The sequence below is a fragment of the Archocentrus centrarchus genome, chromosome 3 (assembly GCF_007364275.1).
Source record: "Archocentrus centrarchus isolate MPI-CPG fArcCen1 chromosome 3, fArcCen1, whole genome shotgun sequence".
NCBI lineage: Eukaryota > Metazoa > Chordata > Actinopteri > Cichliformes > Cichlidae > Archocentrus > Archocentrus centrarchus.
The window spans coordinates 27983396-28055484 of record NC_044348.1 but is presented as its reverse complement, the minus strand read 5'-3'; the positions used below and the strand labels follow the sequence as shown (position 1 = coordinate 28055484).

Here is a 72089-nt window from a genome sequence, read left to right as displayed (position 1 = left end):
GACAAGGATCAGAGCTCCTCTTTGAGCACCATCTGAAGACCGAACCACTGTTTTCACATCATATCTGAGTGTATACAAGCTGTAAACCCACATTGCAATGGCCTAGGCCCTTTGTTAACACTTGTATATTGGTCCTTCTCTTGATCAGACATACTCACAAATATTGATCGCTACAAATTTCTGACATTGTCCTCATTGCCAGAACAGCAACCTTGAAAAAATAAGAGCTAATGCAGAGAAGGATCGCCTGTCTAGCTCTGTTTGTGTTGTGGAATGACACCCCTCAACCCCCTTTTTTTTGCTTAGCGCCTGTGAATGCCTATGGTGGCTATTCTTGTTTGAGGGGCATTGCTTGATCATTCATTATTAGCTCATGTCTGTCACACCAAACAATGAATAGACTGCTCAAAATTGATGACTATATAGAAGTGCATATGAGCAAAAAGACTTTCATTTAGTGCCCTACTCTCCATGTAGGATGTGACAGCCATGATGGATATGACACTATACACCAGATTTATCTTGGAAATGGAATAATTATGCACTTAATGCATGGCTGGTGGTCTGCATTTATACTGATAGTTAACAGGGCAAGCAGCACAGTATGCAGAGGGGGTTGGACAGTGAAATCTGTGAGGCCTTATAGCCTCAGGCCTCATTGGAAATCTTTAAATACTAGAAAATATGATTTTCTTTGGTCAAGGTTAGGATACAAGGCTGCATTTGCCAGGTGACACCCTGACAGAGTCACCTCCACAGGGATAGCCAGCTCATTGCAAGGTGACCTTAGAACAGTTTATGGTGACTAATTATCCTGTAGAGGGAAGCTGAGGGTCATAACACCCAACAACACTGACAGGAGAACGATACCGAAACACAGCTAACAGTGATCAATATGCTGTCCTCCATCTTTCTTTTCTCCTCTCTACAGGATCAGCCATCAAGATACCTAATGTAGAAATAATGTAGATTTCCATCCAATCTCCTGTAAAGGTGGCGCATAAACACCTGGTATGCAAAGGCTCAGTGTTTCAAGAGAATGACTTTCCATTACAAGTTTTCAGTTTGGCTGTTCTGCTCAGGGAACTGAGCAAACAGCTTTACATGCAGCGCTGCCTTTACAATTGAATGTGCATTTCTCAGACATCAAAAAGATCTCAGTGGCGTGGTGGAAGCCTTTCTCTTCATTTTACCTCATCCTAGCTTCAGACACTTTCTTGTCTTATACTATAGGGGGGAGGATGGAATCCTCAGTAGTGTCACTGAGTGTTTTGTAGAACTCTAGACAAATAATCCTCCTTTCTCCGAGGCGTGAATGTATTTTACAGGTATCCGTCATCCAAGTGTCAATCTTGCCTGCAGATTTCACACGCCACTGGCACCACCGCACCTCTGCTTGCTTGCTTCTTGATTGTATAAATAGTCCCAGTGACACAGTGGGCTGCATCCAATTCCACACCTGCTCAGACATCACAAGGAGAGTTTAAAGAGGAGCATTAACTAATCAACACAAAGTGCACTATGAAGCTTTCATATGCAAGACTGCTTTCTCAACACCTGTGTGGTTGTTAAAAAATCTATCATCATGTGATGATGCACATAATCAGCCTAGAAATGAGAAAAGCAAATTAGTCATATGGGAAAAGGGTCATCAGAGTGCCTAATAGCTCATACTAGCTAAATATTATGTGTATGCACACCTCAAAGACGGCAACTCTGCAATTAAAGTAATTGTCATCATTAGCCTTGCATTTTAAAAATAATAAATTCCCTCAGGCTTAGTATGATTACATTGTTGTGTTGAGGCAATTTGAAAAGCCACAAATCCACTCTGGTGCTAAGCTATGTACAACAAATGTTACAATGCCAAATTCCAGGTACAGGATGATGAACAGCAGCTGAATGGGAAAGTGGTTCAAATCCATCTGGCAGATTCCTATTCATTTCTGTTCCTGTGGTTTTAGAAGTGTGCGGTGGTGGTGCATTGCCATGCCTTTGATCAGCTGATGGAGACAATGAACTCTCCTCAGCTCTGTGGCACAGGGGGTTTACCTGCCGCTAAGTCAGGTATCACACCCAGGGACCCAGCACCTTAAAGAGGCTTTAACCCTCCTCTGGATCAGGCTGACATGATTCATGTGGGCTGGGTGTGGATTTGAGTCCCTGCTGTGGCACAGCGTCTTTCATGTCAGGCTGTTTATGAGAATATGGAGATGGGTTTTGCGTGCTCGTGGGTGTTCCTTAAAGCAGCAATACGACCTCAGGCTGGGCTTGATCCCTGACGAGTCAGAATCTACCTCTCGATGAATCTCTTGTAGCACACTTAATACCCGTAAGAACATGGTGCACGAGGCCCCTCATCTTGGTAACAGAAAGGAATTTGAGAGAAGATTAATATTATGAACAGTAATATTCCCCTGGCGGCATCTGCATGCGCCAGGGATTACAGGGCTCCAGGGTGATTACCGGCAGGGGAAGTGGGGTTACAAGTCCAAAAAAGTTTTCATCTTCACCCAGGGCACAAGAGCACACACAGAGAAAGACATATAAATATGTAATAATAGAGCTTGTGTATATGGTTGTTTAAATCTGTGCTTTGTTATGTGCATCATAGCAATATGCTGTATATCTTTCTTGTGGCGTGGTGAATGCTTTCTTTCAATAAAAAAAAAATATACTGTCACTTTTTTCTCCAGTGTTACTATGTCAGCAAAACTGTTGCAAAAATATTTATTTAAAAAATTAATAATAAAATAAATACTGACAACCTCAATAAAAATGATAAGACCAAGAGATTTTTTTAAATGAAAGCCAAAACTCTGCATTCCTGTAAGTGTGAACTACACTACTGTATGTAGTCTTTACAGTAGCCAATGTCTCAGACTGTAATCTTGTTTGGGTTTTTTTCTCTCTGTGTGAGAACATTATTAGTTTAGTAAATTAAGAAAGGAAGACTACAAGGTAAATGGTACCAAAACTAATCTCCCATAGGATGGCAACAGAGATCCCTCAGGGTTCCATTTCTGGCCCACTGCAGATATCGGTTTTCTGTTTGGCATGTGGACCTGCTAGGCTTAAGGTCTTGCTTAGTCTAAGCCCCATTATTCCCCATGCCACCGGTCTGACGCCAAGCCACGCGTGCAAAGCAAGCCAAGGAAATCGCCTTCAGGACTTGTCTTATGACGGAAGACTCAGCAATTTCCTCAGCACCTCTTGCACAAGGATAACACACAGTCCACTTTGGCCATGTGCAACCAATAAGTTGGCCTAATGAAGGCCAGGCTGCACAGGCAAAGGGGGCAAAAGAGAGGGCTGAAATGGGCCTCTCATGTCTGAAATTATCCAGAGGAAAGTGGTCTGACATGCTGTTTTGCTGCTAGGTGGTGGCGTGAAAGAAAAGAAACAACACTGTTTCCATTTAGTGTTAAGACGGAATCACAGCGTGCCAGAGATTGCGCACATTTGTGAGGAAAAACAGCAGGATATTTCCTTTCTTTAGACTCCAGTGTTGACTTTTTGTATTCCACAAGGTCTTAGAGATTGAGTAGAGGAAGGAAGGTGAGGGGCACTGTGCTATGGTGCCTTGCAGAGTCTAAGTTTGTCAGCACCTCTCAAGCTTGAAGTTCAAAGAGCAATTTGATAGAAAATCTGTCTTGGCAGCGGTTTCCTCTTGTGTATTTTCCATCACACTATTTCCGTCAGACTGATGACCAGTGGTCATCAATTAGAAAACTGAAGGGTGCTATCCCCACAATATAGTACAATCACTGTTTGAGTGAAGACAACTGCTCTGAAAATATTCCAGGCCTACAGTCACACAGGACCAATAAAGAACAATATTACATAATAGATTGTGCTGCATTGTTCTTTTCTGTTTAGTTTGAACTTCTGATAAAATCAGGTCATTCTCTTGTAAAGAGAATTACTCTGATTTCCCCACCAGCAGAAGAAAGGATGAAGTGCACAAATGACCCAAAAGAAACTCAACAGAAAATCTAAATGTATCAATTTTTATTTCACATAACATTACTTTTATTTGCACAAAGTTTTTTTGTTTACTAATTTGGGTTCTTATTTAGCAATTGATTGGTTAGTTTTGTGTTATTCACAGTGTGCTGAAGGCAATGACTTTGGGACGTTTTGTGTGAATAAAAAGTTTTAATGTATGGTAAATGTTGTATAAACTAAACTTTTCTGTTGTTAATAAGTTTCTGTTTTGTTTACACACATTTTCTAATTTGTCAGTTTTTTAATTAGTTTTTTTGGTGGAAAACTTTTGGAGGAGTCCCTGCTAGTGGTGAATTATTACCCAACCTTGCCACGTCCCAAATGATTTAGGTTATTTTGGTGGTTTCGGTTTTCTGGCCCGTAGTTTTAATATTTTGATCAATTTGCTGTCTTAGCATTCCTTTCAGCCACAGCAAAAATCTATCGATCTAGTGATTTCTGACTTATATTCACCAAAGAACCACACACATGAACTGCAGTGTTGCTGCATATACTATGCTTGACATGCAAACAAGCAACTCTTTGCTAACAACTTTACCATATCAGATTAAGGGTGGTGTATATATAGTCTCGTTTTTTTCTGTTATTTTAAGGATAGTGTATTAGAAATATTTAAATGTGTTTAAAAAAGAAAGAAAAAACTGCAAAATGTAAACAAAAGAAAGAACGTACACAAGCTGCACAACTATGAAGTGCGGCATAATTTATAAGAATAACAGTTGCTAAGTCTAAACTGCCTCGCTGTATGTTATGTAAAGATTTTTGATGTTAAACCACATTTCAAGTATGCAATAATTGCATGTGGGGAATTCTAAAAAGGAAAATGATCCTTAAGTCTTTCACCTAAATATCAATCAAAGTCTCGTGTAAGAAAACATCCCAATTCATAATTCTTGAAATATATCATTAGTGGGATAATGTGTTGGATGAATTACTTTGCAAACACGAGGCGTCTGGAGGGTGACCTGTGACACTTCCATGCAACGCCTCTCCAGAGCTGGAGGAATTCATTTTCATTTCCCACTGGCCGTCTTAATCACCATGTCTCAATGTGACAAAGAGTTTCCACAGGCCGCTCACATATCATGAATAGAACTTTAAATTGGTTTCAATGCTGTCAAACAGTAGTAACAGTGAAATGTAACCAAACTCGAATTGTTTTCTTGATCAAAATTGCATCATTGGCAGTGACTGTCTACAATGCCATGTTCTTTCTTTCTTTCTTTTTTTCTTTCTTTCTTTCTTTCTGCACACTGGGTTTTATAGAGTAACTTTTCCAGTATGTTATGATAAATTAGATTGGATAGGATTGACATATAGGACATGTCATAGAAAAACCATCTGCTACAGCTCTGTATCTTATTTAATCCCCTGACCTTCAATTGACATGTTTCATCTGCAATGAGATCTACAAAGAAAAAAAAATCTGATTGTATACAAATGTTATATATTACAGAAACTGTTAGCTGATTATACTTCTAGAACAACATCTATCATGTATCATTGTACTTTTTATATATTAGGATGACAAACCTCTTTCAATATTAACAAGAAATCTGAAACATGGAAGAAACCATCTTTGGTGTTCCAGGTTGTTTCAATGACAGCAGTTCAGGGATTAGAGATGTGAATGGAAACTGTGAGTAGCAGGAAAAGTGATATAAGCATGAGAATGGGGATGCTGTGGAAATCAATACAGCATTGCATTTGCATTGCTTTGATCATGTACAGCAGGACCAGGAGATTAAGTAATACAGATTCTGCCTGACAGGCCGATCATTAACACTAGTTTGCAATCTGTCTGTGTATCCACTTGTCCTGTCTAACGCCTTGGGAAAGACAAGTGTTCTACATAAGTGAATTTAGGAGGGCACATGTAAGACAGTGGCTGTAACAAGCTGAATGGTGAGCTAGCTGTAAATCATCGCCAGACTTTGAGCCACATAAGTAAAAGGCATATGAGATCAATTTCCTTTGCCCATAAAATGAAAACTTAAAGTCAGTGAAGAAATTGCCTTAAATTTGCATGATTTGTAATTGCCAGCAGGTTGCAAAAAAAAAAAAAAGGTTGCTGTATGTTAATGAGAAAATAACCTGATACCTGATTAGTTTTAAATGTTACATTATGTGTATTTTATAAATTAGGGTCCCATTTATAGTATTTCACAGCATCTTTTAGCATAAAGACCCCTTTGCTTGTCAAATTCAGGCTCCAAACACCAACATGGTGACTACCAAAATTCAAAGCTCGAGGCTTCAGCGCCTTACTTAATCAACTAATGGGTGATGCAACAGTAGTTAAACCATTCAAAAAGGTCTCTGCATCCTCCCAACTCCCAGCTTACTCATCCTTCTGCCTCCAATCATTCTGCTGAACCGATTTACAGTTTCTCTCAATCGCTTTGGTGCAGTTCTCACATCAGAAAAGTAATTCCCTCTCAATGCAGCTCTTAAACCAGTAATGTTATTTAGCCTTTTTCATTGTTTGTGAGGCCATTGGAGTGCAGCATTTTTCCATCTTCCGTTGTCCAATTTTAGTGACTCCATGGAAAATATAGCCTCGGTTTCCTCTTCATGACTGACAGTAGGGGCCCCTGATGTGGTCTTCTGCTGCTGGAGCCCATCTGCTTCAAGGTCTGACAGACTGTGGATTCATAGATGCTCTTCTGTACACCTTGGTTGTAACAAGTAGTTGATTGAGTTACTGCTGCCTTTCTATCAGCTTGAAGTAGTCTAGCCATTCTCTGACCTCTGACATCAACAAGGTATTGTCACCCAATGAACTGCTGCTCATGGAATATTTTCTCTTTTTCAGACCATTCTCTGTAAACCCTACCTAATAAAGTGGCTGCTGAATGTATGTCTTTACAGTAGTTGATACTATGTTCTCAGATTTTATATATTTTCATTGTCTGTTTTTTGATACAGTTTCACAAACTTTTCTCGATTTCAGCAGTTTTGCAAAGATTAAAAAAAAAATCCTTCACATTTTATTTTTGTGTCGAAACACTTTTTACTCAGGATTAGGCATACATTTTTGCAGTACACTTTCTAAAGTCAGTAAAGGTTTGATAAATGTTTTATTTTTTAAAAAATGTGTCCATGTCTTAAAACAGTGGTGAAAGGTTTTTATACAGTGAGATGAAGTGAGTGACTGATTTTTACACATATGAAAGAGGTTTTGATTGTTTTAGTGTTTTTTTTGCACGGGTGAGCCCATGTTATGCAAAATGCCTTAACAGTTTTGAGAACTAAGAGTGCAGAGAACGATGTTCCTGATGTGTGAATTGCATCAAACCGATCAAGAAAAACTGTAGTACACTTTTCCAAGAACACAAAGTACTATTTCATATGTCACTGATATTGACATATAACTTTTCTGGTCACAGTCTGTCCCCTTTTGCTTAGTCTTAATGCTCATATTCACCCATATTCACATGAACACATGAAATACAGGGAGGAAAAATCAGGTCTCAATATGGCCCAGATGTGAAAATGACTGTCTCTGAGAAATTACAAATATCAGAAAGGATTATGCTTTGATATCAGCTCTTTCTTACTATTGTGTGTTGGGGGGGGGGGAAAACACCTGCCCTCTATCCCAGTAGGATCAGCAGATTAATCTTGGTAAGATGTAACACACACAGATGGTCAGACAGGAAAAATTAGAAAACTATGCCATATGAATACATTTGTCTTGTGTAATATCAAATATGATTCATCTATCACAGAGATAATGGCTTGATGCATTGGTGTACTTAGCAAAGAGACAAAGTTAATTTCTTTATAAGCCAAATACTCCTACCAAGATCCCCTGTAATAAAAATGTTTCTTGTGGGAGTATTATATAAATTAAATGTAAGCCATCTTTCTGGTCTGCATGGTAATAGCAATCAGGCTAGCTTGTGCACTGATTCTTTTGTAGTTACATTTCAATGCTGCAAACACAATGCACTCAAGAAGATATGCCACCTGCCATTTTTTTTTAATGTTATTTTATTTAGCAATAACGTAGCACAACTAAGCAAAGACTGTGGAATTACTGGAGTTCTGCTGTTCTTTTTTAAGCAAATCAGTTATTACACTATTGACTTTGTTGTTTAATAAGATGTAGACAGAAATGTGATATGCCAACCTGGAGAAGCACAGTCACAACTCCCCAACGGCCAGTGGGGCTCCATTTCCTGGCAAAGGTCTTTTTCAATATCCTGTAAACATAGTGGTTTGCATGCTATCCACTAGTGAGAACACAAGGGGCTTGTGGGTTGCAGACACAGCTCTACAAGGGACTCAGATCACAGGTAGCAGCAATGGAAGTTGCTATAACTTCCATGGGTGGAACACTGTCTCGTACGTCTGCACAAGTTTACTGTTACATCTCACAATGAAGTTGTTTTCATGCAATAAACGCTACACACCAGCCTTATGGTAAAACAAGTCATCTCAACTGCACCAGCAAATATTTTATTTCTTATTGTCTGTCCCTGTCAGAAATGAATGGACCTAAAACCCTTCTTTAAACCATAAATAAAAAGCCATGTTTGTCAAGTTATGTTCGTGCAGGATATTCAGCTTCTTGTGTTGTGCTGTGTTTTTCTTGGAAAAGGTGCTTGCCAGAGGGGGGGGGGGGGGGGGGGGGGGGGTGCTTGAACTCTTTCTTCCTAACAACGTGACAGAGGTCAAACTGAGAAAGCACAAAAAAAAAAAAACACACACACACACACACACAACTTTATTGAATCACGCACTTCTACTTCAGAGGTGACATTGAGTTTGTTATTGACACAGAATAGGAAATTCACTTTTGTCTGGAATTTGTGACGGTACATCCAAACCATAATAACGTATGACCTGTTGAGCTTTAAAGGAATTACGCTTATCTTCCAGGAAGCAGGTTTGGTGAGTTAACGGTGTGGATTTGTTTGAGATTTAAAATGTGTCTGATGTCTGAAATTGGAGAAACAAAAATCTGAAGAAAAAAAGTTAAATTAAGTCCAGTTGTTGAAGCATGCTGCAAGACACACATCAAATTTAATTCAGCCGCTTAGTCTGTTTTCGTGTGCGTGTCATCTAATTAGATTAAAGCAGCTTACCACAGCATATTGCACTTTCTCTAAATAAAGGCCTGTCAACTTTCATGTCAAATTTCCCCAATAAAACAAAATATTAAACTGAAGCTGTTCTTGTTTGGCAATTAATGATAAAGTGTGACAATTCAATACACAAAAATGATGCTCAGAAACCAGGAAAGATGCTGCCAGGCCTTGTGGTATTCTGCCTTTAATGAGTTAAAGGATGTAATTGATTTCCCAAAGGGGCATTGTTGTTTTGGAAACACTATTTTCATTCTGTTCTAATGGACAATTACTTTACATCTGATTGTTTTTTCCATTCCTAATTACACTCCAAGGGGGAGAGAAAAAAAACTCACCATTTGCATAAAAAGTGGTGTTAATCTATGAACTCAAATTATAAGCAATACTTCCAACAAATGCTGGAATTCTGAGGTAAAGTTCTAATTGTCTAAAGGGTTTACTAATTTATATGTTAAGAGAGGCAGAAGCTTCCAAAGCTGACATTTGCAAACTACATAATAGCTAATGTGCTGCACAGCTCTCAGAACTGTCAAGAGCGCCAGACAGATGGCAGCATTTCAACACTCCTTTCACTTACTTGCATCATGCACTATTTCATTTTCATCCAACAATCCAGGTAGCAATGTTCCTGACTTTTCAAGGCTATCCATTTACTGTGACGGCCAAATCAGATCCTTACTGAAAAATTCATCCCCAAATGTCAGCCTGCGCACAACAAGCAATCGCCATAGCGCTCCAAAATACCACTGTGAATATTTCAGAATTACTAAAAGCAATCCGCGGTAGACATTTATATTTCATATGCATGTCCTTGTACCTCACGATATCTTTGAGAGTAATTTGTCTTTGATGTAGGAGAAGCATCAATATTTGAATTTCTTAAAAGATCACACTGGATCAAGGTCAAGACCAAGAAACAGTGGATGAACAACAAGCTGTTTAGTTGGCTTAAGGTATGTTATCTGAAACTCATGACTGAAACTTTTGATCTTTACATGCTGCAGATGGATACTAATTGATATGGACTTGTTAACATATAATGAACAGCACAAGAGAAGTGAAATGCAGGCTATAGAATAAAGATGTACTTGTGGTTTAATGTGCTTTAGCGATAGCTTGGGAAAGGAGAAAGAAAAACAATCTGCTGAAAGAGAATACAAATTGTGAAGTGCTGTAGCAGGGTCAGCCCTCCCTTCTCTTGCTTGTTTCTATCTGCTGTTGCCAGCTTCTGCCACAGAGTAGTGCAGACGCCGCTGTCTTGGAGTGAGGCAGGGCCAGCCCCGTGTCCCATAAACACACACAAATCATTTACATGCTGTACTCATCAAAGGCAACTCTTCCTCATCTCCGCAGAGACTTGCTGCTGATCTGAGCTTCCAATATTGCATCTCAGAGCATTGCGACTAACCTTTGCAACTGCCAAGAATGTGATTAATTTTTTAAATACAGCTGTTGACCTATTATTGAGATGGAGAAGAGCCACGTGAGACACTCATCTCCTCTCCGCTGTATAATGGAATGCATTATTGCATCAGTGTTTACAAGGCGCGCTAAAAGAGAGACAGAATGAGGGAGAAAGCATTAAATAAAGCAATTCGGTTAATGTCGCTTTGGGCCTTGTGCACACACAAAATGCCAATCAAAAGTCGCAATTCTTTGATTCATAGCAGTTTGCTCTGGCAGTTGCATCTGAGAGAAGAGTGGTGACACAATGTGGAACAATAATTACCCTGCAGTGTTAAAGTCCTCCAGTGTCTTGGTGCATTCATAAATAAAATATGTTCAAGATAATGGATTTATGCTCAATAATTCATTATCAGAATGTTTCAAACCAAGTGATATGTGTCACAGTATTCTGTAACACAGTGCTTAGCCAAATTAAGTTATCTTGAAACAGATTTATTGACAGGGCTGCTGCTATATTCATTTACTCAGCAACCATTGCTTAATTACCCCTGCAAAACACATAAAACAAACAATGCCAATAGACTGATTCTAAACCACTCAGTGTCAGTATTAACTACACACCACGCATTCAAGTCTGGACCAGAAAGTACTGAACATTACTACTCCCTCAAACACTTTGAGAGACACGGAGCTGGAGTAAAAGAAGAGCAGTGGGACTGTGATATTTGCCATTCATGACCTTGGTGCAGGCCAGTCTTACAGGCAGTTTGGTTTGATGACCCATCAGAGAATCTGTCTGGGTCCTTGCAAGAGCCAGAGGACCAGGGTGACATCCAGATCCGCGGTCTGTTCAGCTGGACGGGGGTCAATCAGTGGGGCTGAAGATCCAAAGCCAGCTGGAGAGCCATGATTCGACTGGCCTTCGTGTCCAGAATGTCCCATTCCCAGAAGCAAGAGTAGGCCATGCTGGAGGAAGCTGCTCATCCTCATAATTAATGACATGAGTTTATATGGTGTAGGACCAGCACAAGCATATTGCTTTACTGCATTAAGTTGCTTTCAGAGATTGCTTCAAAAAATTATATTATATAAAAATGATATTATATAAATTATATTACAATTTACAAAATTATATATGTGTGTGTGTGTGTGTGTGTGTGTGTGTGTGTGTGTGTGTGTGTGTGTGTGTGTGTGTGTGTGTGTGTGTGTGTGTGTGTGTAAATGGGATTTGCTGGTGATGAAAGAATTGTGTGATTTATATTCTGTGGTATAAACACTGAAGTACAAATCATCTGTATTAGTGTAAAGCATTCCATAGCAATATGATTGTGGTTAAATCAGTTGTCTCAGCCACAAACAAATACAAATGGGACAGATGCACTTGCAATCAACAGGAACAAGATACCCACTTTAAATAAAAACAACTGCATTTCATCAAAACACATATGTGAGGTGCTTAAATCTAGAAAAAAGCTTAAGCAGAAAGAGAGAGAGAGAGAGGGAGAAATACAATTTACATGCAAATCAAACCTTATCATCTCCATCTCTTTATGCCACTTTTGCAGACAAAATTGCATTCATATGCACAAAGGCATTCAATTACTGTAGCTGTGGTTCAACTTTTCACATACTGGCATTTTCTATTTGGAGAGGCAAGCCCATGTACATTTAATAGGTAGCCATTCTGTTCCCCAGCTCTGCGAGAGATCACTGCCAGTGTGTCAGTTAGGGGAGATGGCAGCATGTATCAGTGCATGAAATAAAGCTCCTGTTCCAAAGTGACAGGTCCGGGATATTGTTGGCAAATGGATGTTAAATTCACTCTGCAACCACCAACAGCAGTCCCTGCTATGAAAAATTAACTGTACTCTGGCTAAAGGGAAGGGAAATTGCTTTGGTAGATATACCACAAAATCCCGTTTGTGAGCTATCCATCTGTCAGATCTCTTTGCAAAAAAAGTCCTTTAGCTCTCTCTATTAAAGAGTCTGCTCTCATATGCTGTTCAGAGTAATCCAGCATGAGAGCGGAAACAAAGACATGTCAAAGAGAGTTAGAGTAAATCCTAAATCTGTGCCGTAGATTACAAATCAGTAAAGCACACTGGCTCCGAGGGCCACAAAACAGACCAGGTACTAGGCATATGTCAACCACCAGAGGGCAGCAATCATTAACCATTCAACAGTTAAAGCAGGTTAGTACGCTTAATGCACATTATAGTTTTTAACTGCTGACTTCGGGAAATCTCAATCATAGTCATTTCATACTGCAAAGTGCATTATGAGAAAGACCCTAAAAGATTACATTTCAAGTGCACAAGAAATATTTTGTGAACATTTGTTTTCATGGAATAATATATTCCAGGCTCACCCACAGTCATTTATTTCTATGTTGTTGTTTTTTTTGTTTTTTGTTTTGCAAATTTCAAGCTCATTTGCAGATTACCGTCGTGACGTAAACTGCAAACGAGGTTTAAAATCACCTCTAAGTACACAGCAGTTTATTTCATTATCATATGTTACTGTGTATTTGTATTTCTATAAAATGTATAGTCATGAGATAAGACTTTAAAGAAAAAGATAAGCCAGCATTTTAGCGACCCCCACTTTTTTTTTTTTTTTTTTACTTTCCATGGGCAGCATACATGTGGTTCACTTGGCCCTTTTCGGCTTCCAAATATTGAGGCCAGTTTCACGTTCTACCAGCAGATGTCAATCTACCACTTCGAATAAGTTCTGGACTTTCTGCACTTGGGTGTCGCTGTTTTTCTGTCCTGACAATGTGTGTGCTGGTGCTCAGCAGTTTTGTGTCAGTGAATTTCAAATGAGTCATTTAAAAGGATTTTACCCTAGCTCCCCCTACCCACCCCACTGCCAGTGATAAGAGGCTGCTGGAAGCGATACATTTTCACCTAAAATTCCAGGAAAATTCCAGGAAAAATCCGATTGGGTGGGTGGGCTCTCCCAGACGGCTGTAAACAGTGACAAAGGTGCCAAAAAAGTTGTAAGTGGCAAAAATCTCTAAGTACCACCCACTTCTAGCAATTATAAAGTTAATGGCTGAATCTTTATAAAACTTATTTATCGCATAATTTAGTAAACAAATAGGTGCTTTTTAAGTTTTGAGTGAAAACTCATAAAGATTATTATCCTAATGCAAAAAAAAAGGTCATAAAATGTGCTGTCACCTTTAATAAACACACAAAGAGGCTTTCAGTTGATTAATTAATCAGCTTGAGTGAGTGCTAAAATTAGTTTAATTCTGCCTCGAGATAATAATTCCACTCTTAAAAAAATAAACTTTCCTGACTTCCTTGTAGATGTTTTCTCGTAAAAACGGGTGAGTAAGAACTCTAGCCTTTGAGTCTTTCACCATTTGATTTGCTGGCTCGTCCCCGTTTCTTTCTCAACCTGGAGACTGCGCAGAAAGCGTCAGGGGGAAAAGTGCATGTGTAAGCAGAACTGAGAAAGTTCATGCAGCCGAGGTCCAGGATGTCCCGTTAAGGAGAAAAAAAATTCCTGCTGAGGGGCAGAAGCAACACAAGCTGAAGGGCTGAAAGAACTGCAGCTCAGAGCGAACGGCAGTTTTCGCACAAAAGATACAGTTAATCCGAGAAAAATGGGCTTTCCGACGATATTTAGTTGTCGTCGGAGTCTTCTCAAATTGTTTTTGCTACAGTTCATCGCCTTTCAAACACTAAATGCTCGCCCTTCTCCTATTATCAGGTTTCCCGGAGACGATACCCCCAGAACAGACAAAGAAGTTGCTTTGGTAAGTTTCTCTTTTTTTCCTCCTCAGAATATGTCTAAGTGGGTCAGGCAGCTGTGAACTAAGCTTTCAGCCTTGGAGTACAAGAAATGGACGGGAATAGTTTGCGCATTATTTATTTATTTATTATTGCTGTCATTTTATACAAAAAAATAAAATAAAATACCCAAAGGTAACCTATTATTTTGTTTTTTATCCAACCTTTAGCATTATCTAAACAAGTTTTATGGATGCCCACAAGACAGATGTAATCTTATGGTGCTCAAGGATACCTTGAAGAAAATGCAAAAGTTTTTTGCTCTGCAAGAAACAGGAGAGATTGATGCCAAAACTGTGGAGATCATGAAAAAGCCCCGCTGCGGGGTCCCAGATGTGGCCAATTATAACTTCTTCCACAGGAAACCCAAGTGGCAGAACAAGGACGTCACCTACAGGTCAGAGAATTAACAATAACGCACATTATTAGAGAGGCTATGGATTATGTTATGACGGGAGTGGGTGCCATTGCATTCTGACTTCAAATTAGTACTCAAACAGTCATGGAGGCTTTAATCAGCTTGGCCAGCAAAATGGTTATGACATTACCGCTGGGTCTGATTTAATAGTTTTTGAGTTACTTGGCATGCTCTACTTTAAGAAATCTTTTACTGCATAGCATAATGTTTGCCTTCAACAACTGCCCATAAATCAAAGTATTTTTGATACTGAGACATATTTGCCCCAGTCTGACCCTGTAAAATCCACCCCCGCCCTCTCCACAATCTCCAGTCCACACCACCCCCATCTACACAGTTTGAAGTGCTTGCATCTTTATGTCTTGCTAACACCAGCATTCCTACACAGTATGTGTCAGGTCCTTTGTTTTCATTCTGTTTAAGGTTTACAACGATGTGGATGTAGTTTATTTATATCAGCGGTTTTGTGTGTTCTGATCATTCCAGCCTGTCTGCCTGTGTATTTGTAAGAAAGACTGGAAGCCAAAGACAATAAGAACCATGAGATCTTAGACTGTTTTCATGAAAAGGACTGTAGACAGGCATACAAATGGGTTTGTGGCTTAACATTGTTTCAGGAGGCACTTTTAAAGATTACTCATATTGGCCAGTTTCTTTTCCATGACCTTCAGTACAGAAAAGAGAATTGCAACACTCAAAGACTGTCCTGGTTGGACTTTTTGTTATTATAAAAGAGTTCATCTAAATTGTGCTTGTTTATCTTGTGTTATAATCTTACTCCATTATTGCTTTGTAGAATCCTGGGTTACACTCCTGATCTGGATGAAGAAGTCATAAATGATGCTTTCTACAGAGCCTTCAAAGTATGGAGTGATGTCACGCCGCTCTCTTTCACCCGCATCATGGACGGAGAAGCTGACATCATGATTAATTTTGGCCGCAATGGTATACCATGCATATAAACATCGTAGTACATAAATAAATAAATAGCATTTGTTATTTGTCAAATACTGTAATTAAAAATACATCTGTAGTCAGGTGGGTCTCCATGAATCAGAATTAATAGAGAACTGTATCAATTCATTTCACAGTAAAATGCCTACTATATGCCCTCAAAATACACCTTTTATTGGACCTGCAACATCTTTGTAATGGAATACAGAAATTATACCACAGGATTAAATTCCAAGAATGTCCCCATAATAATTAGCACCAGGAAAGAGTTAAACAGAAACTCACTGACTTCTAGACTAATACTGAAGGAGCCATAACATACATGTTTTTAAAAGTAAGTATGCATCTACAAAACAGTGACTCTACAGCCCACCACCCTGTAGTTTAGGAAGTCTTATAAAACAGTGGTAATTATGGTATTAACACAGGTCATTCCACTCATTCCAGCTAATATAACCACTTGATATTTACCCACAGTGTCTCATTCTATCTGGTCACAGCTGACTATACTGAGAAAGAATCTAGTAATTACAGGGGAAAGCAAACAAAAATCTGCCACTTCAGAAGAAGTGAAATTGTTGCTTTGGCAACAGAGATATTTGAATACACGGTCAAATGTCACATCATGTCATAAGTAGCCAGTAGCTTTGCACATATGCCTGTTTTGATTGATTAATGAAGTCATCAATAGAGCATGGAGATGGTTACCCCTTTGATGGCAAGGATGGCCTCCTGGCTCATGCATTTGCTCCGGGGCCAGGAATTGGGGGAGACTCCCACTTTGATGATGATGAGCAGTGGACACTCGGAGAGGGCCAAGGTAATGAAGGAATGCTAGTTACAAAAAATGCATGCTGCAAAACCTTCAGTGCCTTTATATTTATTTGTTTATTTAGGGTGTTTTTTTTTCCTGCCATGTAAACTTAATTTAAAACTTTATCAGGAGAGATTTTGATACTGAAGAAACTAATATGACTTTCAGGCACTCCTCTTCAAGAAACTTTTTTCTGGCACCTGATATCGTATCAAGCTACAGCCATCTGGAAGCAGAATTTAAAAAAAAAAAAAATCTCTATTGTACACATTTGTCTTCACACCCATTGACCCAGATAGTTTTACTCCCAAGTACGTCCCATTATTCAGATCCTTACGTCTGGATATTTAATTTGTGTGAAAATAATCTACAAACCTATTTTCCATGTCTCATGGTGCAAGTCTCAAAACAGATAAACAGATGAGGATATTTTGGATGAACATTTTTTTTCCAATACGTGTTTGTTGTTCGTACTGTTACACACAAATCATTTGTACCTCACATTATACTTTGAAAGTGATTTCCATATTCTAGGCAGACATTTGCTTTAACTTCCAGTAGGTTCAGTTTTGCTTGCGAAACAATGTAATAAAGATTTATAGTAAATCAATTGAGACATGTCAAAGCATCATATCAAATCAAGCAACAAAGAGAGAATATCCTTGCACCTAGTCATGCAGACTGCTTTTACAAACGTTTGTGAAAGAAAAGGTCACGCTTAGGGGCTCAGTGAATTCCAGCATGGTACTGTGATAGGATGCCACCTGTGCAACAAGTCCAGTCGTGAAATTTCATTGCTAAATATTCCACAGTCAACTGTTAGCAGTAGTACAGCAAAGTGGAAGCAATTGGGAGCGACAGCAGCTCAGCCACGAAGTGGTACGCCACGTAAAATGATGCTGCAGATGCTGAGGCGCATAGTTTGCAGAGTTCGCCAACTTTCTGCAGAGTCAGTTGCTGCAGACCTCCAAATTTCATGTGGCCTTCAAATTAGCTCAAGAACAGAGAGCTTCATGGAATGGGTTTCCATGCCCACGCAGCTGCATCCAACCCTTACATCAACAAAGGCAATGCAATGTATCAGATACTGTGGTGTAAAGCACGCCGCCACTGGACTGGAGACCTGTTCTCTGGAGTGACATATCACACGTCTTTGTCTGGCAATCTGATGGACAAGTCTGGGTTTGGCAGTGGCCAGGAGAACAGTACTTATCTGACTCCATTGTGCCAAGAGAAAAGTTTGTTGGAGGGGGGATTATGTTTTGGGGTTGTTTTTCAGGAGCTGGGCTCGACCCCTTAGTTTCATTGAAAGGAACTCTTAATTCTTCAGTATACCAAGACATTTTGGACAATTGCATGCTCCCAACTTTGTGGGAACAGTTTCGGGATGGCCCCTTCCTGTTCCACCATGACTACACACCACCAAGCACGGTCCATAAGCACATGGATGAGTAAGTTCTGTGTGGAAGAACTTGACTGGCCTGCACAGAGTCCTGACCTCAACCCAATAGAACATCTTTAAGCTCAATTAGAAAGGAGACTGTGAGCCAGGCCTTCTCATTCTACATCAGTGCCTGACCCCAGCAAATATGTGTCTGGAAGAATGGTCAAAAATTCCCATAAACACACTCCTAAACCTTGTTTAAAGCCTTCCCAGAAGAATTGTAGCTGTTATAGCTGCAGAGGGTGGGCCGACATCATATTAAACTCTATTAAACCTGAATTAAGAATGGAATGTCGCTCAAGTTCATGTGTGTGAAGGCAGAATACTTTTGGCAATATAGTGTACAGTACCAGCCAAAAGTTTTACACACTTATCCCTTCATGTGAATGGGTCAGTGTGTCCAAACTTTTGACTGGTACTTTATATCTATCTTTCCCTCTCTCCATCTAAATGTATATGTTTTTGGGGTTGTTTTTACAGTGGTGAAAGTGAAGTTTGGCAATGCTGACGGAGAGTTCTGTAAATTTCCTTTCCTGTTCATGGGCACTGAGTATAACAGCTGCACATCACAGGGTCGTGATGACGGGTTTCTGTGGTGTTCCACCACTTACAACTTTGATGAAGATGGCAAATATGGCTTCTGCCCTCATGAATGTAAGTTTCCCCAGTAGTGCTCTCTTTTTTTTTTTTTTTATTATATTCTGTGTTTAACATGCAATATTTTGCACATTTTGCCCTCTAAACTTGTAGAGGTTTGTGACTTTGTGGCCTTACTTGACCTTAGAAGGAGTGATATGCCCTACTTGGATCTTATTGAACAGACAGAACATTTAGTCAGTGTTTCAGTACTGGCAAAGTAATACTTCATATCAGATCGTGGCTATACTCAAAGCTGTTCTGCTGATTTTGGACATGAAGAAAGTAGGTTGGCCAGGAAAGTGCTTTTTTTTTTTTTTTTTTTGGAGTGGATTATGGAACATTTCTTCTCCAAGTTACTGCCCCACTTTAGAACATGAGGCTTTGTCAAACATTTTGTTTATTCGTGTTGTGCTGCTGTCCATGGTACTAACATGATCAGATGTTATTACAACTAACTGCCAAAGTACACATGTACAAAGTTGTTTTATGTGATAGGAACATGAGTGAGGCCTGTTTGTAGTGGAGTTTTCCATTCTGTTAAGCTTTAGTTTCAATGTTAAAAAAAAAAGTTCCATTACACCTATATTGTTAATTCAAAGTTATCACCTTTCCTTGTCTTACATCATTACTCAGTGATCAGATGTCTTGTATTGGAATTCATTTTTTTAAAATTTTAAGACATGTAAAAAAATGGTTTTTGTATATAATGCTGTTTGTTTTGTGTCTTTGCAGTACTATTCACCCTGGGTGGAAATGCAGAAGGGGCTGCATGTAAATTCCCCTTCACCTTTCAGGGGGAGAAGTATGACGGATGCACCACTCAGGGCAGAGATGATGGCTACCGCTGGTGTGCCACTACTGAGGATTATGACCGTGACAAAACCTATGGCTTCTGCCCTGAAACTGGTAGGTAGTGTCATTTACTGTCTTTTATTCACATTACATATCAACAAGTGATTGAAAATTATATCAAGTAAAAGCCTTACTATCTTTATCCATCTTAGGGATGTTCACCTAGGTGTGCATACCATTCATTGTCTTCATTATGTGATTGCACTTTCATAAGTGGATATTTTACTGGCTGTGCTTATTTTGATGAGCAGTGTCTAGTGCCTTGCCATATGCTGGTCTACAAGAATTCTGCAGCTGTGGTTTTTGGTTATGCTCGTGGTGGGCTGAATAGCTGTGAAAGTATTTTAATGTGCAGTAGCAGGACTTATTTTCCATTCTGTCAGTGGGACTCATTTTAGGGTTGAGGTACTGCAGTAGACAGAGTTAGACAGAGAGAGGTACTACTATTGGGGCTTTCATCTGGTTTTATTTGATTAAGGATGAAGCTTTGCTGCAGAGCTTTGTGTGAGAACTTGCGCCGAATAAGAAATTATGGGGGGGTTGTTGGGGTTTTTTTTTTTTTTTTTGGTTGTTTGTTTGTTTGTTTTTTAAAAACGCAAAACCAATCTTGCCAGACTGAAAATGATCTTCTCTTTGAACGAAAATCAATTTGGGTGGGTGCTTTTTGGTTGTGTGCCTAGTGGATTAGTTATTGATGTTGTGTGTGTGTTGTGCCATCTGCTTTCATCATGCTGTTTCTCAACATCATCTGCACTCGTTTCATAATAGAGTACAACCCAAACTTTTCTGGAAAAAAAAAAAAACAAACATTTTGCATAGAACTGAGTTCATAAGATAACTGAGCAAGTTCAGTACACATTTTGCATTTACAGTTTTGCCTTTTGTTGCTATTCCCAGCAATGTCAACAGTGGGAGGTAATGCAGAGGGAAGCCCCTGTGCCTTCCCTTTCACCTTTCTCGGAGACACTTATGAATCCTGCACCACCTCTGGACGCAGTGATGGCAAAATGTGGTGTGCTACTACCAAGAGTTATGATGACGACCGCAAATGGGGTTTCTGTCCTGATCAAGGTAAAGCACTGGCCAGTGGTATTTGGAGATAGAACGAGACACTGAGTCATTTTTTACTCTAATTCCAAGCTCTAAAGAAACTTGCCTTATTTACTGTGAAAGTATAATAGATATTCATTTAAACTAACCTGTTTCTAGGCTACAGTTTGTTCCTGGTGGCAGCCCATGAATTTGGTCATGCTCTCGGTTTGGAGCACTCTCAGGACCCCGGAGCTCTGATGGCCCCTGTTTATACTTTTACTAAAGACTTCAGGCTTTCCAATGATGACATCAAAGGCATTCAGGAGCTCTATGGTGAGAGAAAATGCTGTGTATGGTCTTAATACCAAGAAGTTCCAGGAAAGATTATTACTGAGTGTGTAATTTACAGACCTCTTTAAAGATTAAATGTTGTGGTAAATCTGACAACAGGCGTGCCAACAGACAAGCCTTTGCCTCCAACCCAGGGTCCTGTCACTCCAATGGACATCTGTAATGAGCCAGTAATCTTTGATGCTGTAGCACAGATCAGAGGAGAAACCTTCTTCTTCAAAGACAGGTAACCATCTAAGTTACTGTACCAAGCTGTTGTATTGTTTTAACAGGACTTCAGTGGAACAGAAATCTGAGGCCCAAACAAAGTGTTCTGGATATGCGAGCTGTAATGTTGCCAGTTTCTCTTTTGAGTCTTAAATGTGATGTAAAGGCTGAATTCATGACCATTGCAAGCACAGCCAAAGCTCTGTGAAATTTCCTGTCTGTGATCTGCGGGAAGATTGATAAAGACAATGAAATTGCCGACTTCTGGCTTTATTGTCTTGTGTAACTGAAACAAGGCAGCTTGCACCAGCAGACAATGAACAGTTTGACATGAGGTTTCTTGTTAATTATTGTTTCGCCTTTTACAGTCTTGTGCCACTTGAAGATTATGGTTATATGCTTTTTTTCAAGATGTGACAATTAGTAAGAGTCGAAAACAAACTATCCCTCTACTCATGCAGTGACAACCAAAATAGTCATCACTCATAAACACAGTCTACACTCCTCTTCTCCACCGGCGCCAGTGAATCCAGAGTCATGCAGTCTTACTGCGTTACTGGCTGCTTCTGTGTAGAAGCGAGGTCGCGTGAAGTCCTGTGGTTCAGTCAACAGTCTTTGTGAGTCAGTGGATTTCCCGTAGAAAGATGAACATTTTCATTGCAACATCTGAAGTTTGTTACACAGAGCTTACCCCAGTGGTGTGTTATAAAATGGAACTGATGAGACAAACAAATGATGCTCTTGCTGTTGACATTGTTGCCACCAACATTGTAATTTCAAGGTTAAGGGCTGCGTATCTCTCATGACCCATTTGGAAATGGGTTAAAAGCAAACGCTCTGCAGAGTCTTTCTTCGGTTTTTCTCACTGAGCTCCACTCTTCCTGCTTTAGTGGTAAATATTTTTCACCTTGCTGTGACTCTCATCTATACATTCGGAGTGATTGACAGAACAGCAGAGAGTGCTGTTGAATATGAAGTGAGCTGAAACTTAATTCTCAGAACATCTAAATGGTTGGTATGAGTACACTGTAAAAACATTAGATTCTTTATTTTAATGACGGCACAGTGGCTCATGGCTAAAAGTTGCCTATACTGTACATGTATTGCACTTCACTGAAATTGAGCTTTGTTATGGTATATTTAGACTTTTTCCTCCTGTTTTGCCTTGCTTGCCAGCTTTGTTAGCGCATTTGTTCACCAATCTAATGTGTTGTTTTATGTTTTTAAAGATGTTAATTCAATATGACATGAATTTTAAGGTGCTGTGTGAAAATGTAATCCAGCATGCAAAGACTAAAAACCAATCTGAAGATCAGGGTGAGAAAATGAGGGCAGAGTGCTATCAAATCACTGCAGTGAAGGTACAGTATATCTCACTGAAGTTGCTCTGACTTCAAAAGTTGCCTGAAGGACATGTCAGATTTGTATGCTGCAGAGTTCTGGAACAAGCAAAGTTTTATAGCTTTTCAGAAAGAGCTGTACCCTCTGGGCTCTGGGGCCTAAGCTCACTTGACTCTCCCACTGTAAAAGTGGAATCTCTCATTCTCTTAGCTCAGCATATTTACCATGTGAGACAAATCTTGGCGTGACACAGTGAGTAATACCTGTAGCACTCCCTGAGCTCATCATATAAGTAGGTTTGTCTGTCTGGAGGCTTAAGGAGAAGGTACTTAGAAAGTCTGCCTTACAAGCCAGCCTGCTGGTTAGGTCTGTTGCAAATAAGCACAAAGCCAGTGGAGAATGTTGTGACTGTTGTGCGGGGGCTGGTGAAAAACTGCTAAGAAAGACCAGCGTTTTATAGAAACACTTTTGTCGAATGGTAGTAGTTAAAGATAATCACAGTATAAAAACACAACAGGCCTCATTCACAGTGCCATATACTGTACCTGTGACTAAACTTGTTGGTACTCTTCAAACAAATTTAGACACAAAAATGATAAAGACCTTTCCCCCATCTGTTTTATTCTTTTTCATTCAGTCTGTGAATTTCAAATCTTTTCTTTTTTTGTGTGCACCACAATCCATGTCTGAGATGATGTAGCATTCAACCCCTTATCTGCTTCAGAGGTTAGGATTGTTGGCATTTATGTTAATACTGTCCAAAAACGAAGCTAATACAAAACAAATTAACACACATTCAAAGATCTAAAACAATATGTGTACTTTAGAAAAATCACTTGAATATTTTCTGTAAGTGTATTCTCTTTCCCACCCCTGGGCAGATCATGTTTTTCCTTTTATTGACTGCATACAGGAAGAAAAGAGAGGGCGGAAAGGATAAAATTAAAGCTCTGGTACAGACTGAAAACCCTCTGGATATTGTTAGTGCATAAACAGCGAACTGATCCACAAGAACACAAATAAAATAATGACATTCGTAGATGGTTAGTTCAGACTGGAATATGTCTCATCTTTCATCCTGACAAATGTAACTTTGGGCAAGTGTTGTGCGCACTTCTGCTAATGTTTGTTTGTAAAGTTTTATTGTCATCTTCACATTATAATTATGACAACTCATCTTTGTTATTGGCAAATATTTTTCTCACTAAAAAATAGGTCAGTGGAAAAGAGTATGGTAAGCTGCTATTGTTGTGCAGCTGTGTATTGGAAATCCGGGCAAGATGGGTCTTGTTCCGCTGGCGTCTGCAACCTTAGTCCTAACGAGAACCAGATGCTCATGAATCAGACCATTGTGGCTGGCTCGGCCAGTGAAGCACTTGCACTAAAACCCCCGTCTCTCTCTCTCACACACACACACACACACGCACACACATACATGTGCTTTCTCTCTCTCTTTCTCTCCTCAGCTCCTCATCAGCCCCCGCTGCTCCTTTCACTACTACTTTTTCACTCTTATTTCTTCCCTAGCTTATCTAACTCATGTTTGCTCATCCACCCACTCTCTCTTGACAGGTTCCTGTTCAGGTCAGTCAACTTTAGAAGTAAACCCAACGGACCAATGCTAGTGGCCACCTACTGGCCCGACCTGCCTGCCAAGATAGATGCTGCCTATGAAAATCCAGTGGAGGAAAAAACAGTCTTCTTTTCAGGTATCTTGGGGAAAACAAGAAACTTTGGAAAATGCAGAGTTTAGATCTGTTTTAATATTGACATAACCCTGCACTTACGTGGTGATCAAAGAAACAGATGCAACTACTTCCAGTGAGTAATGAAGATGTGTCTTCCCTATTTTACCACTTTGATGCATTTCCCTTAAGCCATTTCTGTTACCTGAAACTTTAGGAGACACCGGAATGTTGGCTGAGCACACTTGAGTGCAGTGTGCACTCTAGGGATACTTGAGATATTCCAACATACTTATTAGTGGTTTATGAAACATTCGCAGCATTTTACAAATATGACAGCTTTCCTGAATACTGATGAGACTTGCATGATATATTCATGCAACTCTAAATGCATTAAGGTAGTTTGTTAAATGCTTGACTTATTATCTCACTTTAAATTTGGTTTATAAAGTTGAAGGAATAAAGGATAAGTTTCGTGTCAAAATAGTGATCTTCCATTAGTATAAGACGTTGTATGTATCTTGTGTTGTTTTAAGCACAGTTCTACTTTTTAACCTACTTTTCTCTCCCAGGTAATGAAGTTTGGGTTTACAGAGCTGATCAGTTGGAGACAGGCTACCCGAAGAGGTTGTCCAGCTTTGGCCTCCCCACTGACCTGCAGCACATTGAAGCTGCCTTCAACTTTAGGAAGAACAGGAAGACTTACTTGTTTGCTGGGGATAAATTCTGGAGGTGAGGAGAGTCGAAGCTTGTGAAATCATTTGCATTTAATGTAATTAAAACTATTATGTGACTCAACTGAGCTTTTGCAATTGATGTCATAAACTGTTGCAGTACTGTGCCGCATCTGGATTGAGTTAGTGTTTGGTATGACCTAAACAGTACTGTAACTCAAGAGCTCGCAGTTTTTTGCGCAACATAGGAAACGATAGTGCTGTTGACTGTTTTATCTGGAAAAGTGTTTATATCTTTTTTTTTTTTTTTTCTTTTTTTTTGAGGTAACTCTGAAGCACTTCTTAAAATGCAAAACAATGGATGCCGTATGAAAACACAAGCTTTTTAAGAAGAAACAAACAAAAAAGGCAGTCATGGTTACCTCTCTTCCCCCTTCCTATTCTGGATGCCGCACTAGAAAACAACATCTCAGACCAAAACAAACAACAAACAGTGCTGGCCACACGTCCCCTGTCCCTTTGTAGTGCATTTGCAACCATGTAACTTGTGCACATGAGAGTCAAAAAAAAAGCAAAAAAGCAATGCAGCCACAACAGTTAGCCCAAACTAACATTTCATAATACGTTAAATAGTCATGATGTATGTCAAGCAAGATAGACTCACATTTTATGGCCGTATTAGCTACTGAAGCAATGAACAGCATGGGAAGTCTCTAATAAAACTGCCAATACTCTACTATTTATTTTTACTGTACATAGCAAATAGTTCCTTGGGGATATATTAATGTTCCTGCTGTAATACATATCTCATGTAAAACCTCTGATTTGATTTCATTGTTGTGTGTTTACAGATATGATGAAAACAGTAAGACAATGGACCCTGGCTTCCCCAAACTTATCGCAGATTCCTGGAATGGCATCCCAGATGGCATCGACTCTGCCTTCAGTCTTAATGGCATTGGTAAAATAATAATTTTAAAGAGTAAATTCAGCCAGAATTTAGCAGAAAGAGTTATTAGTTTATGAATGAATTTGCTGTAACATTCAAGCACAGATGACGGGCGTAGCCTTATGCTGTGTTTTTCAAGAAGCACTGGTTTCAAGCTTTCAAGTTATTACAGTATTAAGGTCAAGCATAAACAACTGTACCTGTAAATATGTTAGGTACAGAGCAGTGTAGTTCTTTTGGATGAAAATTATACATGAGCATACTAAAGTTTAATAGGCATATAGTTTTAGAATATTGTCATATTCTAATTAGTGTTAAACATATAGTACAGCTCAAATTAAGGAGGGTGCAGATGATTCTACCACATTTCATGGCAGTCCATGCCACAGGAATGACAAGACATTTGACTGGAAAATATGAATGTCAACCTCACTATTGTAGCAGAGGAAAGGTCACAGGTTCCCCAAAGTTAAAGGTTTTCTGGATGTCTGTACCAGATTTCACAGAAATCCTCCAAAGGCTGTTGAAATAGTCTGGAGCAAATGGAGAACTTACTGAGATGACTGTCTCTAGAGCCTTGTCTCCAATGTGGCAAAAAAATCCCACATAACTAATGACTTTGTGACAGCATGGATAAATTAATTCTCAGCAAACCTTTGATAACATAGAATAAACACAACACAAATGCAGTCACTTTTCTTGTTATGCTTTGATTACAACACAAGTGTTTTTATATGTGTGTGCTTGCTGTCTGCACAGCGGCATTTCTTCTGGTAAAACTGCAGGAAAATCCAGTCAGCGCTATCAGCGAGTCTGGCACTCTGCCTTTGTCAGTAAAACTCCTCATATAGTACAAGAATCCATCAAGCAATGACGCCTTCTAGACAAAGTATAAATGAAGTGTTTAGAGGAGCTGACTACTCAGAGAATGTAAGGGAGGAAAATAGTCCAAAGAGTATTTCTGCAGTCAGGGAGTGATCAGTGGTTTCATGATGATAGACTGTAGTCAGTGGGAGCACAGCTGCTTTATGTTGCTTACTCAATGATTTAATTTGCTGTGAGTGAAAATCACAAGATAGTTTATATTCAGTTTTTTTCTGCTGATGCGAAGTGCATTGCAGCCACTGTGAAAAATAAATGGTGAATTTTTAATGTGACAGCACCGGTAAACATCTTTTGAGATTCTCACTGTCAGCCGTGTGTCCTTGAGGTTAGAGGTGGTTATGCAAATTTTTGCCTATGGCAAACAACCAAGAATTTTTTCATTACTGCTCTCCCAACATACGCACAGTACTCTAAGTGTCACATAGGCCCTTCCCCACACTGTGAACAAACATATTTCTATAAAGCAAGTCTGTGACCCTCTACAGAGGTGCCTCTGTGCGCCTCCTGATTAACATAATTCAGAGAAAGCGAAGCTTGACTTTGGCTTCTGATTGAGTATTTTAATTCTTATATGCCTCTACAAAAGCTTGGTTATTTCAATGTTATCACATGGTAATTGCTTAACAAGCAAATTTAATACGGAAAATTCTCAGCTTAGTAAATATTGTAAACACAATGTATACTCTGTTTCTCTTTCACAGATTACAGCTACTTCTTCAAAGGCAACCACTATTTCAAACTAGAAGACAGCAGCTTGAAGATTGTGAAGCTGGGTGAAATCACAAAGGACTGGCTTGGATGTTGAACATTTCCAAAATGTCTCACAACTAACTCCTGTCATGAGGACATTATTGTAGTATTGAACGCAACTTAAGGTCGCTGCAGTGCACACTGCTGTATGTTTTTTATCATGGCAACTCGGCACGCTTCCCTGCAGCCTCTATAACCAGTCTCCAGATTTGTAGAAAGGCACCTCTGAACCTTCTTCATAGGCCGAACACATGCAACTGGATACTAGCTACATTTCTGTGTGACTTTGACATTGTTTTTGTTATCCTGATGCAGATTTATTACAATATGTACCCCATCTTTTATTGTTTCATAGATTTTTTTTTTTAAGTAATTTTTTTTTTCAAGTCAGACATCAGGTATGTCCACACTGCTTTAAATGCAGTGCTATACTGTGCTGGTCAGTATTGCCTTTTTTTTTATACAAATTAATTTTTTTTAACACCATATGAGAAAATCATGTTTGCTTAGAAGTTTTTTCTATTTCCAGTGTACTAAGTGCAGTTTTATAAATGTATCTGTTTAATTACTTTTCTCATTGTTGTGCACTACATTTGAAGGAATGAATTTGCACAATGTGACCGAAAATGGTGCTTTTAGATTGCTTTTTGCATATAGTCCTATATATATATTATATTCTGTATAACTGTCTGATGGGACTGCTTAGTATTCTCTGGATGTCCGAAAGTAGTATTCACAGACACACATTATTCTTGGTTAGCACTTTGTTTAGGACTATACAAGAGAGCTGCACAATAGGAAGACCAAATTCTTCCCATGTCAGCTCCGTGTTGCATTTCCCTTTACTAATGGTACAGAAAGATTAATGGCACAGGTTGCCTCTAGAGGCTGTATAGGTTTGATGCATAACGGAACCACGACAAGAGTACCACGGTAGTATTGCTTAATTACTTTGTTTTTTTGTTTGTTTGGTTTTTTTTTACATGTTTCTTTCTTGAGTTTTAACAATATATGAATGGTGTCTTGTATTTTTTTATGCTTTTGCACTTTGTTACTGTCATCAATAAAGATGGTCAATATAATGAATCAACACAAATGTGGATGATTGGCTATGATATGTGATCCTTCATCAAGCTTATAATTCATCAACCAGGTACCAAAAAAGAGAAGTGGAGGAGATGCTAAGATCATTTACCTGAGCAAAATATCAACATTGCACGGAATAAATACTGTTACACCTTAAAGTTTTGAATGCAAAATATTACTGTGGTATAAGTATACATGATGAAGCAGAGGTATTAGGCCTTTAATGCTTGTATGATGAACTTGCCAGTGTTCCTTTTCCACAGAGTAGATTATTTATATATACTAATGCTGGCACATCTTTTATCAGAATTGTAAGGTCAAATTGGAAACATCCTTGGGTTCACTTGAAAATCTGCAAAGTAACAAGTGGGCTAACCTTAAAATTGATTTCCTCATAAAATAGAGTAAGGTAGAAGTATGAAGCAGCATGACCTGAAAAATCTTAAAACGTCTGCTTGAAAAGAGCATATGGACTTTGAGCCCCTGTAAAAACTAAAATTTGTTATGAAACTCTGCCATCTTGTGGACAAGTATGATATATTTATAAGAGACCTTTACATAAAATAAGTAGGCCTGCTCATTTGCACATGGCACCACAATTAGGCTATCGGAATTTTATTGTGCACTTATTATTCCAGGAGTCCAAATCAGTGGTAATTTTTTGACAAAGCTCAGCCTACAAGACAATTTTACTTTTTTCTTATCTGATTTTCTTTTTTCGAGGCACGTATATGAGAAGACAGTATGCTTTAAATACTTACTGACAGACGGTAGAAACTGCAAATGTAGAGGGAGTCTACAAAAATACACTAATACATTAATCGGTTTTGACCCCCCACTGCAGACACGGTGGAGGTGGAGCTTGAAACTACCGGTTTCGCTCTCGCCGGCCTGCGTGTTTGCGGTGCGCTCGTCGTAACCTGCGTCTCGTAGCACCGTCTCGCCCAGGAACTAATGAGGACAGGCCTGTAGAGGAAGTGAGATGATAACATAACGGCGCCTCGACTGAAACTTCGGCTGCCTGTCATTTCGCTCACTGGACAGCGATGCCACCGCAGCGTGTAGGCGCCTTGCCTAGGCAACAGTCTCTGCTCTTACCTGCGGTCATCAACCCGTTTGTTCAAGACACAAAACTAACCAAAGCTGCTATAATTAAAGTGAGTATGTTGTTTTGTTTGTTTGTTAAGTGATCGCATAAAGGCAGGGTTTTGAAGAACACGCAGGCTGCGGTGTTCCCAGGGCCTGTAATCTTTCCAACAAGGCTTTGACAATCAGCTTTTAAAGCTTCCTGTGCAGCACAACAATGTGAGCCAACAATGTGAGCCTTTGTGAGCTTTCTAGAATGTTGTCCAGTGATGTGGATTTCTAGGCTCGTGCATATTTCTGCAGGCAGCAGGTGACCTGGGTGGTATGGCCGTACAACTTATGTGCATGAATGTACTCCTCTCCATGCAGTGCGTCCTGCAGGGAATCTTCCTGGTCCCTCTTCGAGCTATCCTCATATCCCTGGTTCTGATGGTGACATGGCCAGTGTCTGTCATTATAACCTTCAAGCGTCCTCTGAAAGGAGCCGTGGAGCCAATGACAGGCTGGAGAAGGTAACTATGGATACAAACACCATCCAGTCTCTCTCAGAGCCGCAACTTTATCAGCTAAAACAAACAATGTTTGGTTGATTTTTTTTTACATCAGTTTTGTTTACTTGCATATATATATATATATATATATATATATATATATATATATGCTGCAATCACAGTGGTCCTCGTTTTATCAACATCTATTAAACTTTACCAGGACACTTCAAACATATGTATCAAAGAATAAACATACTGAGGTTTAAGTTTCGCTCATAAAGTGATCATTTTACTGAGGCTAGAAGGAGAATAAGTCTATTGCCTCTCATATGCTGGACAGAAGCGAGCATATTCTCAAAATAACAGTCCCTGACATGACTTAAAGAATGTGCAGCTGTGCTCATATCAATTCATACAGTACCTTTCTAGATCTTATCTTCCACACAACCATTACTTCATCTCAGTTCCTCTAAGAAAGGAAATAGTCGGTGGTGGTTTTAGGGGCTAAAGGGGAACTGAAAAAAGTGATTTAGCCATTTTGTTAACCTCTAATGTCTAAAAGTAATAAAAAATATTTTAATTTGTAATATTATTATATGTAATTATAATGTATGTATGTCTGTTGTATGTAATTTAGTGGATTCTTCCACTGGACATATTAGATGCATCTGTACATACAGTCTTAAAGTGTAATATAAATATGTTTGAAGGTACTCAGTAAAATATTTAGTGTTGTAGTGTAGTATTTTAGCTGCAATACCAAACAGGCTGAATCATTTTCAAAAGGGTGTGGGTGCAGCTTTTTTTAACACTGCTTCACAATTCTTGTGACCTTCGACCGCAACGTTTATTTCTGGTTATGACTATACATGTTGCAGATGAACAACAGAAAAAAATGAGCTCATTTTATCATGTTCATCTATTTATATTCAGATCATCTTGAGGTGGTGAAATGTCTTTAAAAGCTAAGCTGTTACTGCAAACCTTTTTACTAATGAATTTATTTTCTATTGTAAATTTCAGTAAGAATCACTACCCAGCTTTTGTAGAAGTGCTCATTTTTTCAGCCACTCACCGCTTGTTGGTTTGTTTGCATTAGTAAAATTCTGAACCTTATCTCGGCTCACAGGATGAATATTGTTTTCCCAGTCTGGAACAAATGGCTTACAGAAACTGAAAATATCTGATAAGCCAGCGCCTAAGCTCACACTAAATAATGAAGGAAGTGAAACTTTAACCCATTAACTCGTCTGACTGATGGTTCAAGTTAATGCTTTTTACTCTAAGAGCAGATCGATTAATGTAGCTTTACATATTCATGGGGTTATATTCTCTTACTGTGTTTTAAAAAGTTCCATATTGCCATTCATCAGTTTGTGTTTCTGAGTCTATAACCACATCTACCCCTTTCTATAGTTTTTGAGGAAGTAATTGGTGGACATAACATTCTTTGCATCTTTAGGGTTAGAGAAAAGCACAAAATTGCGAAACTCATCCTGTTACCACAACATTTCAGTCAATACACTGATGAATAAGCATGGTCCTAACCACTCTAAAAATATAATACCAGTTCTTTTGATCTGTAAAATTAACAATTTTCTCATGTAAGCTACAGTATCTTGCGCTGTTGTGCATTATGGACATTCATTCCCCATTTACAAATGTTTTCACTCACAAAAAATTCAGCAATTGAAAAATGATAACTTTTTTTCACCTCCAGATTTTTCTGTCAAAGAGTGTTGGCTGCCTTGGGGAGGGCTTACTTCTACAGCATGGGTTTTCGAGTGGTGGTCAAGGGTAAGCGTGCCAGCAGCTGCGAGGCTCCCATCCTGGCCGTGGCCCCCCACTCCAGCTTCTTTGATGGGATTGTGTGCGTTGAAGCCGGCCTGCCCTCCACCGTCTCCCGTGTTGAGAACCTGGATGTGCCCATCTTTGGCAGTGAGACACCTTTTGTGTTGTTTTTCTCAGAACAGGAAAGTAGGGACAAATTCAGTTTGTTGTAGTTTATTTCCATCTGCCTTTGTCTGACTGCACACTTTCACACCCTTTATGAGTGTGTTGGAAGAGGGCTTATTATATATGCAATGGAAAGTCATTACCTTATGCTGCCTGTACTGGAGCTCAGTCAGTTCAGCACTTTGGAATTGTCACTGACATAAATCCTTGTTATCATAAGTACATTTTGACGACGATAAACATGAGCTATGAAATTGATTAATATGAGTCTTTTCATCCGTCTTTTTGATAGTAATGACAACACAGAGCTTGTTTCATTTAATATCTGTCACATGTGATTTGTTAAACAGTGATATCATAATTAAGTGACCTTATATTAAAGTGACCCTCTCTTATTTAATACTTACACACCAATCTAAATAACCAAAGCCTGTGCACCAGATTAGTCAAAAATATGACCAAGATGACTAGATTCCTCTGCATGTGTAGTACTGTTGGTGTTTTGCTCTCTCTGCAGGGTTTCTTCGCTGTCTCCAGCCAGTGCTGGTGTCCAGAACGGACCCAGACTCCCGGAAGAACACAATCCAGGAGATTAACAATAGAGCCAAGTCAGGAGGCCTGTGGCCACAGGTCTGTCACTGCACATGATCCTAGAGAAAAAAAAATATGTGTACACATTATAAGAGAAAACAAACTAGCTGAGAAGCCTCAAAAGACTGTTAGTTTGGTTTTTATTCTTGGCTCTGGTGGACCGTGCTGTATAATTCTGTTTTTTTTTTAAAAGCTATTTTATGGCTTGTGTTGACTCCGATTATTTTGAAAGCAGTCTTTGCATTTTGTAAGCATCAGCTACAAAGCATTGCATACTTTATTAAAATTATTTATTATTTTACCATTCATCAAGGATGCTTTGTTCTTCAGGTTTTGATATTTCCAGAAGGAACCTGTACAAATCGCTCATGTCTTATCACTTTCAAACAAGGTAAGATTTTTAATTTTTTTTTTGCTTTTTATTTTATTTTTTATTTTTTTATTAACATATTGAATGCAAAGAAACTACATATTGTATTATAGCACATTTAGTATTTCCCATTCATTCAAATCAAATCCATTCAAGAAATACGTTTCATGACAGCGAACACTGCATGGTACATTAATCCATTTAATCGATATTTGATGTGGTTTGTACTTTAACTTTTTGTTAACTGACACCCACAAAAGTGGCTCAACGTGTGGTGAGAGAATTAAGAAGTATTTATAGAAAATTCATACAGCTGCAGTCTTACAGATATGCAGCTGTCTTTAATGTTTAACTACACATTGTATGATTTATTCTTTGTGTTCCCCACCCCACTTTCAGGTGCCTTTATCCCAGGTGTTCCTGTGCAGCCCGTGCTTCTGAGGTATCCTAACACACTGGTGAGTAGGATTGTCACGATACTAGAATTTCAAGCTCGATACCAATACACAAGAAAATACACACAAGTACCTGCCTCTATTTTCAATACCATGTGAGCAAAAAGTTAAGAGGCTTTTTTTTTATGTATAAAGATTAGAACAATACAGACACACTTGCTAATCTGAAGTGTGAATCTACTGAAATATGGTGCCAGCAGCAGCAGCAGCAGCATTATACCCAGTGACACGGCACAAGTCAAATGTAAGCACAAAAGTAGTGTAGATAGTGTTTTCCCCTGGAAATTTCAAGTAAAAATGTAAAATAATGCCTGAGCACTTTAGTTTAATAATAATTAAAGTAACTTAACCTTGTAACTGAAGCTCTACAATATTGTCACATGAGAAAACTGAAAAATGTTTTCTACCTGGGATGTCATATCTTGGGTCGAGCTTTTTAATCAGCTACTTAAAGCCCTGCTTTTTCACCACATCAATAATTTCCATCCATCATTTGCTCTTCCTGCCATGTGGAATGCAGCTAGCGAGTGCTCAGGTGGAGTCGTGTTTACATCTGGGTCACACATCACCAGCTGCTAGCATCTCCTCCTCTGTAGCCTGTTTGTAGTAGGGTTTAATCCCGAGATCCGGGATTCCCGGGAAATGCGATCAGAACCATTTCCCGTTTCCCGGGAAACGTTAGACGGGAAACCGGGAAAAAAGTCGCGCGCGTCGATTTGACTTTCAGAAAGAAAAGAAAGCTTCAGAATGTTAAATTTAAGGAAATATTGAGAGAAGGGTTCGTTTAATGCGAAAAGCATTACTCTTCATTTCAGGCACGTTCAGCCTCCGTTTAAGGCTTCAGCTTCATCTCAAGCGTTTTAATGGAGGTATTACACAGTTGTACTTTTTTCCTCTTTAATTTGTTGAAATCGTAGGCAATGTGTTTACCCTAAGGTATTTTGTATTATATAATTTTATATTATTATATATTGTTATATTGCATTATATAGCCTATAAAATATGCCTGCCCTAAACAATAAAGAAATATCTGTTTAACTTCGAGTGTTTCTTTTCCTCGTTTGCAGCCGCTTACTAACAATCATGAATTAGGATACGGGCCTAATGTGTGAAGAAATTATCATGAAATAGATTGCTTTAACATATTTCGCTTTTAAAATGGAGTTGAGTAAAATGTATATTTTTTAGGCTATAATGATTGGCCAGTTTTTCAATAGACGATTCACAGCGAACCTACTTTAACCCTCAGACACGGTGTTATAAATTTGCTGTTGCCAGAATGGCAATGACCAAGTCGTAGTGCATTACTCAAGGCCCTGTGTTATGTCATATTATAGTGTAGTACAGTAGTTAACTTTTCAATGACTATTACAGCGTTCCACTGGTGGAGATATAGCCCAACAGATGTCGCCACGACAGCGTGGCTGAGCCTTTATCAATGCTGTGGAGATGAACCGTATTGTTTTGCACCAGCAGTTGTAAAATATCTTGTTATAATTCCATGTACAATGGAGGAATATTCGAATTATATTTGTTAAGGGAGTGTTGAGGAACGATACAACACCGCATAGCTCGAGCACTCGAATGCTGAGATGTAGGTTTTATTGCGTTAATCAAGCCGACGTTACCCCCTACTGGGCATAACAGGACATAGCTGGAAAGCTACCTCTACAATATCAGAATAGGTTAAGGCCGACACAGGCTACAGAAGGCCTAATTAAAATAAAAAAATAAATAAACTTTTTCCCGGGATTCCCGGGAAATGGCTCTTCATTTCCCGGGATTTGATCCATGTCATTTTCGGGAAAAATATTAAACCCTAGTTTGTAGTCTAAAGTGTGTTTTTTGCCTCAAGTGGTGAAACATGTTTGTTGTTTCCACCTTTAACAGGAGCAGTTTTCTTGCATATTTTGTAAAATACCCTGCTTTGCTGAAGGTTTTTGAAGTAGCTTCCTTTTTAGGTGCTAATTCATCATCAGAGGATGACACGTGGCTCATGCTGCTTTCTTAGACATGCCTGGGCTTGTCTCATTGCATGCACTAGGAAACATAAATGCATTGCTATAGCAATGATATCGCCATATGATATTTTTATATCACGTAAAAATGTATAGCGGTATTATCATGGACGATATGATATGGCATAGCCCTAATGTGTATGCCAGTGTTAATGATTCATGAGTGAATGAATGAGTTCCCCTCATTTTTTTTTCTGTAAGGACACAGTGACTTGGACATGGCAAGGTTTCAAATCGTGAGTATGCTTTATAGAGTTTTGCCACTTTTTTCTTAGAAACCTTTCCTTACAAAAAAAATATTACTATTACAGACTAATATGATTGCCTGATATTTCAGCTACCTGTGGTTCTGTTAAAATAATATACATAACAGATTTTCTGGTTTGTATAATCTTCAGAAAGACACTTCTGCTTTTAACACTGTGCCAGCTCTACACAACAGTAGAGATTGAGGTAAGAGGCATAATGATTTCACTTAGTGTGTGAATACTAATACATGAAGCCATTTAAAGGTTTTAGTTATTTTAGTTATATGCTATACTTAAAAATACTCTGTTAAGGCTACCATTTGTTTTCTGCAGGAAGAGTTTTGGCTTCTTTTATTTTCAGTTTAAGAATTTACTTCCAGTTTGAAGTTTCCCATAAGCTTCTTATCTGTTGTATGTTTCCTAGTTCCTGCCACCTCATATCCCCACAGAGGAAGAGAAGAAAAGCCCGGCTCTGTTTGCCAACAGAGTTCGGGAAACTATGGCTCGGTAAATATGCATTAGTTTTAAGTGTGTAATGTATTATGTAAAGCAGTTTACACTACCAGTCAAAGGTTTGGACACACTTACCCATTCATATCAATGGGTAGGTGTGCCCAAAATTTTGACTTGTACTGTAGGTCATCTTGTTGTTAACAGGGTTTTGTACAGATACACATTTAACTGCTTATTGCTCAAGTCCAAAGCGGAACAAATTGCAGTAGCAAAGTGAAAGTATAAATAGTTAAACAAGTAATAAACACAATGTTATGCACATTCAATGCTAGTATGTTAAGAAAATGAACAAGTGGTCAGTATTAGAGAGTGTGTCCAATTTATCAAAGTAATTTGGCATTGTTTTACTGTCTTTAAATATACATCAGTGCACACTGACTTTGGTTATTGCCTTGCTCTCATCTTTACATGTCTTCCTGTCCTGCTTCATCAAGTTGTTGAAAAACATTTGAGCTGACCTCTGTAATCCTTCTCTTCTTTAGGGCTTTGGGTGTTCCAATGACAGATCACACATATGAAGATTGCCGCCTGATGATCTCAGCTGGTGAGCTAACCCTTCCAATGGAGGCCGGACTGGTTGAATTCACCAAAATTAGCCGCAAACTCAAGTAAGAACATACAGCATCACCAGACACTGGAGTTAGCACTAACACATTTCGATTTAAAGAGTTTTGGTTGTTGCTAATGTTGATTATAACATAAACTGTCATCATTATACTTTTCTCACCTAGTCTGAAGTGGGACAATGTAAGGAAGGAGCTTGACAGTTTCGCAGCCATGGCCAGCGCCTGTAAAGGGGGACGCATCACCGTTGAGGAGTTTGCCAGTTTCTTAAAGCTTCCTGTCAGCCCAGTCCTCGAAGAGCTGTTTGGACTGTTTGACAGGGTGAGAGACCTAAATATTTGGTTAGCTGATTTTGAAATCAAGCGAACACTGTCCATTCAAAGTATTACTGTAGCACTGCACCACTTGACAATAGTATTTGATCATGGGGGCAGCAGCTTAAGCAGATAAACCCAGACCTCCCTACCTCCAGCCAACTCCTCCAGCTCATCCAGGGAAAACTGAGGCATTCCCAGGCCAGCAGAGAGCTATAATCTCTCTACTCTGAGCCCTACTCTGAGCCCCACTCTTCACCCGGTCGCCAAGGAAGAGGCCAACCACCCTTTGGAGGAAGCTCATTTCCGCCCCTTGCATTCATAGTCTTGTTCTTTTGGTCACTACCCAAAGCTACCCTCACTATGGTGAGGGTAGGGACAAAGATCGCCCAGTAAATCGACAGCTTCACTTGCAGTGTCTGCATCACTGCAGCCACAGCCCTGATCCATCTATCAATCTCCTGCTCCCTTCCCCCCCTCACTCGTGAACAAGACCCTGAAGTACTAAACTCCTCCATTTGGGGCAGCAACTCCTCCCTGACCCAGAGTTGGCGCTCCACCATTTTCCAAATGAGGACCTTGGCCTCAGACTTATAGGTGATAATTCTCATACCTGCTGGTTCACACAAAGGGAAGCCCTGGCGGAGTCCAACACCCACCAGAAATAAGTCGGACTTAATGCCGGCAACGTGGACCAAGCTCTCGCTGCAGTTGTACAGGGACTGAATGGCCCATAATAATGGACCAGATGCCCAATATTCCCACAGCACCCCCCACAGGATACCCTGAGGGATGCGGTCAGATTCTTTCTCCAGGTCCGCAAAACACATGTAGACTGTATGGGCAAAGCTCCATGCACACTTAAATATCCTTGACAGGATAAAGAGCTGGTCCTGCGTTCCACGACCAGAATGAATTTTAAAGAGAAAATGATTATCCAAGCTGTTTGGATGTCTTCCCTGATACGTCCAACAGACGTTTAAGTGGAAAAATTGGATTAAAACATAAAAATGGCTTCAAATATTCAGTTCAGTGAGTAAAAAAAAAAAAAAATCCCCTTTTTTCATTGGAAAATGCCAGCCTTTTAATTTTCCATCAGTTGTCCTCACTTAAGCATTTCTGAGTCTGAAAATAATAAAGTCCTGAAAATTAAAATGGCTTTAACAAAAAATAAACAATAAAAATATTATCAAAGCATCTAATAGGATATGTGAAATGACATGAAAATATAATTAAAAATTTTTTCACAATGCTGCACCTGTTGGAGGGGGGAAAGTACTGAGGTTCTTAACTTCTGTTGTCTCTTCTTTATTCACTGCTTCCAACATGAGTCAAAGGGTACGCATTTAATAAATACTAAATACTGCTTTGTATCATATCATCACCCTCCTAAAATAATGACCTAAGTCATTTTTTTCAGGTTTTTTTTCAGAAAACACAAAGAACTGCACCAAACACTGAAAATATGATGATTTGGGGAAAAATTACAATTTTGTTAAAAAAATTATTTCGGCCATTATTTTAGGAGGGTGCCGATATGCAGTTGGTTCTTAAATTTAGCTGTCAAACCGCTATGATAGAAAATACTAAATAGTTTTTCCACTATTTCAAAATACCAGCACACAACAAGAGCTTGCTCCATAAAAAATTAAATGCTATCTTCATAGAAATCTGTGGATTTAACAGCTCATACTTATTGCTGCCTCTTTGACCCTGGCTAGAATGGAGATGGCACCATTGACTTCAGAGAATATGTTATTGGCGTGAATATCCTGTGTAGGCCGTCTAACACTGATGATGTTCTACGAATGGCTTTCCAGGTAAGACAGAAATAGTATCTGATATATTTTCATACTAGGGACTGAATATTATGCAAATCTGTTGGAGTGAAGAGAGAAATATAACAATATCTGCTTTATTGACTCACCCAGGCTAGCACTACTTAAGGTTTTTGCAAGGTAAATTAGCTTGAAATGTGTTTATACATTTATTTTAATATACCGTTCCTATTGCATCATGCATTTCCTGCTGGTAGTGTTTTTATCACTCTGCCATGATAAACTAGTAGCAATGCAAGATAGAGCTGATATATCTGAGATGCTTAAACTGTAACCTATCACAAATTGTGTGAAGTGTTAACAGTGCTACTAGCATTGGGGGGTATGTTTAATTTTCATACAAAATATGACTAGAATATATATTTTACAACAGCAATGAGCTAAATGTAAAAAAAAAAAAGACTAAATGTAAGATAAAATCAACCAGCCCAGCCCTTTCTGTCCATGCACAGTGGTCTCAGCAGCTGTACTGTAGGAAGAACAGAGGCAGCATTCAATTCAGAGAGGCTTGCATAATGTCAAGTTAACAATGTGTGTCTGTTGGGAACATTTTGCTGTCCGTAAGGTCAGATGCGGTTTGAACTTAGTAATCAAAACTTATTTTCTCCTGTTTTATGCAACATGTTCTCATCATTTTTTTTGTACTCTAGATAACTTGTATTTTTCTAGAAAGTGCAAACATTTGAAAGAGACATAAATTTCTAACTTTTTACCCTCTTTCGTGCAGCTGTTTGACACAGATGAAGATGAGAAAGTCACCCATGAAGAGTTTACTGCTCTGCTGTGCTCTGCTCTGTGTGTGTCAGATCTAAACTTGACCGCGCTTTTTGAAGCGATTGATGCTGATGGCTCTGGTTTCATCACCTTCAGTAAGTAGATTCTAATTGAAGAGAAAGGCCTGATACAGAGCTCCTTTTAGGTCTTGTGTGGTCTCCTATTTGATAGCCAGTGATATTTTTGTCAGGAAAACGTGCAGTAAATTAAAATTATACAGGATTTCATCATCATTATATGTGCTGTATCCTAATGTTTTTCTCTGTTCTGGTTCTTTAGACGAATTTCAAGAATTTGCCAGAACCCACCCTGAGTATGCCAAGCTCTTCACCACCTATCTGGACCTTCAAAGATATCAAGCGATGCAAGAGGTGATGCCAGGCGATCTGGAACTTGCTGGTCAGCCCAGTTCAGGCGAAAAACAGGAAGAGAGCACATCTGACAAAAAAGATGACTGATATAGAGTGACTTCACTGAAAGGAAAAATACGAGGGTGTTGTCTGTCATCTGTTTACAGTATTCTTAGCAAATTCAGGTCATTGCTACAGCAACGGTCACATGTGGTCAAGTGCTGGCATTTTCAAAGCTTTCATTTTCAGTTTTAGTGCCTTATAGAAATTTAAAAGGCAACTTACTTCAAGACTCGTTTTAAGTGACTGAGTTTTACACCTGAACATTTTCTTCAGAGCATCACTATGGCTTTCGCTGATTAGGTGTAACCCGGCTTGCACTTATTTGTCGGAGATGAACACAGCCTTGTGTACCTTATCCTTTCTTTGTAATTTTTCTTTCAATGAATGGGAAAATTTGCCAAATCAACTCAAATTTTAAATGTAAGCAACGAGTCTCTGTGCTTCTTTGTTACAGTATAATTAGTGTACAGTAAGCTTTATTAAGATCCTTCCAATCTGGCAAACCAGAGATGTTCTGTTTTAAAGTTTTGTCTACAATGAGCATAGATGCTGTGCATTACACTTTTTTTTCTTTTTTCCCCAGCGCTCAGGGACACAGACTTGTAAGTCGGCTGTATAATTAGCCAGAAGTTTGCTTTGCATGTGTATCTATTTGCATTTCTACTGAAGATTGTTGTTGCTGAGACAGCAGCACGTCTGTGCAGCTTTAAGTTTACTAAAGCAAATCAACCACTGAAAATAGGGCAATTTGTGAGCAAAAAGGCAACAGTGCTTCTACACAACAGCATATTCCAGTGGGGTATGCTTTTAGATTAACTAGAGGCATTGTTATTTATTTAGTGGGGTGTGTTGCAATTATGTTTTGCTTTTTGTTAACACTGCAGAATTCTTTTAAAAATAAAACCAGAATACAATCCTCTTTGCCATTCTTTTATTCATCACAGAGGAAACTTGTAATTACTTTCACAGACTTTGTTTCTAATGAGGCACAAGTGCAATGAACAGGATGTAGCTGAACAGCTGCTTTTCTAAAACCACCACAAGGTGCCAGCAGTTACCCATTATAGTCCTGTTGTGTGTACCTTTGCCTGTGTGAGTTAAAATACATTTTGCCTGTTTAGCCTGTGATGTTGGCACTAGATAATGATGTTTGACTCGGGAATTAAAGGCAGTCGTGTATTGATAAAATTGAGTGAATATTTTTTCTGCATGTTTGTAAGATGTAACCCATTGCTGACCACTGGGGATCCTTTTTTAAGCTATGGACATCTGTTTTATGCTGTAAGTGGGTCTTAAGAATTTGATTTTGTTTTTTCCTGATTAAACTTGCTGTAAGTATAAACATTAAAATACTACCAGCAAATAAAATAATAACATGTCTTGAAGAAAGTAATCAGTATTATTCGTGTGCTACAAGTGTTTTACATTTTTGTGCGTGCACGTACATCGTGTTAGAATTTGTGGAATTTTTAGTTTCCAATAAAAATTTAAAAACAAAAAAATATATATTTTATTCAGATAGACCCCATCCTTTGGTGCAGAATGTTTATCTGTTAACTTATTAGTCGAAATGTTGCTTTTAGATTTACCTTTGCTGAGACCTTAAGTTTTAACACAACCGTGTAATCCTCACCTGATCTCAGCAAAGTGCAACCTCTAAATACAACCTTAGTCACTGTGCTCACACATGCACAGAAGCACAAAAGATGCACAGTCTTGCTTTATATGCACGGACGAGGCTGAAATGAATGATGAAGAGTGGCCTCTTCATTAAAAGCCCGCTGTTACACAAACTGTGATTACCAGCTGTGATTTCCACCTTCAATTTGTTTTAACCTTTTCAAACGTACAGACACTCATTTAATTTTAATCAAAACTGATGAGGTGGCATGGAATCAATTAAATCCCATTGTTGCCGTGCTTACAACAGTGTGACTCCCTCCCTACCCCCAGCTTCTGCTCTCCTCTTTGGCCACACACCCCTCCATCCTCACACTTTCCTCTGGATGGTTCTTGTATATTGCTGTATCCATTTCAGCCGTGCCTGCAGGGCAATCCTGTCGCAGTAGATTGTGGGAGAGATGTGTTGGTAATCTGATTTGGTCTCCTCAGGACCTGAGTGAGTGATCAGCCTCTGTTTGTGGATGCGAGCTGGACACAGGCCTCATGCGGATGGGGAACTCACTGTGCCAAGCTAGAAGGAAAGGTCAAAACCGACAGGCCTCACTCCTAAATTAATGTGACTCAACTTTGGGCCACCAAGCCGCTTTCTCAGGCAAAATCAGAACCAGGAGTCAGTCCTGGCAGAGTTTCACTCTGCAAACTGAAAACCATCTGGCCATTTAGTGTTTTTCAAAATCTTGAAGGATGATTTTCATGTAGTGCTGACGGGTTTGACTTTATCCAAGGCAAATACTGTAGTTCAAGCAACATCCCTAATACATTACTTTTTAAAATATATTCTTGTACAGTATCTGTACAAATCCGAATCCATGTTTTGGCTGCGTGACTCCAGAAACACAACAGACTAATTCACTATCAGTGAAATAGCTTTTACATAATCAAAATAGATTAAAAAAACATGAAAAGTGGCTGGCTTTGTTAGCGCAAGGATGTTTTAGGAATCTTACATAAGCGGAAGAAATCAAAGTAACTTTATGTTCCTATAGAATCGACTTTCCTGATGATAAAAACAGGATACCTGGGTGTGTGTATCTACAGTCATCTGACCCCTAGTTCCTCTTGAATGACGAACATAGACATAGGGTCTCAAAAAGGCAGTATTAACATTAGCTTACGGGTCAGAGGAGTGCACAAAATTATTGGCAAGAACAGCCTGTAATATTGTAAATATTTGGACAAAAGTACATAAAAGGTATTAACTCCTTTACCCCACCCATGCCTGGAATAAGGCCTTGAAAACATAAAGTAAAGGCTTTGATCTCTGATTCACCACAAATGTTTTGTTTTTCTTTGCTGTATCAATCATAAAGTGGAAATATTGTAGAAACTATGTAATTAATTTTATTCATGATTCAACATGCCATAATGGGCTTTCACTTAGGGATGTGCCACATAGTTAAAAAAATTAAAAAATGAGGAATGTTTGGCAGCATTATGTACCTCTGTGAAGATGAACTCATTGTTTAATCTGCTGTCAGTTCAGCTGTACTAAAGCCAGCTGGAGAAGCTGAACTGGATACAGGTGCTCAGCGCAAATGTTTCATTTAATTCTGCGGGATGGTTACCTCACTAGACACTGGTATTTTAATACATTTTTATTGTGATCGGTGCACTCACAAGTACGCACCCTCACAGCTCACATGTTGCACCACCCTTGACTCCTGCTGGCTTAAGCTTAGCAGTCTTTCTCCTTCAGCTCTTCAGGGAGTTCCTCCAAACCTCATTGTTACGTTTCCTTATCGCACCAGATGACACCTTGTTGATTTTCACTCTCCTATTATTCTCTCAGGAAAGTGATTGTGCCTCATTTCCTTTGTGGTGGTTTATAGAAACAGTGAAGGTCTTGGTGGGGGCAAAGTTTGGGGAACGGTGTGAAACAGCAGTCATCCAGCACCAGCACTGGCACCAGTATCTGCAGCCAAGGTTTTTTTTTCTTTCTTTTTTTTCTTGCTCAGTGTTTTGGGTGTTTCACATCTCTGTTTGATATTTCTACGGATGTTTTTTAGGATGACGCACAACAACCTTTCCTGCGTAATAGTTGAGGATGGGTCAGCATAAAGTTGAGAAAAAGAAATGTGTCTTTTATTTGTGAGACTGGCCAAAAAAAGGTGTTAAAATGTTTCTACTTTCCAAATAAACCCAAGCAAATACCTATACAGGAATCTCCCTTCTCCTTTTCACTTGTTGCTAGGCAAACTTGATGATACATTACAGTGTTTATAGCTGTTTGACAGTATGTCTCAACTATTATGTAACAGTTGCATCATAGACAAGTCAGAGGCTGTTAGTGCAGTCTGACTCTGATCTATAATTTGACATTTTCTGTGAGACTTGTTGGTCAGCTGCAGCCTCTTTTCAAACAGTAGAGTTCAAACAGTAATTTTGCCAATAAGAATACTGTCAGGCTTCCTTTTTCAGGCCCATGAGGGTTGAAAGGATGTGACCGACTGAAAGATAAAAGTGTTTTTAATATATTGATGAGGACTGATGAAGGACTTTCTAGAAACAATGACAGCACATTCTTACAGATTTGCTTCTGTGTGAACATGTTGGCTGAAGCTTGCTTTACTAGACTGCACCTTTGGGTGGTTTTAGACATATTTACAAGGATGTGCTTTGTGCTGCTCAGAAAATGGCTCTCTGTGACCAGACATCTGACTCACACTGCTATTTCACTCACCAAATGTATACACCAAGAAGGGAAAAAGACTTAACATTGCTGAAGTACTTAAATCTTTGCAGATACCAGTAAACCCTAGAGGGGAAAACTTAATGACACTCCTCCTTTAGTGAGGCCTGGAGAGATTTAAACCAGAGAGCTTTAATGGGGGTGCAGAGCAAAACAAACCCACTCAGTACTAATACCATGACCTGATTGCCATGTAGTGAAGACCTGGTAAATTAAGTCTGAGGAACAACCATGTAATAAATGCACTTTTTTCCCATTTGTAAGGACAAAGATCTTTTATGTCAAAATTTTGGCCTATACATTTAAAAAAAAATCTGGGAAGTCTCATTTAAGTTGTGTCATAAACATTCTGTTTTGAAGTTAATGATAAGATTATTTATCCTTAGGGAAGTATTTATGACGTTACTGAGACTGAACCTATCTAGTATGAGTGCATATGGCAATGCACAGAAGTAGCAGTGCATGCTTGTGCAGTTTTAAAGGGCATATACGGTGAGGAAAAAAAAGGGCAAAATGTACGAAAATATTTGCTTTGCCCCCAACCAAATGTTCAGGTTAATTCCACAAGGTCATACTGTGACAGCTGAGAGACTGTGTCTTCTTTCATTGCCTTCACATCCTAAGGTCAATCAGGGACAAACAAAACCTTAAGAGAGAAAAAAAAAATGAAAGACTGAGGCAAAAGAGACCTTAAAATCTCCATGGGTACGGCATGGTTACAGTTATGGGTTGAGGTGCCCGTTCCCACTGTTTGACCTGCATTATTCACCTGCACTGCAAAATAACTGCGAAGACTATCTTCAATGCATGTGCTACTGTATACTACTTAATATGCCTTAAAATCCACTTGTTGAATGTACAACATAACAAAACCCCCTACTCCAAAATCCACTTCCTATCATATATAAGCAAAATGTTAACACGGCACAAGCAATTTGGTTGATTGCAGTCAATTTTAATCTTGGCTAGAGATGGCATATTCAAATGTAACTGACAGTGTAAAATAAAGTGCAAAAGAATAGAAGTAATTCAGGAGAAAACAACAGTAATAACACATTATCCTACCTTGTTACCTGGTCCTTCGTCTTACCATCACTGCAGTTATTCAATCTTCACAAACAAAACGCCCCAAACCAGCCCTGTTAGGGTTTTTTAAAACAAGCACTGAAGAGCAAAGAGGACATTCATTGACTTTAATGGGATGAACTGATCAACCATATCTAATAGAAATCATAGCCCCTAGCAAAAGCTGCTTTAAAATTGAATTACACATGGGACACAATGCTTTTATGGCTTCTTAGAAAACTGTAATTCAATCTGTTTAGTACAGAGAAGAAACAGATAAAGTCCAAATTAAAACATTAAAAAAAGTTTTGGTGTATGTGAAATTTACGTACCATAAAAACCTGAAGGTAAAGTGATCATTTGTCTGCTGGACAACGTTAAATCGTTAAAACGTTAAACACCAGGTAGAAATGCAAATACATGAGCTATCTTTTTACCCCATTCTTATCATGGAAAACTTAATCATCAAATAAATAAACATCTTCTAACAACTTTGTAATTTGTTTGTTTGTTTTTCTTACATATCTCATTTATAGACGCAGTAAGTTATCATATATGATCCGTTCCACGTGGAGCAATCTTACCACCACTGTACAGTCAGACGCAGGAGTACAAATTTGAGGAAACTTGAGCTATGACCAAAAAAAAAAAAAAAAAAAAAAAAAAAGCCGATCATGCCAAGTCAACATCAAACTGGAGAGAAAGCGTTCAATTATGAAATATCACGTGGAAGAGAGAGAGGAAAGCGATTTAAAAGCTCGCATTTTATATCGTCTCTGCTGGAGAAGGCGAGTCTTAAAGTTCCTTCAGAATGGGCAGTCTTCCCTCAGACGCATCTGGACAACAACAGCATCGGGTCATGGAGTCGTGTCCTTAACTTTACCAAGTATGGAGGAAAGCCTTTTAATTGCAAAGCTTCAGATTGCTTTAGCAACGGTGACATACAACCATTTATCTTTGTAATTATCCTTATGAGTAATGTTTTAGGTAATTGTTGAGTAGATGGTTCGGCGCACGATGCGCTCAGTGCACGCAGTGACGTAGAGAGGATTTTACTCTGAAGTGTGCTTCACTTGTCACCTGCTATTGCTGAACATCAGACTGCAGATACAATGTTTTTCTTAATGGTTTACTGATAATAGTAACTCAAAGACATTAGGTCTGTTTCCTACAGAACGAATAATGTCGCCTTTTCCCTTCGCAGTTCTAAGAAGTTTCCCGCTGTGCATAACTGTACTGAAACTTTACGCACAGACACAAGATCTCTCTAAACTCTGTTTCTTTTCCCTCCTTTCCAGCCCATGTACACGGAAGTGTCACCTGTAGTGTCGGCGGAGAACACTTGCTTATCCACTTTTTGCCGGCGGGATAGCGGTCCTTATCCAAGCGCACCGACCCAGACCATTAACTCCGCTAGAACCCGCAGGGGGCCGTGAGAGCACCGTGCCGGCGTGTGCTTCGTACGCACTGCAGAGAAGATGAATATCCAGGTTATGCCAGAGCACAAGCTCTCGTCGGTGGCCCCACTGAAACAGTGCAATGTGGAGAAAAAAGAGGTAGAACTGATTCTCGTGAAGGACCAGAACGGCGTCCAGTACACTAATTCCTCGATCATTCCCACCCCTGGTCACCGCGCAGGTCCGCCCGGATCCGAGGACAACCGTGAAACTTGGGGCAAGAAAATAGACTTTCTCCTGTCGGTTATTGGCTTTGCGGTGGACCTGGCCAATGTCTGGAGATTTCCTTACTTGTGCTACAAAAATGGAGGGGGTGAGTATGTGGGCTCTGTGTTTCTAGTCAGTGTGAATATAAAGATGCTTCAAATTATTAATCACCAGACTTGCCTCCAGGTTCTGGCGCAAAAACAAAACAAAACAAAAAAACTTACGATGTAAATGCAGAACATCACAGAACGAATGGACCGCAAAGATAAACTACAAATTACTGTAGGTGCCCTTAGTGGAATTTTTTTTTCTATACTGATACTGATGTTTTTTTTGTTTTTTTTTTTACTGATGATGATGAGATATATGTGTATGTGTGCAAGTAAGAAAGTAAATATGCAGCTTCAGCACTGTGATATTGGCTACAATTTAGATTTCATTTCCATTAGTTATGTTTCTTTTATCAAGTGAAAATCATTTAAAGCACTTAGCTGATGACAGTACATAAAATTCAAGATTTTAAACTGAAAAGTGACCAAAAAACTTCACGTGTAGTTGCTCACTAATTATGAGGGCAAGATAATCAACACTGAAACTAAAAGAAAAAAAAATCATTCAATCTATTTATTTTCTTCAAATGTTTCAGTGTACTCAGTAGCTTTAGCAAATATGTGTAAATACTAGACTGCAATGGGCTACCGATTGTTTTCAGAACTAGTGAACACTGCATTGATCCAATGCTGCGGTGAGTAAAAACAAAGTACAGTGTGTGTGCGTGGTTAAATCAACAAAGGATTGTTAAACATCATGACAACAGAGTGCTCACTAGAAGGTGTGCCCTGTCCTATGTTTGTCTGCGCATGCATTCAAACTAACATGTTGTGCTCTGTGTTCTCAGTGGTCACCTCTACCACCGAGCTGTCAATCATATCGGCCCTCAGCAAAATGTATTCATTACTGTGGATAATGTGTCACTTGTGATGGACAATGTCAAGAAGAATTCAATTGTGAGAGGTTGTTTCCATTTTGGTGGGTGTGCTACTGATGCACAGCATGAAAATAGCCACGAGCCATCCCATGTTACGTTGTGGTGTGTGGCGTTTCCAAGAATGTCAAGCCCCCCCACCACTTCCTTTTCCCCTTTTTTTCTTTTTGGATATTTTGCCTTGTTTGACACTTATTTAAATATAAGACACCCTTTTGACTTTTTTGAAGGATAATTAGGAGAAAAATATTTAAATTATATTATTTCTCTCCTTCCAGGTGCCTTTTTGATTCCCTATATTCTTTTCTTGTTCATTGCTGGGATGCCATTGTTCTACATGGAGCTTGCCTTGGGCCAGTATAACAGAGAAGGGGCAGCCACGGTTTGGAAAATATGCCCTGTCTTTAAAGGTGAACTGTGCCACACACCCAAACACAGAGACACACTCTGCACGTAGACGCACAACTACATAAGCGACCATATATGTCTGCATTTCACCCTTCACTGATCTCTTAATCTGTGTACCTGCAGCTTGGTCATGTTCTTTTTGCTAATGTTCAGGGTCTTGCCCTTTCATTTTATCCCTCTGTTCTTGTCGTTTCCTCCTCAGAGGTGCATAGTGTCACGTGAAATTAAAATCTGTCACAGTGCTCTTTCATCTCTCTGTATTTTTCTTAATCTCTCACCTGTTGTACTTGCAACCTTGCAACCTTGTGCAAATGTCGATTTTGTACGAGTGAAACCAAACCAAACCAGGCCAGTGTTAACCGTACGCTAAAGATCATGGCTGATAACCAGTTAATCACTTATATTAGTCAGAAACAAACTGAAAAAAAATTCTCATTTAGATTTACAGAGAAGGACTGGAGTTTACAAAAGGCTGCAGTTAGCTTAAAATCTTTATTTGCCAAAACAGAGTCTTACTGGGCAAGTCGTTATCACCAAAATGACAAGTGCTTTTCATAGTTTATAAACCTAGTGTACCTAGTTAAAATGTTTAGATATTTTGTCAGAATGAGAATCAATTTTTTTCCTCTCCTTCTACTTCCCAAAAGTCTTGCCCTTCATGTTTTCACTGGCACTGATTGCCTGCTGTTATCTTTATGAGAATAATTGACTGCCAATGTGTGCCAAAGTGAGTATTTTTCAGATGCTGATTTCAAGATCTTGTTGTAAAGCAGGAGGAAATTTTTGCAATGGAAGCACAAAAAAAAAAAATCTAAATTTTCACAGCAGTGTAGAGAACGTGTAGATAATTAGTGCCTCAAAACAAAACATCGGCTTGCAGTGTGCAATAGTACACTACAATAACAACATATCCCAAATAGCTGCTGGACATTATGTTGCTGTGTGGCCACAGATTTTCATTGATCTTAGGCTTTATACTGCAGTGTGTATGCGCTCCCTTGCAACCTGACAGGGAAAGAAACACCGTTAGATTGAAGCCGTCACCATCAACCGCATTTTTCTGCATCTTCATGTACCAACATGCGGTTACACTGCCACACGTCACTGTTTATCCTCCTGTTCAATGAGGCAGGTTGTTGCCTATGTAAAATGTTTATAGAAGCAGACTCCTCCATGTTCACATATTTTTGTAACTCTGGTGCCAGAAGCTGTATAACTTTGTTTTACAATATTCACGCTCCTGACTTATATCTGTGCTCTCGACAGACTGACTATTGATGGACTAGTCTGCATGTGATGACATTTTGGAGAGTTAAACTAATCAACTGAGAAGAAACATGTTTTAATTACAAAGACCAATACAACCAATAACTGCTGAAACTTCAGACAGTTTGCTAAGAGATTTGACAAAATGTGCAAAAATGGTTGCAAATGCTAACAGAAATGAGAAATGTTTAACAAGTAAAGCAGGTATTACAACACGTATCTTCAAATACTGTCAGATAAGTCCCCCTGTCTCCACTATTAAAACAGCACCAGTCAGTGCTTTTGTTGGCTGTCGTGCTAAGGCGGATTTGTTTTTTTTCCTGCGTAGAATGAGTGGGTGATGGGTTTATGGGCTTCTCGTTTTCATGTAAGAACATTACATTCCAGAGGAGGCAAGATAACCTAACCCAGAATTCCTGAAAATATAGTGGATGTATGTTTCCGCTTTTAAAAAATTGGTAAATTGGCATTTATGTACCAATGTTCAATTTACTGCAGTGCTGATGATAAAATAAAGGTGTAAGTCATGGCAATGATAAAATGATAAAACAAAAAGTTCGTATTTGCCACTTCTACCTATTATTTGTTGATTACACTGCTTTTTCTTGACTAATGGCTGGAATATACCTAATTTTGTATATGTTTTTAAATGTATACTTTATAGTTATACTTACAGTTGTTTTAAATTTATTTATTTTTTAATGCTACGGGTAGCACGGTGGCGTGGTGGTTAGCACTGTTGCCTTACAGCAAGAAGGTCCTGGGCCTTTCTGTGTGGAGTTTGCATGTTCTCCCCATGTCTGTGTGGGCTCTCTATGCCTTCCTCCCACAGTCCAAAAACATGCGGTTATGTTAATTGGTGATTCTAAATTGTCCATAGGTGCGAATGTGAGTGTGAATGTCGGCATCTCTTTGTTGACCCTGCGACAGAGTGGTGACCTGTCCAGGGTGGACTTTGCCTTTCGCCCTGTGGCAGCTGGGTTAAGTTCCAGCCCCCCTACCTGAACCTGATAAGCGACAATAAATTGTTACACTGTATAAGGTTCATAAACTTGACAACTGCATGAATTCCATATTGTGAGAGGAAGCCATCATTTTTTTCTCAACAATAACCTGATGTTCCTTAGGTGTGGGCTACACTGTGATTCTCATAGCCCTGTATGTTGGCTTCTACTACAACGTCATCATTGCCTGGTCCCTCCACTACCTGGTCTCCTCCATGACTACTGAGCTGCCATGGCTCAAATGTGGCAACAGCTGGAACAGTGAGAACTGCACTGAACCCCAAGCCATCAATGGATCTGTTTTCGGCAATGGCACCTCATACGCTAAGTACAAGATAACCCCGGCAGCAGAATACTACGAGTAAGTGATTTCTGAAATTAATTTATCAGATAAAAAACTATTTAGAACATTGGATTTTGGCAAAAGTGAAAATGCTCAGATGTATTTAGTTTTAACCAAGGGAATATCCTAGTATCTAACTTTTTTTGATGAGTGACTAAATCATTAGATTCAAACTTAGAAGCATTCATGACTTACTTTTATGAAAATGTGAAGACTGAACATATGGTGAGAGGATATACAGTAAATGAAATAGTAAAGCAATAAACAGTAAATGTAACAATGCAGTGATCATCATAGTATTGTGAATATGTGGTACTTTTTAATCAAAGGCAAAGCTTTAGCCTGCATAAAAATGAAGCTATTGCCTTCGTAAGACAGTGTTTAAATGTTTTGTTCATTCAAAACACAGACATTGGGGGCAGGGCAGCGGCGGGGGGGGGGGGGGGGGGGGGGGGGGGGGGGGGGGGGGTATTGTTTTAATAGATGTAATTAGCCAGAATCAGTAAATTGAATACAATATGATATAATTTACACATTAACAATGCCATATGGAAGTGGAACCTTATAGTTTTGAGGATGTTGTCTCAGTAACAGTAGAATAGCATGTACACCTGGCTGAGATAACCCAAGCAGTAGCTATGGAAGGAAACTACCAATCACAGAAACACAAGTAGAGGACTTCATAATTGTCCAACCATAAGATGTTTTCACTATAAAAGCCTTATGCATAAAAAGTCTAAATTCACTCTTTGAAGTGAACAAAAAAAAGCTCCATCTGTTTATACTTCAAAGACAGCCAGTTCTTCCCTAGCTTCTGTGAAGACTGACTGTGCAGTCCAGAGGAAGTCTGTGAAATGATTTGGACAATACCAGGGACACATGCTAAGCATGACGCACAGAAAACATTAACCATGCATCACAGCCAGAGGTTTCACTCCCATTCGGCAGAGCATGTATGTTTATTTAATTGGTATCCGTGGTTATCTTTCAACCTTCAGGAACCCTCAAAGTTGATTTATTTGTAAGTACCCAAACACTTTTTATTTAACACAAAGAGGTTAGTTTTCACATGTAGGTTCTAACCTTTTGGATTATGTCAGATCCTCAAAGAAGTGATGCAATATCACTTAAAAAGTAGACAGGCGCCATAAAACCACAACTCAGAATATATATTCCTGGTGCATTATTGAACTTCAGTCACAGACAACAATAGGGTACTTTAAGACAGATCTTGCACTGTAGGAGACAATAAATCCTCCTGCTTACAGCTAGCTTTGAACACAGGAGCAATGCCAAAGCACAGCATGAGGAAGGCCAACTGAGTCAACAGTTCTCTTGCTTCACCTTTTGAGCTTAGTTTTTAACATGAGCATAATGTGTCTCAGAATTCAACAGTAAAACAAACTGTAAAATGGAACATCCTCGCAGACTTGCATCACAACTGAGCTGTGCTTTACATGGCAGAGATTAGACTCACCAATCTAAGAGCCTAATACAGCACAGAACATTTTAGTACAGTACATTACACTGAAGGCCAGTGGTTCTGGAAAACACAAACTATACACATGAAAAATGTGACACATGTCATCGCCCAATTAAGCTGATATGACAGATATTTTAGGAAGCAGTTGTATATTTACACATCCAGTAAAAGTGTGGTAACATTAGCACATGGTTTGGTCATCTGATCAGTTCATGTCCAGCATTAATATTTCTTTTAGCACTTTTTTTTCAACCTGTGCCAGTTTCTGAAATATCTGGCATTATACCTCCTAAATGCTCTGCGATGGTCAATAAACAGCTAGCAACTAATTTTGCTTTGTCAGTTGCTTATTCTGTGGTGTAGAGTAATGTCTAATTATCCTACACCAGCCTCTATATTGATCCAGGCTGTACAATTTTGGGCTATAAAACAATATGTTTGAAGGCATTAAAACATCTCACAAAGACCTAAAATGTATTTACAGTAGTAATAACTCTTTTGGGGTTTGTCACCTCACTGTTACCTTTCCGGTACACAGAGATTTGACACAATTTTTAAACTTTATTTATTTTGGTTTTTCCATTGAATAAAAATGATCAGAGCCCTTCTAGAATCAAGTCTTGCCACTGGGCAGCTACATCTACAGCTACAGCTTGGCTCCAGGCACAGTTATTTTAAAGCACCTATCTGAATGAATGGTGTAAGAGTGTAATAGTTATGGAGACATAAAAACTGCATGTGTAGAAATGGCATATATATATATATATATATATATATATATATATATATATATATATATATATATATATATATATATATATATATATATATATATATATATATATATATATATATATATGCTCATGAGAACATTGAACCTATTCTAGGGAATTCATGTTATGGAAACATAACATGAATTCCCTAGAATAGGGAAACATTAAACCAAGGCAAGGAGAGAAAAAAATTACACTTGCATACATCATTACTATGATAATTAGTAGTTATGTGCCTGCAACCACATAACTGAAAATGCAGTGAACCTCAACAATTTCTCTGTGGGTCAAACAACCATCAAATGGAATTTTTCTATAAATTTGTGTTAAAAAAATTTAAAGTGCCATGTCTTATATAATGTCCCAGACATATACATGCATTATGAAATTTAAATAAACATACAGAAAGACAAAAATCATTTTACACATTGTTTTAACCTTTTTTCCATTCTTTTATATCAAGTTAGTTGAGAGGAACAGCATTTCATGGCTTTAACTTTACATAGACAGTAAACATATACTGTGCCTAAATATGACCTGACTTTTTGTAGGTGATATTAAACTGAATTTTGAATCATGTGGCTGGGCTAGCTTGGAAGTCAGCTGCAGGAGTCATGCGAGGACAGTCAAAAACATGGTCTCTGCCAAAAAAACCTGACCTTGGAACAAGAGATTTGCTGGGCATTCCTCTGTGATTAATATGATAACTTTTACAGTATCAGATCAAAGAAACCTCCCAAATGTCAAATTCCCAGATCACTGAATCACTTCAATTAACATAAAATAAAAAAGCTGTATCTTTGCTGTCTCATTGCTTAAAGCCATGCATATCACAAAGCCACTGGCTTTCATGCATATTTAATCTGTTAGTGTGCTTCATAAGAAGTGCTTTTGAAATGTTGAAACAGCTTCAGAAAACACTTCCCCCTATACAATTCCCCCTATACAATTCCCCCTATACAATTCCCCCCTATACAATTCCAAATTAGGATTTCTGTCATTGCTGAAAACAAACAAAAAAATACCATAATGACTAAAACTTTATTTCATGCGGTCTGTGCAGTAATTTGGTTCTTAATATCTCAATAACATTACAGTATGATTCCTCTTATAAAAATGATTTCTCTTTCAGAAAGTCTTCATCCTTGTTTTTGGTCTCTACCCACTTCTGAGGCAAATATTTGGCACATTAGTTTTTTAGCAGCTAGCTACAACCTGCACAAAGTGAACCAAACTGTAACCAAAGTCAAGTGAAGCAGAGCTGAGAAATTAGTGGATTATTTTCAAACATACACTGTAATTTGATACTTTATTGTTATAAATGCCTACAAAAGTTTCTTTACGGTCAAGGCAAACATCAGAATCTTATATTAGCAATTAAAAATATGAGTCAGTGTCCAATGACACATTGTATGCTGTGTGTTTGCACTACTTTGCACAATTCAGTTTTTTTCTTAATCCACTTGCTATTTTTTTTTTCACTTTGCTGTTCCCAGACTTAATACAAAGGCTTTGGGCACACACTCGGCTCCATCTTTAAGTCTCCCTGATGACAAGTGTAATCAGACGTGATTAGGCATGATTCATTAGCCATGATTAAAGACAGATTCTGTTAAAAAAAATTCTATGTTTCACTCATGTCAAAGTGTATTATTAACATAATTGATGAGCTTATCAACCAAAGTTACAACTAGAAATACTTTTTTTTTTTTTTTTAAAGACAGCAACAGTAACTCATTTAATTAGCATGCACAGAATCTCCTCTCTACGGATCTAGCCTGAAGCAGCCACATCTGATGTCATGTCAAGGATAACTAGACTTGATAAATAGCCCTCATTTGAACAAAAATATCTAATTACACAGACACTTAAAGAAACTTTACTTCTGCTCCACACATGAATTTAACATTTGTTGAAATAATTGTTTTAAAATAACAAGAATAGAATAGGATGTCATTTATTAAATAAATCAGATTAAAATTAAATAGAGCTGTGACTTGACACTCAGGAATTTAGTCCTTCTTATTGGGTTAGTTTTACATGCCCTATTTCTCATTTTGAAACCAACATGAAGACCAGGATGAATGTAGTTGTGTGCTAGCCTCAAGTGCACAAAGATGACTAACGCAACAGTGAGTGTTAGGATAGCCGAACAACCAGCTTACTGAGTGATGATAAGACTAAATGTGTTTAGAGTAACTGGGCCAAAGGGACTTGGATTTATGTTATAGTGCGCATGTACTGGCAGTGTTTTATCAATGCTATCAGATGAGCAAGGAGGCCCTGGGGCATTACAACACAACACTGAGACAAGACCTACAGGCCAGAGCAAAGACTTTAAATTCTCTCCCCAAATAAACTTTACACTGCTTCCCCAAAGACCATATAGCTTTGAATATATTATCCAATAAAGATAAGCAAATGTCTGTCTCTGAACATTCTTCATTTTGCATGTCCTTGAGGATTTTTTGTGTTGGGCTGTTGTGTAAGCAACCTGAGCATCAGATCCAAATCCAGTTCCACTGTTTATCAGCCCATAGCATCACATGCCGATTAAATTGAATCTTTCTTCAGGAAACTCTTAGGGCAAATGTGAAAGGAACAAAGGGGCTTCTAAATGTTTTCCCGCATGATATTGATATCCAATTCAAATCAAACCCACTCCCAGCACTTATCAGCTTTGGAGCAGGATCTAACAGTTTATGGCATCATGTAACCTGTCTTGTTTCTGGGTTGTTGCCCATCGTGAGCGGGTCAGACTGAGCTGCTGAGGTCTTGTGGATGCAGACTCTTAAACTGATTATTTTGCAAAGCATTTTTCATGCATTCCAACAATAATTTTTAAATACAAGCTAGGAATTGCAACCACACCTAATAATAGCAAAACTACGTATTATTAAATAGTAGTTTATAATAATTTCAGGTTCATGTATTCTATGTGTCATCTAATAGGAACACTACTCACTCTCTACTGTATTCTCTATATTCTTCAGCCAAACTGTAATTGCAGGCTTGTAATCTTTGTCCAGGTGTAATTTGACCAGCAAACAAGAAAAGTTACTGTGATGTAAAGATTAAGAAGACTCTGCGCTCATCAAGAAAATATCTCATTTAACCCTTCCTAAAAATTTATTTTGTCGTTTATTTAATTGTTTGTAAATACGATACAAAGTGTTAAGTGAATTTTCTGACGTGCTGGAAGACATATTAGTATTTTGGGAAGACATATTAAGTAACTTTAAGCCTGACAGAACTCCTTCACTATACAATATGCAGACAGATTTTTCTAAGTAGTTGAAGCTGTGAACTTCCTTCCCACTACTCTAGAACAAACATTCAAAGAATGGCCTTGCAGATGAAAACAATATTTACTGTAGATAAGGAAGGAAGAGACACCATTTGTCTTTCCTTGTTTCATTATGTCATAATAATACACTTTGAACCTCGATCTTACAGTAGTGTTTGGCTTGAGGAATAGTCTGATAAAAGTGGAACAATACCATAGGTCTTTATTGACAGTTTCAAAGCATTTCTGTGCAATTGGGTGTGAAAGGAAAGCAGTTAATTCACTTCTAAAGCCTGGTAACAAATAGCTGTTTCATCCAATTTCCTTTAACTTTCATCCTTTAAATTTACTAGGTAGCATTGTTGGGTGATGAACTGCAGTGACTGTGCAGCTACTGGCTGGAAATGCTGGTTGAGAGTGGAGCAAATTTCCCTTACTTTGTCTTCCATTGTTAACTAGGGTACTTGTTCACTTACTATTTTTAAGACTACCCAAGCTGTAGTAGAAACTGTGTGGGCTCATTCATCAAAATGCATGTCTGGTAAGACGTAGCTTAAAATAAAATAAAAATAAATAAATACATTTAAATCACCTCATCTGTGCCAACTAGTGTTAAAAACAGTGTTGCAGAGCAATACTGTATGGATAAATGGGAAAAGGAAAAAAAAAAGACCCTGTAGCTCTCATGATATGGTATTGGCTGTCATCTTTTGCAGACGGGGTGTGCTGCATCTTCATGAAAGTAAGGGTATCCAGGACCTGGGCTTTCCTCGTTGGCAGTTGACTTTGTGCCTGGTTGTGGTGGTCTTCATCCTGTACTTCAGCCTGTGGAAAGGTGTCAAGTCTTCTGGCAAGGTACAGCCCTGCACCAACAAATGCAGCACATTCATGTAGTGCATAATCTTATAACTTTTCAAGACAGAGAGAGGGGAGTTGAATGGTTGTTTCTCATTATCTGCAGTTCACCACATTCCATATCTTTTTCTTGAGAAAATGGTTCATTGACAAAAGGAAAATATGATCTTCGTTTCCTTCCACCTGCTTGTTCTCTATTCAGGTGGTGTACATTACAGCTACAATGCCTTACGTGGTCCTTTTGGTGCTGCTGATCCGAGGCATAACTTTACCCGGAGCTACAGAAGGCATCAAAGCTTACCTCTCCATTGACTTCAAGCAACTCAAAAATCTAGAGGTCAGAGACACTGTTTGTTACTCTGACTATGAAGTTCCCTGTTTCAGTGCTATACAGATTTTCACTTTTGTGCTTTTTGTTGACACTGAGTAAAAGTAAACCCATAAAACTCTCAGATCTATTAATTTATCTACTGCAAATAACAATCATGTCAGCATCTGAGTAGATTCACACAGATCCTTTTTTGAGTTACTGTTATGCACTGGGTGGAGTATTTTATGCTTAGGGTTAAATGCTGAGTTCCAGTGGTACCTCCCATAATGAATGAAAGTACAGTATATGAATGAATGTGTCCTATACACACAATCTCGAGATACAATCTTTCAATGTTTGAGCTCATGTATGTGTGTAAGGGTTGAGAAAAGTTCACATTTTGCAAAACATTTGCACAACATGCATAAATAATGTACCTGACGTGTTTTACAAAACAGAGCCAGGTGTTCCTGGCTGATAAAAAAAATGTACAGGTAGATATAAAATGTGTTGCATGCAGATTGGTTTAAAAGGGAAATAATGAAAGCTGGTAGATTTAGCAGCCTATGTCTGTATGATATTTTCTGTAGGAATCTTCTTTTTAGGAATTCACACATTTTGTTGTTACTTTTTGCATAGGTGTGGATTGATGCGGCAACACAGATATTCTATTCACTGGGTGCTGGATTTGGTGTGCTCATCGCATTTGCAAGTTATAACAAATTTGACAACAACTGCTACAGGTAAGAGGTTTGCTCTGTATTTATGATAATCTGAAACAAGATATTATTTTGCCCCCCCACAAAATAATATCTTGCTGTTTTTTAGCTGCCCTATTTTTTCAGCTTTTAATTGGATTATGCTGCGGAGGTGATGCTAATCTGTCTAATTTACCAATGACCAGGTGTTAGCAGAGCAGATAAAGTACAGGCCAGGGAGAGCTGCCAAATAATAGCCAAAGGCTGTATGTTGACTGGTCTGTTTAAGTGCTCCTCTTCCTCAGGAAAAGCAGGCAATCAAGTTGGAGACTTGAATATGCTTTTCTGCATAAATAGGTTGCAGTTGTGCTCTTGGAAGGGGATGCTGTTGGCAGAAAAAATGATTGACCCATGTATGTGTGTGTGTGTGTGTGTGTTACACCAAGCAGATATCTCTTACTTTTTGTTAAAAAGTTTCAGCTTCTCCATGAGCCAAAATAAATGATTTTAGATGACACATAATGCAAAGAATGATCACAGAGACGTCCAAACTAAATCTGTGCTATAGTGTGTGTGATATAAGCATTATGGCCTCTGCTCTCCTGTCCTCTCTCATTTACTCACCCTTGCTCAACCCCATACTGGGCCTCTTTTCCCTCCTCCTCTCTCATGTCCCATTTAGAAATGTGAGTGGACTGCTGGCAGGTGGAATTTGCATTATGCCCTTAGTGGCAAATGAGCAAATTTGAACTAGGTGAAAGGCAGCAGCCCGGAAGAACAAGTGATGTTGGAAAAACAAGCACTGAAAACAGAGTTTTGTTTGAACACCAACACAGACAGAGAAATCCTACACAAGGTAGTTCTTCTCTCATGATTTAAAAAAAAAAAACACCAGCCAAGTGGTGAACACAAGGTTAGTTTATAGTATAATATATAATAAGTATAACAATATAATAATATGAAATCTTGCATTAAAACCGGTCTGATTCCAGTTATAAAATGAGGTGATGAGATTACATTAACCTGAGTTATTTGCCTTAATAACTTAAGGTAATATAATATATGTCTCAAATGAATGTGCTAGTTTGTCATATTAAATGAAGACGCTCAGCCTTTCATGTGTAGTGACGCAGACCTGAATAACCAGGCAGTTGAAATTAAAACAACATTTTCACTTCCTACAAACAATAAAGAGAAAAGTAGGAAGGGAAGTCAGAAGGGGTAAGAAAATGTTTCTTTCATAGCGGTGATTCTGCTGTGATCAGGTGGACTGCTCTTTCTAACAACAACAAGTTACTGATACAGTAACTGACAATCCAAACACCTGCCTGGAGTAAGGAACGAAAGTTTCTCATTAATCTAAAAAAAAAAAAAACATCTCTTCTCAAACAGTTTTTGCATGTGAATCATCAATGAACCACTTGAAAGATATCAAGTAACGTTTGGTTCCATCGTAACTTTGTCTATGTGAAACGGTACAATGAAAAATAAGCTCTAAATATGACACAGATTACCATAAAAGAGAAACACAAATCTTAGCAGTGGTTCAACAATGTTTGATACCCAAAGAATGGGACAGAATGGTATTGACTCACTGGATTCATTGTGGTCCGCCAAGATCCTAAAGATCAGATAGTTTGCACTTTTAGAAATGGAAAATATACTATATAAATATAGAAAAAAATTGTCTTCATTTTGCCATTTTGTCATTGTGTGTTTTCTTAATCTAGGGATGCTCTCTTGACCAGCACTGTGAACTGCGTCACCAGTTTCTTCTCAGGGTTTGCCATCTTCTCTGTACTTGGATACATGGCTCACAAGCATGGAGTGGATATAAAAGATGTGGCAACAGAGGGTATGTTTTAATAATTGTATTTAGTGACACTGTATTTGGTCATACATGCTTAGTTACGCACATATAGATCCATCGCACTTTGTAAACATTCACAAAGTCGACATGTTTGTTGTACATACAGGTGCAGGTCTGGTGTTTATCATCTACCCTGAGGCAATTTCAACACTTCCTGGCTCAACCTTTTGGGCCATTGTGTTCTTCATCATGTTGCTGACTTTAGGCATTGATAGCTCGGTAAGTACTAAAAGTAGAACTCTATGGTTACATAATTACTAACAAGTTATGCAAGTGGCAGATAAATGTTTCAGGTTGTAAACATATTAAAGGTCAAATACAAAAATAAGGCACTACTTGTGTGGTAAACTGCTGAAATAGATGTGTGCATACATACAAAGAGGAATGGCACAAATATTATAACCTGAGGATTAGTTAAAGGGTGATAACAATCCGCACTGAGAAAGTGTGTTACTGTATTACACAGTAAAAAAACAGGTCAAATAAACCACATGACATTACAAACCTAAAGACATTATACACAAAAATAAAATAAAAACAAATTGAAAATATTAAAAAAGAAAATTAAAAGTCTGATTTCAGTCTTGAACTGGTCCCAGTACAGGAGTCGTGTTGAATGATAACCCAGTCTGACGTCATGCTGTTAAAAGTTTATTTTCAGACCATTAGTAAAATTGATCAAATGAAATGAACAAAAAAAGTAATTAAATTATTACTTGAAAAATATTTGGTATTACAAACATAATACAAGCATAATTAAAACTGTTGCAGTTGTTTCTGTGTAGCTCTTTTGTGCAGATCATTTATTCTCTGTGGCTGTTTTTCCGACTCATACAATTACACTTTCTCTTCCATATGTCAGGAAGCTAGTGTTAGCCACTTTTCCTTCTAATATTAAAGTGTTTCTTTGTTCATAGGTATTTCTGACTCTGCTGCTTTCCCCTTAATAGTAGTTTTTCTTTGCATTTTTCATAGCCTCATTACCAAAACCCATCACATTTACACATTCTTGTTGATCTTTAAAAGCAGTGTTATTGTTTAAGGTGCAAGAAATTGTCTTTTCAGTCATTTATATGGCCAATAGAAATAGCATATCACATTAATAATATATACTTTTATGTTTATAAAAAAAACAGTGTTTTGATTCCAGTTTTGATGAGCAATCTTGTCATTCAAGGCTCCATTCACACCAGGTATTAGCATTTGTTTGGCGCGATTCAAGAAAAGTGGACACCTCTTAGCACAGTTTTGAATGCACCAAAGATACACTAAGGATGTACACAAAAGCTATACTAATGTGTACACAATGGTCTTTCAGTGTGACCCGTCCTCTGTCCCTTGGCACTGTAGACTGCACATAACATCTGCTGATCTGATTCACTAAGCGGATGATAAACAAACGATCATTTAACCACCACTTTCGTCCGCAAATACCCGCAAATGTCCTTAAGTCATTAGCTTATCCTTACAATCATTTATTGGGTAGCTCAGATAAGGATGTGTAATAAAAATATTAATGAAATGACATGTTAAGATTTAAAGTCATATCTTTGATTAGTGATGTTGTCATTCCAAAATAAATAAAGTTTAAGTTTAGATATTGCTAATATGTATTGAAAGATTGTATTTATCGTTGTTTACCAACCTGAGTTTATGAAACAATAACTATTTCATGATTGTACATCAAAATATTGTACAGAAATTTCTGATTACTTTATACTATATCGTGTATCAGCAAGCTTTCAAAGTGTGGTACTTGCACATTATCACTAAGATTTTTGTGCTATCTCTTGCTGCTAAAACACTCATCACTGTACTGACTGAAAGTAAAAATTTGCATCTATATGCTTTCGATTGGACTTCACTTTCAGCTGGGATTCAGCTCTTGAGTGTCTTGTGTCTCCCCACAGATGGGTGGCATGGAGGCAGTCATCACAGGCCTGACAGATGACTTTAAGATTCTCAAAAGAAACCGAAAGCTCTTCACCTTCATCACAGCTTTTGGAACCTTCCTGGTTGCTCTGCTCTGCATTACCAATGTCAGTATCTTTGGATCTATCTATCTAAATAATCAATTGTTTAAATATATTAAAGTTGTAATATACTTCAAGTTCTGTTGTGGAAAAAACTGTAAAAAAAAAAAAAGGTTTTATAAATACAAGTGACTCAAGTCTCATGATGTTACGCCATCACAAAACAAACCCTTTAAAAGCAAAATCAAATAAGCTACTGCATAAAACTCTGATAACAAATCACAATTTAATTAAAGGTCTTCCTTGGAAGCCAATGATCAATTTTCTCTGCACTCCCTATTCATTCACATGTATCAGCAACAAGGTAAAATTCCTGCTGACTGTATTTCCACAGTCAGCAGGAAAAACTTAGGAGACAGAAAGGTATTACATTAGTAAATCACATGGTTTCTTCCTTTTATCAAATCAGGAAAATTATTGGGAAAGTGAATGATGCCTTTCTTTTGGCATATCCATGAAAAAGGAAACAGACTCCACCATTCAGGATGCAAATCAAAGATCTATTGTACAAAAGGTCAAATGTGCACAGAATATCCTCGTTTGCTGCGTGCGACTTGTTTGAGTCGAGATGCTAAGTCCGCAAATTTAAATTTGAATCGCCTTATAGTGCAAAATGAACATATGCAGTCCATTAGTTAGGCTGAGGGACACTTCCTGACTGATTGCATCATATGTGTTATCTTCAAGATTGAACAGTTATATGTGACACACACACTAAATTATCTGGTTCTTTCCCCCTTCGTAGGGTGGGATCTACGTCTTGACCTTGTTAGATAAGTATGCAGCAGGGACTTCTATACTCTTTGGTGTGTTGATTGAGGCCATTGGAGTGTCATGGTTTTATGGTAAGACATTCAGCATTCTTTAATATTTCATTATGCTGTTAAGTTGTAATTTTTGTCTCTACTATACAGACGGGTTACAACCTAAAGTAAAAGGATGAGCATTTCCCCCATAATTTTTTTTTAGAATTTTAGCAGTATGGATTTGGTCTACTTGTCCCCTTTGAGGGAAAGATCTCTACAGATCAATACAAATTGGAGTGGTTTGATCCATCGCCTTCATTAAAAGACCAAATGGGTTAATATTTTTGGGATATATAATGTCTTATTTCTCCAGTAGATTTTATAATACTTGGCAAATCAATGCCAGAGTGCATTAAAACTATTTTGGCATAGCAAGCTGAAAAAGTACCCTTCTAATATACTCATTTATTTAATTTTTTTTTTTTGCTTGATTTTCCTTTAATTTGTCAGTTGTCTGTAAATATTCAAAGCACATTTTTCACAGTGCCATTAGCAACATTTTATAATCATGCTACAAAGTGAAATTAGCAAGAAAACACTGAAGTCACCAAATTATTCTCAAACTCTTACCGTAATTATAAGGGAAAAAAAAGAAATTATTATGATTTAAGAATAATCAATGACAAAAATATAAATGGTGAAAAAAGCAGCCAGTCATAAGTTCATCAAGGGAAGAACGCTGAGCAGTGTGACCAGAAAATTAGGTTTACTGATTAGTTTTGCTTTACTGGAACAAACAGTCTGTTGACTTTGCCTTTGTACTTCCATTTCCACTATTGCAGCACAGGGGTGAAATTAATTTAGAGAGATACAGAGAGAAAGGAAAGTGAATAAAAGCAAGCACAAGCATTAAGACTGAATCCTGATTGGCACATCACACCTATTTAATCCTTTAACTCATCTGTAGACAAGCAAAAGTGGAAATATAAAGTTACAGATTAAAATGAGAGAGATCCAGGGGGTCCACGTAGAAAAAAATTTGCTTGGCAGGCAGAAAAAAAAAAAAAGAATTCAATAAAATTCAATAACAACATGGCAATCTCTGAGACATGATGATAAATTGCTTGATGTGTTATGTCAGGTCGGGGTTATCCCAGGTCAGCCATGAAAAATATTAGTGGACTACGAGGGTGTAGACCATCATGTTGCATTCCCTCCTAGTGTCCAGTGAGACTGCATGCTTGGCACAAAGAACTGGCTGAAGCCTACGCTGATTAGTAACCTTTGCTGCTTAACTTTTTATGCTCGCCCCAGGTGTGGATCGCTTCAGTGAAGATATTGAGCGAATGATGGGCTTCAAGCCAGGACTCTACTGGAGACTGTGCTGGAAATTTGTCAGCCCAGTTTTTCTGCTGGTGAGAGAAACAGAAAAAAGGAAGATTTCAGGCCAATATTCAGTCATAATATCTGATAATATCTATCCCAGAGCAAAACACAAACTCAGCAGATAAGGCCAGATAAGACTAAATAGTTTCAAGAATCAACAACTGGACTACTTGAAATCCTTATTTATTTCATATATTCATTTATTTAATTTATTTGAATGATTGCAATCTCAAGCTCATTCAGCATTCAGTAGATTTTTCTGTCTCAGTGATACAGTATTGCATGCAAGATGCAATACAAGAATGAAATGAAAAAAAAAAAAAGAGAACTTGAATACCACACAGGAAAAAGCATTTACTACAGCAGAGAGAGCACATATATACATAAGCACTGAAGACTTTGGCTTGTACCCAGAAGGAGTGGAGGATCAGGGAGGATTGTTTAAACCTTAGTGCGCCTCCTGCCGAGTTCCTCACTTGGCAGGTGGATTTAGCAGTGTGCTACTCCATGTGCATTAGAGGAAGCACAGTGCTGAATTCACTGTTGTGCAAAGATGGATGTAGACAGCTATGTGCTTCCTTATGGCTGTCTGTACAAATAAGTAAAATTGTAATGAAAATGACTAGTTACCATTGTGCACAGATATATTTTGGTATATGAGGAAATGCCCCAGTGAGATGATTTTGTACATCAAAAGAACACATATTCTTTTTGAAAACTGAAACTTAATGTGTCATTAAGATAGGAGATGAGTAATATGACAGAGAGATTAATTATACTACACAGCAGCCCTAGAAGTGTATCCAGTCTTTACTTTTAGCATTAGTGGATGCACTTAATGAAAATGAGCATTGTGTGCAGGATGTAAGTGTCCATGTGCCGATCTCTGTGAGAAGCAAAAATTTGTTCTGGACTCTTCTGGCCATTACAAACCCTGCTGCTTTTTACAGCCAGCTACATTAAAGAAGTCTGAATGAACTCATTAGCAGAACTTCGAGAGATGCTTTCTTGCTGAATGCTGAATGAATTTGGGATTAATCAGACGCCTCCCTTTTTTATGTAATTGTGTGTGAAGGACAAGCATCTAAACATCTAAAGTGGCTAAAGCTTTTGCACAGTCCTGTGTGTTGCTTTTGTTAGACAGAGAAGAAGGGTACCTGTCCATGACAAATGAACAGTTTACTACAGAATGAACCAATATGCAGATTCAATTTCAGTTTCATGAATATCATTTTACAATAATATCTTGCAGCTACTTTTATATGTGGTGTGTATTTTAATTTAAAAAAAATGTGTTGGTGTTTGAGCTGTTGTCACTTTATTTCTCTTTTGGGTTTTTATTTCCTTTTTTTTTCAATCCGTTTTATGTTTCTCTGCCTGTTTTATTTCAGGGACTTCAGAAATTAAGACCATTATCAGTCCAAATAGCTCTAACTTTTGTATTTTACCTGTTTCTCTCTTTTTTCCCCTTTCTCTTCTATCTTCAACAGTTTGTTGTAATAGCCAGTACTTTGACATCGCCAGACCTGAAGTATGATAACTACATCTTCCCTAGCTGGGCCAACCTAATCGGCTGGGGTGTCGCCCTGTCCTCTATACTCTTGGTTCCTTTTTATGCCATGTATAAATTCTTCAGTCTACCAGGAACATTCCGGGAGGTTTGTATTGAGATATTGAGATTGACTTCAGCACGCATGGTGAAAAACTGTATTAAACTTTTGATAGATATCTCAAAAGTCATCTATTGATTCGAGTTTGGGGCAGGATGACTGGAACAAGTGTTTGTTAAAACAATTTTAAATGTGAGGTGTGATCAGAAAGTTCTGGGAACAAAAGCCAGATTTGATCTCCCTTGAGGGATCTTTTTTCCTGGACCACAAACTTGCATATACAACAACAAAATTATTCAATTCAATTCAATACAGTTCATTTCAGTTCAATTCAATTCAATTTTATTTTTATAGCGCTAAATCACAACAAACAGTCGCCTCGAGGCACTTTGTATTGTGGGTAAAGACCCTAGAATAATACAGAGAAAACCCAACAGTCAAAACGACCCCCTATGAGCAGCACTTGGCGACAGTGGGAAGGAAAAACTCCCTTTTAACAGGAAGAAACCTCCAGCAGAACCAGGCTCAGGGAGGGGCAGTCACCTGCTGTGACCGGTTGGGGCTGAAGGGACAGAGACAGGACAAAAGACATGCTGTGGAAGAGAGCCAGAGATTAATAATAACTAATGATTAAATACAGAGTGGAGTATAAACAAAGGAAATAAGGTGAATGAAAAGAAACAGTGCATTATGGGAACCCCCCCAGCACCCTAGGCCTAAAGCAGCATAGTGTAGCTAATGGGTGGTTCAGGGTCACCTGATCCACCCCTAACTATAAGCTTGATCATAAAGGAACGTTTTAAGCCTAATCTTAAAAATAGAGATCTTCTATTTCAGAGAGTCTACAGTTTCCAAACCCAAAGGCAGTGCAAACAATGACCAGGAACGTGTTACTTGTTGAATCACGCACCATAAATTTATCTCCCATTATCAGAGTTGTTAACATAAAGAAGTTTCACTGAAATATCCTTGAGGCACTGGCATGGTTGAGCGTTCGTCCTGTGCAGAGCGTACACACAGTTTTTGGTGGATTTTTTTTTTTTTTTGAAGGACTGCCCACAAGCACATATGAGTAGGATACCAAGAATCTTTCACTCTGCTTTGCCAAATACTTACACAAACAGACACGAACACTGTACTCCTGCATAAGGTGTCTGTGAAATTGCGTCATCATGTACTGACACACAGCACATTAAAAAAAGTAGAAATTCTCTGGCCACACCAAAACAATCTTCCCTCGCCACCTGTCCTGTTTGTTTGTCTCCCAATGAGTTTGTGGAAATGAAATTCACATTGATAAATGAAGTTATGAGCTGAGAGCTTTTTGATGATTCCTCATTCATATATAGTACACGTAAAATAATACTTCAAACACAAACACTGGCCAAATGCAGTCACTTGTAAGTAATGTACACTAGCACTGTGTGAGCTTTGCAGCTGTTAAGCTCCTGAGAGCTATTTTCAACCCTTAGCAGTCAACCACTGTTAACTTCACGCTTTTGTAACAATTCCTTCATCCCACAGGCATTCCCCACTGATACTCAAAGATTTTTCTCAGGTTTCTCAGGACGTGTGTTGAAAACTGCTGTTATGCCTATTCATTTTTTGGCTGCAGTTTCCTCATGATAACTTATTTTACAAGTTCTTTAGAAGAAGTCAACCAAATATTTCTTCATTTCTCATGCCTGAAGAGTTTGCATTCCTCACGAAGCACTGATATTAATTGGGCTATTTGACCACTGTATGGATATGCAGAATTGGAAAAATAATTTAAATAATGAAAACATTTAAAAGGGCCAGTTTTGTTTATGTATGTTTTATAGATAATGCACTTCTGCTGGAATTGATTTCTTGTAATTATTTGTTTTGCAGAGGATAGCTTACTGCATCACTCCAGAACATGAACACCACATGGTTGCTGAAGGAAACGTACGGCAGTTCAAAGTAAGGGTGTTTTTTTTTTTGCATTTGCATGAACTGACCAAATGGCTGTAATTAATCTGGATTTGAACACAGCTATTTAATAATCGATTGACTTGTGCACTGACTGTTGCCTCTGTGTCAAAATGAACACAAGAGACAAACAAACAAAAAAAAGTGGACTGTCAAATGTAGTGTAGCCTTTTAATAATTTACTTTTACAAACAATGTGGAAAAAAAATTTTTAGCATGTTGCAAAGACAGGCCCTTGTGAGTAAGCAATAAAGGCATTTATACTGCAATAAAATGTAGATGAGTTTATCTATTGTTTTCCAGCTCAGGCACTGGTTGGCCATTTGATCACAAATACAGTACCCGGAATCCTGTCATCCATCCTCACATCTGGTGTCTGAAGTTCCTGTATGCCCCTTGTGGTCAGACAGAGAAGGTGAACAGCAGGCTCCAACCTTTCCCAGCAGCCTCCCTCTTCTCCCCGCATTCACCACCCAAAAGCCTTTGTTGTCACCGGTGGCTTCGAGCGTTTTGATTCAAGCGTATGCCTGTTAACATTCTGAAATCAATCTACAGCTTCTACTCATAAGGGAGAGTCACACCATGGGAAAGCATTTACAGTTATTTGTTCATAGATATGTTTTTATACACTATTTTAATTAATTAATTATAACTTTATTTGTGATTTTGTACACTGTGTTCGAGCTCTTGAAACTAAAAAAAAAAAAATCTAAAAAATGAAACAATCCCATTTCCCTGTATATTATTAAACAGGGGACCAAAAATGTTTTAACTTTTAAACTTGTTTTAAAGTCTGATATTCTTTATTATTGCGTTGTTATTGAAAGAAAGTCTCTATTCTTGCCATCCTCTTGGCACGGTGGCTTATCTGTGTCAGTGCCTTATCGAGCAAGACACTCCATCTTTCTTACAGTCTGTACGTGAAGAAATAACATACACTGTGTTGACTCAGGAACCCACTGAAATCAAACCACTTTGTGGATGGGAATCACTAGTTTTGACCTAGACGTTTGGCACAAATTTCAAAGAGCTGGAAGTCAACAGTGCACCAAGGTCACGCTCTTTAGCAAATGAAAAACCAAGAAGAAAGAACCCTTTTGTGTCGCACTGTATTATAGTAAAGGGAATAATGTATGTATCACTCCAAAGCTTCAAAGAGCAGTGGCAGGCTTCATTCAGCTCTTGTGCTTTGAAAAGCTAGACTTATAACCAAGTCTTAGTCTCAAAGAACAACTAATTTATAACCTGGTCAGTCTCTGGCTAGTCACTTAAGGTGCAGGGGAAAAATCCACCAAAACAAATGGCATAACTGTTACAAACAGCTTTGTATTAGTGTTGTGTGACTTTTACCTTCCATTTTTGGTCTGTTTAGTGCTTCTAAAGAATCTCTGTGGCTTTTCCTTCAAGGAGACAATGAGAGAAAGACTAGTGAGAGTGTGTGTGTATGTATGTATGCATTGGGATTATGTTGCCAACCACTCCATGCTGTTTGTGTACAGTACATGGAAAACTGACAACTATCAAATGCCTCGCTTTCTCGAGCAGTATATTAACTATTATGTTACTTACTTGAGTACAATGCTTATATTTTCATTTGAATCATAACTTGTGGTGTTCCTGTTTTTCATCATAGATGTGCCGACAATTTGCATTAGTGATATGGGAGTGATCTGGTTTATCTTCTTCTGTTTCTTTTTATTATTTATGGGAATGAAGTTGAAGTTGAATTCTAACTTTGCATCATAAGAGAACACCCTTATTAAAAGGAATAAAGCCACAGGAAAAAAAAACAGATATATGTGGAATATATAAGAAGATATAGAAATATATGAATATATTCTTTTGTTATATCTAATATTCTATTTATCAAATTGTTTATAGCAAAACGTGAATGTAAAGTATTTTAAACGTAACTGTCCATAGTCATAATATAGTGTTTGATGTATAGCTAAGAAAAACAATTATTATTCTGTGTAACCTTGGGCTACATTGTCACATATGAATGTGAAAAAAAAGAACACCCTGGCTTTCCTGGACTATGTTTACAGTAATATTATGTACAACACCAATGTCCCGTTGAACGTGAGTGACAACTGTCTATGAAGAATTCTTAAGTATTAACACAATGAAAATAAAGAATTTCTTCTACACAGTTGAAAATCATATTCTTTTTTGTTTTGGTTTGGTTTGGTTTTAAGCATTCAGCCATTGGTAGCTTCATCCGTCTGTCACTCCAGATATAACAGACAGTTTCATTGCTGAATAAGGGCTACTCATACTGGCTCACTGTACCTTTATACTACCTGTCCTCATGCTACTATTGTTTGTTAGTTAATGTTTACTAATGGTGTGGGTTTTATATTCATCAGTTACTCTAAAAGAAAGTCCGAATCAATAATACAAACGCAGTAAATTATTCGGCGATACAAATGTAGAATACTGGTTCTGGTAAGGTCTGCATTCGAGTGAAGTAAATGTCAGAAAGTGGTGAAAGAAGCAAATATGCTACACCAAAGATTTTTTTTTCTCCACAAGCCTCACTCTCAGTTGTACAACCATCAATTTTCCAAAATGTGAGGGAAGTTGGAAAATTGTTCTGCAGCAAGGTGGATGATACATAGGTAGCCTTCACTTGAATGCAAGGACTCAAGTTTTCTGAGCAGAACATTGTAATGAAATCATGCTATTAATAAATTAATCAATGTTATTAATGTAGATTTTCAGTGGTTTTAATATGTGAGTATAACCTCCCGTTATTCTATCTCTTTGTTGCCATTTTCAAACACAACCTCTGAGCTTGCTGTTTACCTGCTAGGAAAGTTGTATCATACATCTTGTGCTGTTTTTGTGGTGTTTTCTGGTAAAGAGAATCAGTCATTTTGATGCATGCCACCCAATGTGAAAATGTTCCACTCATAAAGATACCTCTAAACACTATTTTAGAGTCGATCAGACACTGCTTTCTGGGCTTCCTGAGTGGTGCCCAAGATTACTATGAGTGGTTGAAATAAAATTTGTGTATTTTCCCCTGTATGAGAATGATAGTGTATGCACACTAACAGAGTCATTTGGAGGTTTGATTATGCAAGACTGGCAGAATTATCCCATAAACTACTAGGTACGTATTTAAAATTTTTTTTACATTAGTGGAGAGGTGAAGCAAAGGTGGAACCCACTTTTGTTTTGTGTTCAAGTAAAAATTATATACACATTTTCAGAAAGATTCCAGAGAGTAACCAAGTCACCACCTGCATAACTACTAATCCCAGCATTTCATCACCCATCAAGCACACCCTCAAGTCTGCAAAACTATAGTGCCCATAGCTGCAAAAGGGTTCTGTACATAAAGTAGCCCTGTGACTGGTACCCAGTTGAGTCCCAAAGCTAATGTAGAGAAAGACATCAAGATTTGTACCCTACCTTTAAGGAACTCAATTTCCCTTCATAGGTGAAAGCATGGCTGGAGGACATCCAGTACGTTTACCCCATTATCTTGCAGGTCACTAAGATAATTCACAAGCTCACTAGCACATAGGTTAATGAAAATCACTGTGAGACAATGAAAGTTCTAATATTGTTTGGCTCTTAATTGTGGCATAGAGCTTGGAGGCAGCATGTATTGGCAGATACGGTAATAGTTGCCATTTTTTTTGTCTTCTAGTAAGGAGCACTATTTGAATATCATATATCATAATATCAGGTCTGCAAACATTTTGGGATCAACCAAAAGGACCTGAGGGATAGACTGGGGTGAGGTGAGGAAAACTCTATCGTGTATGGTCTGTCACAGTGATTCATAACCACATGAATGGATGAATTAAATTGCAGATATTTTAATGTGAATTCATTCAAACTAATATTACATTTCAATTCAATTCAGTTTTATTCATATAGTGTCAAATCACACCAACAGTCAACTCAAGGCACTTTATATTGTAAGGTAAAGTTCCACA

General features: G+C 38.3%; 3 protein-coding genes across 4 annotated transcripts; all 3 read left to right on the top strand.

Annotated features, from left to right (window-relative positions):
* Window positions 1-13945: 13945 nt before the first annotated feature.
* On the top strand, window positions 13946-28399 carry mmp2 (matrix metallopeptidase 2). The gene is made up of 13 exons (XM_030719270.1): window positions 13946-14280; window positions 14485-14711; window positions 15529-15677; window positions 16378-16506; window positions 18425-18598; window positions 19316-19489; window positions 20333-20506; window positions 20645-20800; window positions 20918-21044; window positions 23939-24075; window positions 24624-24783; window positions 25577-25686; window positions 27261-28399. The coding sequence occupies exons 1-13, from the start codon at window positions 14128-14130 to the stop codon at window positions 27362-27364; spliced, it is 1974 nt and encodes a 657-aa protein (XP_030575130.1). The 5' UTR covers window positions 13946-14127; the 3' UTR covers window positions 27365-28399.
* Window positions 28400-29267: 868 nt separating this feature from the next.
* lpcat2 (lysophosphatidylcholine acyltransferase 2) lies at window positions 29268-40945 on the top strand. 2 transcript variants are annotated; one of them, XM_030726315.1, is made up of 15 exons: window positions 29268-29552; window positions 29851-29993; window positions 31693-31910; window positions 32446-32558; window positions 32850-32910; window positions 33289-33347; window positions 35564-35598; window positions 35761-35815; window positions 36035-36117; window positions 36606-36731; window positions 36855-37008; window positions 38723-38821; window positions 39567-39708; window positions 39893-40027; window positions 40610-40945. In XM_030726315.1, exons 1-15 carry the CDS (start codon window positions 29442-29444, stop codon window positions 40630-40632), a joined length of 1557 nt encoding a protein of 518 aa, XP_030582175.1. In that variant the 5' UTR covers window positions 29268-29441; the 3' UTR covers window positions 40633-40945. The 2 variants fall into 2 exon arrangements, with proteins under 2 accessions (XP_030582175.1, XP_030582174.1); XM_030726314.1 differs by having other exon boundaries at window positions 29269-29552; window positions 39893-40945.
* Window positions 40946-46250: 5305 nt separating this feature from the next.
* slc6a2 (solute carrier family 6 member 2) lies at window positions 46251-70731 on the top strand. The gene is made up of 15 exons (XM_030726313.1): window positions 46251-46349; window positions 46762-47233; window positions 48391-48522; window positions 50914-51151; window positions 57392-57530; window positions 57733-57867; window positions 58480-58583; window positions 60269-60393; window positions 60515-60627; window positions 62319-62447; window positions 63187-63286; window positions 64502-64602; window positions 66064-66231; window positions 68056-68127; window positions 68440-70731. Exons 2-15 carry the CDS (start codon window positions 46942-46944, stop codon window positions 68461-68463), a joined length of 1872 nt encoding a protein of 623 aa, XP_030582173.1. The 5' UTR covers window positions 46251-46349; window positions 46762-46941; the 3' UTR covers window positions 68464-70731.
* The last annotated feature ends 1358 nt before the right edge of the window (window positions 70732-72089 follow it).

What these genes read in the sequence shown, in the direction of transcription:
- mmp2 (XM_030719270.1), top strand. Translation starts at nt 14,128, where the DNA reads ATGGGCTTTCCGACGATATTTAGTTGTCGTCGGAGTCTTCTCAAATTG. An exon ending in GGGTTTCTGTCCTGATCAAG is followed by an intron (nt 20,507 to 20,644) that starts GTAAAGCACTGG and finishes ACCTGTTTCTAG; the next exon opens with GCTACAGTTTGTTCCTGGTG. An exon ending in AGGCATTCAGGAGCTCTATG is followed by an intron (nt 20,801 to 20,917) that starts GTGAGAGAAAAT and finishes ATCTGACAACAG; the next exon opens with GCGTGCCAACAGACAAGCCT.
- lpcat2 (XM_030726314.1), top strand. Translation starts at nt 29,442, where the DNA reads ATGCCACCGCAGCGTGTAGGCGCCTTGCCTAGGCAACAGTCTCTGCTC. An exon ending in GGATGTGCCCATCTTTGGCA is followed by an intron (nt 31,911 to 32,445) that starts GTGAGACACCTT and finishes CTCTCTCTGCAG; the next exon opens with GGTTTCTTCGCTGTCTCCAG. An exon ending in TGAGGTATCCTAACACACTG is followed by an intron (nt 33,348 to 35,563) that starts GTGAGTAGGATT and finishes TTTTTCTGTAAG; the next exon opens with GACACAGTGACTTGGACATG.
- slc6a2 (XM_030726313.1), top strand. Translation starts at nt 46,942, where the DNA reads ATGAATATCCAGGTTATGCCAGAGCACAAGCTCTCGTCGGTGGCCCCA. An exon ending in TGGAGTGTCATGGTTTTATG is followed by an intron (nt 63,287 to 64,501) that starts GTAAGACATTCA and finishes TGCTCGCCCCAG; the next exon opens with GTGTGGATCGCTTCAGTGAA. An exon ending in TCAGCCCAGTTTTTCTGCTG is followed by an intron (nt 64,603 to 66,063) that starts GTGAGAGAAACA and finishes TATCTTCAACAG; the next exon opens with TTTGTTGTAATAGCCAGTAC.